This window comes from Sus scrofa, chromosome 5 (assembly GCF_054392235.1).
Source record: "Sus scrofa isolate SSC_HxYL_T2T_F1_AM1 chromosome 5, Sscrofa_HxYL_maternal_Yorkshire_Landrace_v2.0, whole genome shotgun sequence".
NCBI classification, from domain to species: Eukaryota; Metazoa; Chordata; class Mammalia; order Artiodactyla; family Suidae; genus Sus; species Sus scrofa.
In genome coordinates this window covers 67,990,717-68,062,805 of record NC_139387.1, presented here as the reverse complement: position 1 = coordinate 68,062,805, position 72,089 = coordinate 67,990,717, and the positions used below count along the sequence as shown (strand labels likewise).

The 72,089-nt window shown below is 36.3% G+C and overlaps 7 protein-coding genes across 7 annotated transcripts; all 7 read right to left on the bottom strand.

Annotated features, from left to right (window-relative positions):
* Nucleotides 1-12,905: 12,905 nt before the first annotated feature.
* Nucleotides 12,906-13,844, bottom strand: TAS2R7 (taste 2 receptor member 7). The gene has a single exon (XM_003126500.2). The coding sequence runs from the start codon at nt 13,842-13,844 to the stop codon at nt 12,906-12,908; it is 939 nt and encodes a 312-aa protein (XP_003126548.2).
* Nucleotides 13,845-18,217: 4,373 nt separating this feature from the next.
* Nucleotides 18,218-19,228, bottom strand: LOC100523063 (taste receptor type 2 member 8). Its single transcript, XM_021093126.2, is given in 3 exon segments — nt 18,218-18,306; nt 18,309-18,878; nt 18,881-19,228. Coding segments are annotated over 3 exon segments (930 nt in total). The 5' UTR covers nt 19,152-19,228.
* A 2,100-nt stretch (nt 19,229-21,328) lies between these two features.
* Nucleotides 21,329-22,264, bottom strand: TAS2R9 (taste 2 receptor member 9). The gene has a single exon (XM_003126499.3). It carries the CDS (start codon nt 22,262-22,264, stop codon nt 21,329-21,331), a length of 936 nt encoding a protein of 311 aa, XP_003126547.1.
* Nucleotides 22,265-27,821: 5,557 nt separating this feature from the next.
* TAS2R10 (taste 2 receptor member 10) lies at nt 27,822-33,548 on the bottom strand. Its single transcript, XM_084956757.1, has one exon. The coding sequence runs from the start codon at nt 33,546-33,548 to the stop codon at nt 32,619-32,621; it is 930 nt and encodes a 309-aa protein (XP_084812883.1). The 3' UTR covers nt 27,822-32,618.
* Nucleotides 33,549-42,273: 8,725 nt separating this feature from the next.
* On the bottom strand, nt 42,274-42,897 carry LOC100522490 (taste receptor type 2 member 7-like). Its single transcript, XM_021091239.1, has 2 exons — nt 42,811-42,897; nt 42,274-42,780 (listed from the first exon to the last, which is right to left on the bottom strand). Exons 1-2 carry the CDS (start codon nt 42,895-42,897, stop codon nt 42,274-42,276), a joined length of 594 nt encoding a protein of 197 aa, XP_020946898.1.
* A 4,561-nt stretch (nt 42,898-47,458) lies between these two features.
* Nucleotides 47,459-48,376, bottom strand: LOC106507526 (taste receptor type 2 member 7-like). The gene has a single exon (XM_021093124.2). The coding sequence runs from the start codon at nt 48,374-48,376 to the stop codon at nt 47,459-47,461; it is 918 nt and encodes a 305-aa protein (XP_020948783.1).
* A 9,528-nt stretch (nt 48,377-57,904) lies between these two features.
* Nucleotides 57,905-58,837, bottom strand: LOC146403420 (taste receptor type 2 member 7-like). Its single transcript, XM_085024881.1, has one exon. It carries the CDS (start codon nt 58,835-58,837, stop codon nt 57,905-57,907), a length of 933 nt encoding a protein of 310 aa, XP_084881007.1.
* Nucleotides 58,838-72,089: the final 13,252 nt, after the last annotated feature.

Here is a 72,089-nt window from a genome sequence, read left to right as displayed (position 1 = left end):
GATCTAACCTGAAACCTCATGGTTCCTAGTCGGATTCATTTCTGCTGCACCCTGACATGAACTCCTAAAATTTTTTTATTTATATTTAAACTCAAAAAAAAAAATCATGCTTAACCTTTAAATTTTCTTTTCTCAATTCTGGCACTGTATAGTTTAATATTATTAGTTCCACACATTATAGAAGGAGCACAAAAGACAAAGAAAAAAAAAAGGGGGGAAATGATTTGCTTAGATTTTGGGGTTCTCTCAGATTTAGGAAATGTGATTGCTCTTCCGATTTTTTTCCATTCTGATTTTTACCTGGCCCTGGCTATCTTGGTAAGGGCATGCCTATTTGAGGGTTCCCAAAAGAAATGCTTTGGTTATCTACATTCTCTACCTCAACATTAATTCAGCAAAATGTACTACTTAACCAATAACCATGGCAAGGCCCATATCCTATTAAGGATACAAATGTAAATGAAGTATTTTTCTTATCCTTAAGGAACTTGAGAGCTAATGGAAAATGTGGCTTGGACTTAATATTGATCACTCTCAGAAAAGGGGCAAAGAAAAGTATCATGGAAGCTCAGAACAAGGGAGAAAAGGGAAAGAATTATACAGGCGATACCATGTGCCCTGGGCCTTGGAGAGTGGAGATGTGGCAAAAGCAGGGAAAAAATGCATGGCTAAATCTACACATGTAGTATTTTCAGTGGTCTAGGAACACGAAATACTTCAGTAAGGTTCAAGCTAATGTAGGAAGATAAAGTTGAAGGTGTGGGTTAGTTCCAGATTGTGAAGGATGTTGTGGATGGCAAACTGAATTTATAGTTTTTTCTATGGGCAACAAAGAGGTTTTGACACAGCTATGTTTTGTACTGATTTGACAACAAAAAGGAGTAAGCATCTAGAGAGTACAGGGTATATCTTTTAAGCTTGGAATCTTAGTGCCTGACATAAGGTGCAATTCAGTACAGGAGCATGCAATGAAATATATGTTGAATTTACAAGAGGATGATTCTAAGAATGATGGCCATGATATCATGAAGAAGTGATTGAAAGTTGATGCAAGAGATTGTGGAAGCTTGTACTCAATTATAGGCACCAGAAATTTGCAGAAGGAGACAACATAGGGTGGGCTTTGTTTATACTTTCCATTTGAATACAGACTTAGCAGTCCGTAGAAAAGGTAGAGAGGGTGATACATCATTGCTCTGTTATTGGGAAGGACAGGGTGGCTGATCATGTCCCCCATTCAACAGATTTGTGTCCACATAGCTTGCATTTCTATAGGTAGACACAGTGACTCTATCTTGTGGTTTCTCTCCGTGTAAAAGAGCAGCAGAAGCATCAAAAGAGAGGAGATGAATGGCAATGGGGCAAATAAGACATGCTCCCCTTCTCTTCTGGGCACCGGCCCCCATCACTATCTAGCACCATTTAAACTGGTAATATATGACTTCTAACTAAATTTAGTTTATGGCATATTCTATACTTGCCTCATTTAAGTGTATGGCTGAAATTTCTCTTAACTTATTTTCTGAATCTGTGTTCTCTTGCCTAAGCAGATGATGAATTTGTTGAAGAAACCCCAGAAGAATCACAGTTTGAGCCTCAAGGAGAGCATGGAGTTCAACGTGGCAAAAAGGGCAAAAGTGGAAAGAAGGTTCATGATCAACAGCATAGACCTCACAGTCAGGATGACCAGGAAGGCCAGGCGAGCTCAGATAGCAGAGGTGGCCAAGGTGGCCAGAGAGGCAAAGATCGCAAAGGTGGCCAGGGTAACAGAGGTGGCAAAGTTAAAAAAGGTGGCCGTGGTGGCCCTGGTGGCCAGAATGGCCAGCATGGAAGAGGCAGCCAGGGTGGTCAGCACAGTGACCAGTAACAAGGAAGACCAGCTAAAGATGGCCTCCAATTATTCTCTAGGTATTAACTGTAGTTTTACTCACTGATTTACTGTATTTCTCTTTAGATTCCCTAATTCTCTCCTTTGTTTCTGTTCATTTCTCTCTCTCTCTTTTTTAAACTTTATTGAAGTATAGTTGACATTCAATGTTATGTTAGTTTCAGGTGTACAGCAAAGTGAATCAGTTTTACGTAAACACATATCCATTCTTTCTCACATTCTTTTCCCATGTAGGTTATTACAGAATATTGAGTAGATTTTCCTGTGCTATAAGTAGGCCCTTGTTGGTTAATTTATATATAGTACTGCGTATTTATTAATCCCAAACTCCTAATTTATTCTCCCCTCCCACCCTGTTTCCCCTTTGGTAACCGTAAATTTGATTTCAAAATCTGTGAGTCTGTTTCTGTTTTGTAAATAAGTTCATTTTTATCTTTTTTTTTGCTAGATTCCACATATAAGTGCATTTCTCTAATTTTTACGTCCTGACTCTAATAGCTCTTAAATTCTTTGTCAGGGCTTGTCTCTGCTACAAATCTCTTCTCACCCTTACACACATAGAAGAGTCTCCTTCATTCTCATAAGACCAGGTACTACTTCTACCTGGAGCTTTTTTTCCCCCCTTTCCCTTTTCTTCTGTTAGCCTATAACCTTCCCAAATTCTACCTCTCCTCCCATCTGCCTTTCCTCTGTTCCCTTCTCTTCTCTTTTCCCTCTCCTGGCCTCCTCATTCTTCTTCTCTCTGTCTTAACATGATGTCTTGTAATGAGACTGTCTAATAGTAGAAATACCAAGCATAGTTACTACTTCTAATTTTTGTTTCAGAAATTGATAGAAATCTACTGGTGACCATGGACTTTTCGGTGGTGTAAACGTCTTGATGTTTCTTTTCTCCAAATTCAAATCATCAATAAAGTGTTCAGCATTAAAGCACTGGCTCTTGCTTTCCTTCTAGGGCCATGATTCTCATTAGAGGGACAGGAAGGACAGGCTGGGAGACATAAAACCCTGATTGGATTCCAGATATTCTAAACTGTATGGCTTTATAGTAGCTCAAATCTTAATAATTTTGTTGGATTTAACTACCACCAATATTCCAAAGCAAAAAACAAACAAACAAAAAAATGTTATTCTTGAGATCGGTAATGGAGTTTTCCAAGTTCAGATTATCGATACACATACACATTCTCAGCTCAGACACAGAGAAGATAATCCTGTAGACTTCCCTCATCTCCAGCAGTCTATTAATGCATTGTGCCATATTACTACAGTTCTGTTTATGTCTGGGATTCCAGAAGGCCCCCTGGACTTATTGGCCTTCAGTATATCCTATTGGGGACAGATTTATCTTTCAGCTGGCAATCAAACAGGCTTTCCTTTGATTGAAGAGACATGCAGATATACTTCATCCACTGCATTTGGCCCATACATGTTGATTCAACTTATTTCTTCTCTATATGTGCATTTGTAGAAGTGATGCGAAGTAAAATATGTCAAAATTAGGTAAAGTGTAAAGAAAAGTGACTTGAACAATGTCTCCCAGAAATTCATATGTTGAAGTCCTAATACCAGTATCTCAGTATCTCAGAATATGACCTTCTTTAGAAATAGATAGAGCTGTTGAAGATGAAATTAGGTAAAATAAGCTCGTATGGAAATAGGATGGGCCCCTAATCTGGTATGATTGATATCCTTATAAATAAGGAATATTTTGAGACAGATATGTACACAAGAACACCATGTGAAGATGAAGGCAAGATTAGGGGGAGGTAGCAGAAACTAAGGAAAGATTGCCAGCAAACCACCAGAAGCTGAGAGAGAAGACTGGAACAGATTCTTCCTCACAGCCCTCAGATTGAACCAGCACCTTGAGCTTGGATTTCTGGTCTCCAGAACTGTGAGCAAATAAATTTCTCTTGTTTATGTCACTCAGTCTGTATTATTTATTCTGTTACAGCAACCCTAGAAAGCTAATACTACATTGAGACAAATTACTTACCAGATTTTTTTTGTAATGAATAAGTGTACACAGACTGATTATAAACACACATATTCCATCTACCTCCAAAGCCTCTGAGTGGAAACTGGGAAAGAGAATTGTTACAGGGAAACATCCGTGGAGTTCCTTCTGTGGCTCAATGGAAACAAATCTGATAAGTATCCATGAGGACACAGGTTTCATCCCTGGCCTCACTCAGTTAAGGATCCAGTGTTGCCGTGAGCTATGGTGTATGTCACAGATGCAGCTCTGATCTGGCATTGCTGTAGCTGTGGTGTAAGCCAGTGGCTACGGCTCCAATTCGACCCCTAGCTTGGGAACTTCCATATGCCATGGCTGTGGCCCTAAAAAGACAAAAACCAAAAAAAAAAAAAAAAAAAAAAAAAAACCCACAAAAACCCCCCAAAACTTCCATATACCTCAGGTGAAGCCCTAAAAATTCAAAAATTAAAACAAAATAGAAACATCCCTCCCTTGGTGGGCTCAGTATAGTCAAGCTAGGAATTGTGCCTAACCTAGAAGCTGATTGTTTCTCGAGAGTTAAAATTTTGCTTATACCTCCAATAGGGAGCCACACATGAGAATGTAGGCGGGTAGAACAGAATGACTATAAAATTAGATGACCATAAAAATGAAGGCTCAAAATGGACATTTCTTTCAAGGATACAAACAGCTGTACTAATACTAAAGGTTTGCTTTTAGTATTAGTATGAATGAAGAATTTACAGGCTAAAGTAATAGAAGCAGAAATTAAACATATTTAATTCTGTTGATGCCCACGTTCACTGCCAGGTTCAGGTCTGGGATTAGATCTAGAACTGTCCTTTTCCTTGGAAGCAGAATTAATCTCTGATCGTTCTGGTTTTCTCAGTAGCTTGACTGAGTTTCTTTTCGGTTTCTGAAGTAATGTGATCATTCTGCAGATGGAATTTCGTAATGCAAAATGTATGAAAATAAGTAAGCCTGAGGGCAGGAACATTTGGAAATAACTTGGGTGAGGTTTTGAAAAGGAATTAGAAGATTTCTTTTTACCATGCAAGCAGAATAGGAGTCCTAGTTGTGATCTTTTCCAATTTTCCATTATTTACTGAATGCATAAGGGAAAAAAGTAAAAAATAAATAGTAACCAACCTTAAAATAACACTAGACATTCAAGTAATTGACAATAATTTACTAGATAATGAGTAACTATCATTTTAATCAAAATACTGTCCAGCAAACCCATGGCCTCATATCCAAATCAATACAGTTTTGCATAGCACAAGCCTACAGTAGGTAAGACATTCAAATGCCATGTTTTTTTTTCTCCCACCCTTCCCCCCCCCCCAGAAAGAAATTCCAAACTTTGGGTTTCCTGGTTCAAATCTGCATGCTTAGCAATATTAACTTCAGTTCAGAGCTCCATTCCCCATTTCTTCTCTCTGAATGTCATCCAAAAGAGCTGTCTTCCAGCCCTAAAGAACCTCCAGTTTCCTCGCATTAGAATCAATCTCTGGCTAAAGTGAGGCCCTTCCTCCCAAGACAAAATTTTATGTTAACCAATTCATAGCCCATTCGAAGTATTGGCAAAGAAATGATCATGCTATTTCTACTCTCCAAAAATCTTTTCATTGCCCATAAAATAAATCCAGTTTGCTATTCACAACAGTCTTCACAATCTGGAACCAGTCCACTAATCTCCAGCTTTATCTTTTTATATTCGCTTCAACCTTATTGGATTATTGTGTCCTAGACCGTTGAAGACATGATGCTATATGCATAGACTTGGCCATTTCACTCGCTTTCCCCCATGTCTCCATGCTCCCAGGACTGGTTCACAAGACATCTCCTTGATGAGGCCTTCCCTTTTCTCTCCTGCTCTGAGCTTTCCTAATTTCTTTTTTGCCACTTTTCTGAAAGTGGTCATTGTTATTTCCAAGCTAAATCTTCTGTTAGATGCTGAGTTCTTTAAGAACAAGTTAAATACATTCAACTCTCCCTCTGAATTTGCAGGTGCCACACCTGTGGATTCAACCCACTCTCTGATTGAAAATATTTGAGGGGGGTTCCCATCGTGGCACAGCGGAAATGAATCCGACTAGGAACCATGAGGTTGCGGGTTTGATCCCTGGCCTTGCTCAGTGGGTTAAGGATCTGGAGTTGCTGTGAGCTGTGGTGTAGGTAGCAGACGTGGCTCTGATCCCACGTTGCTGGGGCTGTGGCGTGGGCCGGCAGCTAGAGCTCTGATTCCACCCCTAGCCTGGGAACCTCCATATGCCATGAGTGAGGCTCTTAAAAAGCCAAAAAAAAAAAAAAAAAAAGAACAAAAATCAGATTTGGAATTTGGCACATGTTGGCAAATACTTACATAACATTTGCCTGTATTTACAGACATTTACACATAATTTACATTATTCCAGGTATTATAAGTAATCTAGAAATGATTTAAAGGACAGGAGGATGTATGTCAGCTATATGCAAATACTATATAATTTTATGTAAGGAACTTGAGGATGTATGGATTTTGGTATCTGTGGTGGGAGATGGGGGTAGTCCTGGAGCCAATCCTCTTCAATACTGAAGCATAACTGTATGAGATTATCTGGATCTTTTCTGTATACTTAGAGATAATAACCAGATTTAGGGAAGAATTTTCTCCACACACAGTAGTGATGGGCCTGCAGGGAGACTCACAATTTATTATCTGTAACGTATCTTGTCTTTTGGAATGGAGCCAAAGGGCTGGTTCCAAGGCAGGCAGTGAGATTACAGTCCTCACTAGTGTCTGCTCAGGGAGGTAAGAATTAGACTGACAAAAACCATGACCATCCACACCTTACTCTGCAAGAACTGCTTTCTGAAGATGCCAAATTTATGGGTATTTCTAGTTTTCCGGCACCCAACTAGTACCTGTCTTTCAGCATCTACTCAAAACTTGAGTAACTGAAGACAAAAGTTTGCTGATATTCACTAGATGAGTCATTCTGTCCACCTGAAATTTAAGAGCCTTCAGTGCTATATTCTGACAGATGCTATGTACATCCATCCCAAGTTTATTCTAGAGAACTAGGGAGATCACCTCAGGTGGGTATATGGACCCACTGGAAGCATTGAAGTGTTTGTCCCACAAGCCTCCATTCTCTCTGTAAGATCATGATGTCATTTTTATTGCTCTGATATCCATGCAAGGTCAAATTCAATATCTAACAGCTCTCAAAATATCTAGTTATCCCTCTTTCCCAAGTTCACAATTACTCTCTCAAACGAGCACAGTTCCCTTTGAGGAGGGTTGAAGACTGAAAAAACATCTACCATGAAAACTTGCAATAGCTTTGCAAAGTCATTTCTCAATAATAACCAGTCTCCTCTTTAATTAGTGGATCATTTGTGAAAAGACTTAGAGCTAAATAAAAGCTTGAGATCCTTACAGTGACTTTTTGGTATTTCATTTTTTTCTTAATAACTTAAGAAGTAGACTACTTATTTGACTGTGTATCTATTTGAATCCTATAAATACCCCCTCTCTTAGTTCCCACCACAGACTTCTGAGGATCAGTATACAGTGACTAGCACTCTGGCTGGGCTTGCTGCCCCATATGGTAATGATGGTTAAGTGCTGCAACTGGCAGTTCCAGTGTACTCACCGACACTATGGAGACCAGCTTCCTGGCACCCTCTCCCACTAGCCAATTCTGACCTGCAGTGTACATCTTACCACTGGATTCTCAGTGATGCCAGCTCTCTCCATACCAGAGAATTCATTTTTGCCCCAGTGAAAGGAATATCCTCAGGGATCTCCTGGGGAACATAGGTAGGTGGTGGGTTCTTGGGTGTTATATAGTCAATCCTTGCTGATATTACTACATTCCTGAACTTTCTGGTTCTTAGTACGATGTGAAGGAAATTGCAGCAATTCTCCCTTATGTAAAAGCCCATCATTGTGTCTAAGCTTCATGGAGCTGTCCCAACAGAATAGGTAAGACTGGATTTATGTGCCCTTACCAGAATATTGAGTCCCAAGTCATTATTTAGGACCATAATGTCAATAAATTCTCCATAGACAAGCAAAATAAACAGGATCTCTCAATCTATCACCCTCAAGACCCAATTTCAGAAGTTCTCTCTTCTTGCTGATGTATTAACAATATGTAGTTAGTATTAGCTTGAATTTATTTTCTTTTGGAAGAGAAACTGTACTTACCTGACTGATTTCAGCAGGGCTGAGACCTTGTCCTGAAGTAGTGGGGAGTGGTAGGGCATATATTGAGGAGAACAAATGTTAACTTGCCTCAGACTGAGTTAACTGAATATTTCCAGGAATGGGAAGGTTCTTCTGCTCTAGTAAGTGGTTGGGGTCTGCTTCTGGTGGCTTTGAAGTTTCCAGTAAACCTGGCAGTTCCATATTTTCTCCCACATCCACCTACTTAGTTCCCTATGTCAGTTCTGAGGGTTCCACCTTCTTATGTCAAGGCCATGAGTTTCATATAAGGGCTCCAGCAATAACTCCCCCTCTCCTGTGATATTATTTCCCTTTCAATTTTTAAATTTTTAATTATGAAACTTAGTAGTTTATTAACTATATCACCACTTTTGTTCCACATTCTACTAAACATCCTAGATAATACAGTAATGCAATAAGATGAGAAAAAGAGTAAGAGGTACAAAAATCACAAAGTTCCAAAACAGATTTTACTTTCAGCCAACATTTTTGACTATGTAGGAAATTTAAGAGACTCTATAAACTGCTAGAGTTAGATCATTGAAGGTTTCTGGATATAAGCTTAATATAAAATGATCAATTGTATTTCTTTTTTAAAAAGTTTAGCTAATTTACAGTATTGTGCCAATTTCTGCTGTATAGCAAAGTGACCCAGTCATGCATATATACACATTCTTTTTCTCATACTATCTTCCATTATGTTCTATCCCAAGAGATTAGATATAGTTCTCTGTGATGTACAGTAGGGGCTAATTGCTTATCCATTCTAAATATAAAGACTTGCATCTATCAACCTCCCTTTCCATCGCTCTCCCCCCTTTTTTAATTTTTATTTTTATGGCCACACCTGTGGCATAAGAAGTTCCCAAGCTAGAGGCTGAATCAGAACTGAGGCTGAGGCTGAGGCTGATGCCTATGCCACAACCATGGCCAACACTGGATCTGAGGTGCATCTGTGACCTACACTGCAGCTTACTGCAATGCTAGATCCTTAACTCACTGAGCAAGGCCAGGGATCAAACCTGCATTCTCAGGGAGACAACGTCAGGTCCTTAACCCACTGAGCCACAACTGGAACTCCTCACTCTCTATTGAACCATTTCAATTTACATGCACTCACTATATCATCCAACTGATGAACAAAACCAATGAAAACACTAAAATTTTACTTTATTTCCATGACCCATTTTCTACTCTCCTTAATAACAAAACCTACTAAAAATATTATATATTCACCATTTCTCTTCATTCTTACTTTCTGTTCCTTCTTTAACCTTCCCACTAACCCTAGCTTCTGCATCTACACTTCACTAGTATTGCTCATGTTAGGGTCACCAAATTCTCTCCATGTTGCCAAAACCAGTGGTTATTTTGCTTTGGAATTTCACTATTTTTCTCAGCAGCATAGGCAAGCTGGACTTTCCCTTCTTGTAACACAATGGTCTATCTTATTTCCATTCCACCAGAATTTTCTTGCTTTTTTTTTTTTTTTAATCTTCGTAAGAGCTCCTTCTCATTTTCTTTTGTTGGCTATTTCTCTGAAATTTAACCTCTTAAGATTTGGGCTTGGACATGGTGACACTTTATATATATGCATTTTTTTCCAGATAATCCCAGACTTCCAAAGCTGTATTTCTTATCTCTATACTTAACTTAGAGATTCATATGTTCAATTTTATATTTGACATTTTTATTTGGTTATTTTATAGATCTCTCAAACATAATATGTAAAAAACAGATTTTTTGATTTCTATTTTCCCATCCCCCAGTTGACAGCTATCCCTCAATCTTAAGGAGCAGGGTACTTCCAGTTGCTAAAGTAAAAATCTAGAAGTTTTTTGGATCTTCTTTTGTTTCAGTTCCCTCCCTTCACCTATTCAAGTAACAAGATCTGTCAGCTTAACCTACACAATATACAGAATCCATCCACTAAAAAATTTCCTAACTCTATTTCTATATCCAAATCTGAGCCGCTATGATTTCTCATGTGGACTACTTACTCTGATAACTTACTAGCTAGTCCCCTTAATTGGACTCCTCCCCACCTTCAGTACATAGAGTATCCATTCTTCTTATAACCAAAGTGAATTTAAATCTATGTATGTACAACGGAATATTACTCAGCCATTAAAAAGAATGAAATACCAGCATTTTTTGCAACATGGATGGACCTAGAAACTATCATGCTAAGTGAAGTCAGCCATACAATGAGACACCAACATCAAATGCTTTCACTGACATGTGGAATCTGAAAAAAGGACAGACTGAACTTTTTTGCAGAACAGATGCTGACTCACAGACATTGAAAAACTTACGGTCTCCAGAGGAGACAATTTGGGAGGTGGGGGGATGTGCCTCGTCTGTGGGATGGAAATCCTGTGAAATCAGATTGTTATGATCATTATACAACTACAGATGTGATAAATTCATTTGAGTAATAAAAAAATGGAAAAAATCTACATATGAATCACATTGTGTTGCACATGGTTTCAATTCCTTCAATATCTTCCCATTGCACTTAAATGGAACTTTCCTCTCATGACCTTAAGACCCTTAAAGAACTTGCAGTGACCTTTTGCTGACCAGATTTTAGTCACTCAGTCATTATAGCTCTTCCTCAAACACTTGTTCTTCAGGGTACTGACATTTGTTGTTCCCATCTTTTGGGGATGTTGTTTATCCAAAATATTGCATGGCTGAGTTACATTTGTAATTCGTCTCAGCTTGAAATCTCAGTTTCTCAGGTAGATCTATTCTGACTATGCTATTTAAAGCAATTCCTGGGAGTTCCCTATAGCGCAGCTGGTTAAGGATCCGGCATTGTCGTTGCAGTTGCTCATATTGCTGCGGTGGTGCAAGTTTCATCCCTGGCCCAGGAAATTTCACATGCCACAGGTGCAGCAAAAAAAAAGAAAGAAAATTATTCCTCATCTCTAGTCATTCTCAGTTGCACTAATCACAACTCGTAACAATTTATTTGTTGACTTGATCATTATCTGCCTTCCATAATGTTTTCCATGACAGTGTTGTGTGAAAGCATGGATTTTTGTCACATTTCATCTGTATTTTCAGCACCCTAGATGGTGCCTGACACTCAGATATTCAATGTGTAAGTGGATATCTATTTATTAAAGAAGGAATACAAAGAGAAAGGAATCCGCCCACCCTCTCTGTAACCCCTTCACTACATTCTCATAGAGAAAGCTTGAAACTCTACTTCAAACACTAGGAGTGAAAGAAAATAGTACAAATACCCCTTTCAACCCCAACTTATTATCATTTTTGCATGATTTCTCAGAATTAATATAATTTTAGAAGATAAACCCTTTGCCTTGGTTATATCACTTTTGTCCTGATATGCCAATAAGAATTACTACAGTAAGAGGTACAGAAATTAGGCTTCTACTTCCATCTAAGTATCCTTTGCCTGGTTACTGTCCACAGAAAAATTGAAAGTTGAGGTGCCATGCTTTCCATGTAAATAGATGATCAAGTTTCCAGGGTTCACACCATGATGACATCAAACATGGAGCTTCCAACATTCCCAGCAGCCCTCATGGATTTTTGTTTCCATGCCTGATAAAATCCACATAAACTGGCCTCTGCTTAGATATGGGGTGGGAACAATATTTATTTAAGACATTATTAAAAAGAATATAATCTTCAGCCTATGCACCTAATTTTCTATTGCTTCTTTAACTTACAAGGCACTCAGTAAATCTTTTCAAACTTATCAATTTAATCAATTTGCATCTTTTGCACTTTTAGATTCAGAGCAGGAAAATTAGCATATGAAACTAGTGTAAAAGTAATTTTGATTTTTACTAAGTTTGTTTATTTATAAACATTTCTCTTCTTCACGCAAAGTCCATGGCTACTCTGGGCCAGTTAGTAACAAAGTCGATTATTCCAAAATATCTTTGCCACAATGTAAATGATATATTTTTGATGGAGTCTCCCAAATAGGTATCTCAGAGATGGCTTATGTTCAGATAACATTCTTCTGATGTATAGAGCTGATTTGTAACTAATCAATGTCTCTGACAGTTTTGATATCTCAATGCATATGTTTTTGACTGAAGGTCTCGTCAATGGTATCTTGACAGTCATTGTCCTGTATAGTCCTAGTTTGCTAAAAGCAAACTTTCACATGTTTTTTTGTGGTGAAACATCCTTCAATGAGCATTAAAGATTTCCATTTAAATCTCTTTATTTAATCAACCTTACTTTATTGCCTATGATCCACAGTTTTTGAACTTGCTGTGACAATATTTATTTTACTCACATTTTTTGTCTTTAATTTTGATTATAATCAGTATTACTTTCTGCTACATTTATAGAATTACACAGCATTTGATAAAGGACTATCACCGTATTGAGTCTTTCCCAAAGGTGGAGCTTATTTGGATGATCTGAGAAGAATCTAGCTAGGACCATGAGGTTGAGCCAACAGCTTTTCATAGTGATGCAAATGACAGCAAGATGCTATTACAGCTGTTCTGAATTAGTCATACAATTTTGCATGTGGAGAAATGATTTAGAACTATGAAAATGCTCTCTCCTCTCACAGCTACTGTTAAGATAGTAACTTCCATATATTCTGAAACATGTTAATAAATTCTGAAGGGAGAGAAGAGACAAAGAGAGATATAGAGGCCAAAAATTAGCTCTACATGAGTTTTCCTAAGTTATAAGTATACTTGATATGTTTAATAGTAATTCGATATATGAAACTAACATTAATGCAAGAACTAGATAATTAAGAGACACCTTCTTTTGTCCTACAAAGGTAATTTTTTTGTCTTCAGATCTGTTTGTTATTAGCAATTCCTTCTTTGTAGGATATACTTTACTTTCCATAGAACCCTTAGGCATGCTTTCCTTAATTTCTTGTTTTCTAGAATTAGGATAACTGAATGGATTGAGGGACAGATTAGAGCTATCAACTCCCCAACTATCACAGCTAATTCAGTCTCTGGCATAAAGTAGCTGGAGGTGGCTACAAGATAGGCCAAGTAGTAGGCAATGAAAAGGAGGAGGAAGGAGGTGACAGCCCTCATGGCTTTCACATGGGCTTCGATGCTGGGGTCTCTGTACCCTGTGGCATTGAATTGCATCCGCCTGGTGTGTCTCCACAGGGAGAGAATCAAGAGCAGAAATGAGATCAGGGACACAGAAAAGGGGAGCAGTGTCAACAGGTTGAGATATATCTTGATGGAAGCATATTGAGCTTTATTTACTCTGCACCTCAAAGTCAAGTTCATTTTCACCTTTATCTTGACACAACGTCTGAAATCATCATCCAAATTCCTAGTGACAGGAAGGCTAATAAACACAGAGAGGGCCAAACACCCTAGCAGGATCCTTGGAATTGCACTGTCAATTCTCCACCTCATCCAGAGGAAGAGGGGATGGATGAAATTAGCTATCTTCAGGAAATAGAAAATGCTGAGGCAGGTGGCAAACCAGACAGTTAAATGGTTGGTTAGTGTCCATAAGTAGTCGATAATTCTCATTTGTTTACCAGCAGCATAGACATCTGGATGCAGCACCAATATTAGACAGTCTAATAGTATTATACATAATAGAGAGATTCTGGATATGGCCAGACTTGTGAGGATTAAATCAATGGAACAGATCTTTCTATTCTTGATCCAGTCCATGAAGTTTACCAATCCAATGAATGCATTCCCTAAAATCCCCAGTGAAAATTCCCCAGCTGCTAAGAGCATTAAAATGTCCTCCACTTTACCTGACATGTTAAACTGCAGAAATAGCCAATTCTCTTCTAGTTCAACTGATGTATTTTGACGTCAACACCTACTTCTTAGATTTTGCTGGAATTTTCTTTACCTCTTTTATTGCAGTCAGTCTTGAGATGGAGGTTGGAAGGATAAAAGAAGACTGTAGCTGTCATCATTAAATCCTAATTAGTCTTGAGCAAGCAATGTGATTGGCTATCCTTGGCTTGGCCATCCTGTGTCCATTTACCTTCTCTGAAGATTTTACTTTTCCACACATGGTTAATTTAGGCTGAGCTACAGCTTGTTAAAATGCAAATTAGGCTTATTCCCTCTCATGGTCTGGCACAGTCTTTCTCAGGCTACATTTTGCAAATTTTGGATTTATTAATCTATAACACACACTGGTAACCTTAATAGAACTGCCAGATTTAACGAATAAACTTACCAGAAACCCAGTTAAATTTGAATTTCAAAAAAAAAAAGAATTTTTTTAAATGTATGTCCCAAATTACTTGAGATTAGTACTTCTGGGAAGTACTGAAATTCAAATTTAATTGGGTGTCTTGTATTTTATCTGGCAAACTGAAACCTCAAGGATTTTTTTGCAATTAGAAAATGCACAAAAATTGAAATATGAGGAATCTTCATTTTGTCAAATGATGATATTAATTACTATTAAAAATCCAATGTTTGGGTTAACATTGAGAGCTACGTATTTTCAGGAAATTTAACAGGTTAACACTAAATAGAGTTTATTTATTTTTTAAAAAGTTTAGCTCATTTTTCTTGGTTGTTCAGATGAATAACTACTTGGCATAAGGTATCTTAAAATAATGTACTACTAGTCACATTATTTTTTAAAAAAATTATTTTCTGCTATACCCACAGCATATGGAAGTTTTCAGGCCAGGGATGAATCTGAGTTGCAGCTGTGACTTGCGCCACAGCTGTGGCAATGTAGGATCCTTAATCCACTGCACCATAGCTCATGAGAACTCCACTAGTCACATGATATTTAATGGTCATTTAGTTTGTAATGCTACATATAAGACGGTGAAGGAGCCGTGGTAAAGAAGAGCACTGACTACTTTTAGATTTTTCTTTTTCATTTAAAGTATTCTCAAGGGCAGTTATATACACAAGAGAGAAAAGAGTAAAATCTTGTGTTAATTCCACAAACCACCCTCTGCCATATCAAATTGCCTCTGAGTATCTACCCTTAGCACTTCTAGGCTGTTAAGCAGGAGACTGCAGATGATATGAACCTCATTTCTACAGACTAGCTCCTGTTTTGAAACAGCTTCTCTAATTTAGAGTTACTGAGAAGCATTTTACTACATCGTGTTTCTATGGAATCCTTCTGGGGTTCTCAATACCTTCCTTTGGAATGAATATCTTCTCTCACCCTTAAATTCCAAACATTTATTTTTGAGCTGTAGCCCTGATTTTGGACAGACTGCTTCATCATGTAACCCTGTTCACAGGTGACTGCCTTTCCCTGATCTTGGGAATGATCCCTGACCCAGGCATATCATTTTCTTCTCTATAGTGTCCTGATGAATAAAATACTCACAGTAACTATAACGATAATTTTACCGAAATACATTTTAGATTATAATTTTTGCAAATAAGTATAGATTTTATGCTTATCAATGTTGTACAGCATGGAAGTTATGATGCAGCTACCATGGAAACAGTACAAAAGTTCCCCAAAACACTAAAAATACAACTAGCATATGATTCAGCAACCTCACTTTTGCATGTTAATTTGCACTCTTGGGTTTATTGCAGCATTATTCACAATAGCTAAAATGTAGAAACAACCTAAATGCCCATTGACAGATGAATGGATAAAGAAAACATGGTATATATAAAAAATGAGATATTAGTCTTTAAAAAGAAGGAAATCTTGCAGTATGCAAAAACATGAGCGAACCTGGAGGACATTAAACTAAATGAAATGAGTCACTTATAGAAGGACACATCCTGTATGGTTCCACTTAGATGAGGTATCTAAAATTTCATACTCCTAAAGCTGGGATTAAAACAGTGGTTGCCAGGGCCTGAGGGGAAGGAGAAATGAATAGTTGCTATTCAACAAGTACAGAGTTTCATTATGGAAGATAAACCAGTTCTAGAGATCTACTATACAACATTGAGCCTCTAGTTTACATTATTGTCCTATAAGCAAAAATTTGTTAAAACAGAAAGTCTCATGTTAAATATTCTTACTCAATTAAAAAAAAAGAAAAAAAATCTGCTAGTGAGCATTTTGTCACAAGCCTATGACTCTGAGCCCCAGTGACAGTCACTGGAAATATCTAAAACATTGGAGATAAAATAAAACAAATTATGGAAGACAGAACTTCAGACAAATGAAAGTAAAGCTTTGCAGAAGTAGTGTTATAAAACATTTATTTCATCTAAACCTACAGAAGAATATATAATTCGTCCCAGCATAGAATTTACAAGTGCTTTGTAGAACATTACTGATTTATTCCATCAAAAGAACATCATTTTTTCTGTCTTGTTTTATAAATAATTGTAGCTTTTATGTTTACTATAAAATGTTTATGTTTACAATAAGTACAGCAGCTACTATGGAGAACAGTACAAACAATAATAAAACATAATAACTAAATATTGCAAATATAGTTGATAATGCTCATTTACTTAAGACTAAATATTGGTAATTTTCAGAGTGAATTTTATATATTCAGGAATTTCTCTTGTATCTCAGTGGGGTAAGAACCCAACATAGTGTCTGTGCAGACGCTGGCTCAATCCCTGGCCTCACTCAGTGGATTAAGGATCTGGTATTTCAGCAAGTTGTGGCATAGGTTGCAGATGAGGCTTGAATCTGGTGTCACTGTGGCTGTGGCATAGGCTGGCAGCTGCAGCTCCAATTCAATCCCTGGCCCAGGAACTTGCATATGCTACAGATGCAGCCTTAAAAAGAAAAGAAAAAAATTTACATATTCATAAGCAGAAAAATTGATAGTCTTCAGTTTATTAATATTTTAATTGTTTTTGGCCATGCTCAGAGAACGTGGACGTTCCTGGGCCAGGGATGGAAACTGTGCCAGGGCTGCCACCTGAGCTACAGCAGTAACAACGCTGGATCCTTAACCCTCTGAGCCACCAGGGAATGCCATTGTTTTAATTTTAGTAAAAGGAAATGGTTAGACTGAAATAGATCTTAATTAGATACAGAAAATGGTGGGAGCAAAAATGCACAGCCAGATGAGAAGAGACAGGACTTTGGATGTGACGGATCAAGTGTTTCAAAAATACTCTAGTGAGGAAGGATTTAGTGTTCACGGCAGATTCACATTCTATTAATGAGTCTTATTTTTCTTCTTTTGTTTTTTCATAACTTACTCTGTAGGTTATGGACATATATTGCTTTTTTTAGTGATAGCAAGTAGTTATGCTACAGTGCATGATACTTTCTTTCCAATTTTTTTTTTCTAAACTCCTGAGTGAACACCTGCAGGTCATATTAGGGAAAGGAATCTGAGGAAAGCAGTCTGACTAGTATTAGTTATCCCCATCTTTTTATCCAGATTATGACTAACATCTCATAGAGAGAGATGATAGGCTTCTATTCCTATCCCAGTTCTGCCTGTGAAGCAAGTTCTTTGAGAAGAAATTTAATTTCCTATTCAAGGAAAATGAATAGGAGGCGCCAGAAGAAGGTCACCCCAGGAAATAGTATGTGGGAGACCAACTAAAGCATCACCTACTTGGGAGGAGAGAAATAAACAACTGGGAAACTCAACCAGAGACAGGACAGGGAGATCTGAGTTCCTAGTTAATAAGCCAAATGGGAGTGACTCAGCAGAGACATGAAGGGAGCACAATTAAGGACCAGCAATGAAAATGTATGACAGGAGTTCCCTGGTGGCTCAGCAGGTTGAGAATCCAGCATTTTCACTGCTTGGGTTGCAGCCATGGTGCAGGTTCAGTCCCTGGCCTGGCAACTTCTACCTGCTAGGTGTATGACCAAAAAGGAAAAAAAAATAGGATAGAAAAAAAAAAAAAAAGAAGAAACCAGTTAGTGCAGCTCAAATGCTCTCTACTATGGGCCAAAGTAAAATCTTAAAGGAATTTAACTAGGTAATGCATGCCTAACATTTTCAGTGAGAAGACAAAAATGAGAAGTGTGAGCTCTGAAATTATTGGAGATAAGAGAATGTGAAAAGAATGTCTTTGGTGTAAAGAGACATAAAAGATATATTTATTGGTGTGCTAATAGGTCTCAATAACACTCAAAGACATGCACTCAAAATAAATGGAAAAGCTGGGGGGAAAAAAGAGAATAGACCTTAAGAAACTTGTATGTTTTATTCGAAAATAAGATTTGCTTTTAAGGTTCTTTTATGAAGCTAAGATTTTACATCATGCTGGCTTTTTCCACATCTCAGCATCCTGGCAAATGCTGGCCTCAGCTTATTATTTCCAACGATTAAAAAAATGAGTTACCTAAGGAATAGAGACTTGCCATAATCTCTCCAGATATCATAGCTAACTTGCTTTCTTTCATAAGGTAGCTAAATATTGCCAAAAGACAGGCCAGGTAGTAAACAAAAAGGAGGAAGAGAAATGAAGTCACAGTTTTAATGGCCCTCATGAGGGCCTTTGTGCTAGAGTCTCTTCAACCTGTAACATGGGATTTCATTTGTGTAGTATGTTTCCAAAAGGACATAATTAAAAGGAAAAGTGAGATCAATGACACAGTAAATGGAACAATTGCCAACAGGTTAAAGAATGTCAACAGGGTGAAGTATTGAATTTTACTCACATGGAAAAATTCAGTGAAGTTTCTTTTATGTTCTGCAGTTTTAAGACATTCATGATCATGATTTGGTAACATTGCAAGCATAAGGCTGATCAGTGAGGAAATGGCCAAAGACCCCAGCTGGCTCCAACGAACCACCCTGCTGATTCTCCACTTAAACCAGGGCAAAAGTGGGTGGGAGAAATTGGCTATCTTGAAGAGATAGAAGACACTGAGGCAGGTGGAAAACCGCATACTTAAATAGTGATGAGTGTCTGGAAGATCGTAGTGACTCCCTTTGTTTTATTGTTTAGATAAACCTCTGGGCAGAGTACCAGTATGATGCCATTTGGTATCGTTATACAGAGCAAACACATTCTGGAGATTGCCAAACTGGCGAGGATGCAGTCAACTGGGGAGGTTTTTTTCTTCTTAATCCAGTCAATCCATACTACTAGTCCAATGTATCCATTTGCAAATATTCCTATTATGAATTCTCCAATCATCATGATCATAAAGATGTTGCCTTCTGTACTGAGCATGTCTGAAGAGAGAACACCCTGATTTCAAACAGCACTGCAGATGGGCTAATTTACAGATGACCAGGGAACATGATAAATACATTCTTCAAATCATAGAATGACATTTTCGTTTGTCATTATTTTGATTTCGATATCATCCAGAAGTGCCCAGCTCTCTTCTGATGATTTGCCTCTATATCCATGAAGAATAAACCAGATTAACCAAATTGCTCCAGACAAACAGCATGGCTAGTTTTGTAGCCTTATCAAATTATAATTATCACCCTTCCTGAGTGATAACTGAAATATTTGATTGAAACTGATCTCACACAAATTGAGAGATTATATTTCATGTGTATGTAGTAAGCTTCATGCTATTTTGAGCTCTGCATGTTTGGACCTATCAAACGGAGTTTCAAATTGGGAGCCGCAAAAAAGCAAACAAAAACATGCATTTAATCAAAATCAAAATCAAAATTTGTAAATGAGACTTCATTTTCATCACCATAAAGTTTAAATATTCCACAAGTCAAGTCTCCCAGTGAAAATGGATTTTAATTGTGGAAATAGTGCAATGAGATACAAATTATTACAATCATGATACAAATCTAATTATAAATGGCTTAGTGTTATGAGTTAGGCAAGCACATGGCAGTATTTACTAAGAATTGGCTCTTCCTTATAATTATTTATTAGAAGTGAAAGATCCAGATAAAAAAATCTTTGCTTTTATTTAATATGGGAGATTTTATCCATGAGTTTGCTTCTTGAAATGCTGTCTATTGGAAAATGTCTTCTCATCTAAAATTAACAAAATTCATACTTTACATTATTCTAGTTAAAATCAGCTCTTTTTATAAGATTTACCATCTTACATTGTTGTCATTTCTCTAGATGAGACAAACATTAAAAAAATGTTTGTTTTTACCAATCAGTATTTCCAGGGGATAGGAAGACCATTAAATTAGATTTGTTCTTTCGGGGGAAACATGACTTAGCCCATAATAAATTTGAATCTGGGTAATACAAATCACATAAATGAGTGTTCTTCTTGTACTTAAGTAATTATAAAAAGTAAACAGTATATGTAGTATTTTCTCTATTTTTTACATATGTATAATGTGTAATAGGAAAGCATGAAATTAATAAAGAAAACTAGTGCCTGTAAAATATTACCAGAAACAAAATAGAAAAGTGAATAATGCTAAGGAAAGACCATGTCAAAGATTCTTGAGTCTGTAAGGGTAAAGACAACATTACAAAGAATCCTTGAGAATTTATTCTTAACACTGGCATCACCAGCGTGGGTTACCTATGGAACCACCTGACCATTTAGACTGTCAGCCTTCTTTCTGGTATACAAATTCCCAACTGTACAAACCCCTGCCTGCACCCCTTTGCTGGACAAAACTTCATTTTTGAGATCATACCTCTTATTCTCACATCACATTTCGCCCTAGAAAGAATCTTACCCAAACGCATTCACCCCTAGTCCTGATCTGGCTAAGTCAGAAATGAAAGGACTAGGGCAGAAAAGATAAGGACTGACTTTCAGTTCAGACAAAATACACAGCTTTTTACGTGATTAATTTTACCAGAAGGGCTGACGTGTTTTAAAAATCACATTCTGTTCACCTGAAATTCTTCTACTCATTAAATTCAAGTCCTTTGCTAATTAATAAAGCAGAAGAAAGAAGTGGAATCTCTTTGCATTTATGCAATGGTATGAAATGAATGTGGGATTTTGATTCAGTTTTCCTGTGAAGACAAAGAAACTGCATGAGGTTCAGACAGAATTTTTTTTTTTTTTTTTTGGTGCCACACCCACAGCACATGGATGTTCCTAGGCTAAGAATCGGAGCTATAGTTGCTGGCCTACACTACAGCAATGCCAGATCTGAGCTGCATCTGCGACCTATACCATAGTTCACGGTAACGCCAGATCCTTAACCCACTGAGTAAGGCCAGGGATTGAACTTGCGTCCTCATGGATACTAGTCAGATTCATTTCCGTTGTGCCATGACGGGAACTTCAGAACATTCAATTCAAAACTATTCAAGATAAAAATGTGAAGAACATAAAGGAATATTTAGAATAATGGTACATATGAGTGATTTCCGATAGCGTATAATAAAAACAGAATGCAAGCAATTAGGAGGATCTTCTGTTACTTTCTTTCTCCTTGTATCAGGATTCTCTATGGAACAAGATGTCTCCTTCTTTTGTGGAAACATTTCACAATCCTCAGCAGCTTCAGAAAAGCCTCCCTCAGCTTGCTGTTCCCCATTATCAGGATGAATGAATGGCTTGTTGGGAAAATGAGGGTTATTAGGCCACCAAACATCACCGCTAATTTTCCATGAGGGATCAGAAAGCTAGCGGTTACTACAAGAAAGACTGCATAGTACATAATGAAAAGGACGAGAAAAATGATTACTGCCTTTATGGCCCTCAAGTGGGCCTCTGTGCTAGGGTCTCTGGACCCTGTGGCATAAAGTTTCATCTGCTTGGTGTGTCTAAATAGGGAGAAAAGTAACAAGAGAAATGAGATCAGGCACAGAATAAAGGGAATGAAAGCTGCCAGGTTCAAGATAATCTGTTTGAAAGCATGTGAGATTTTACTCATTTTGTCTTCCCAAGTAACGTTGTCTTTATTACTGACCTTGAAATCATACCAGGACTCATCATTCAATGAAATACTAATAATTAAGGACATGAGAAAGGACACAAGAAGAATCCCAAGGACGACCTTGTTTATCTTTAGCTTCAGCCAGAGGAAAAATGGGTGGGATATACTGGCTATCTTGAGTAAATAGAAGATGCTGAGGCAAGAAGTAAACCAGACACTTGAATGATTGGTAAGTGTCCAGAGACTATCAAGGATGCCCATTACATCACCATTAATATAGCTATCTGGATAGAATACCATAACAAAGCCATCTGAAAACATCACAGACAACAAGCAGATTCTGGAGACAGCTAAGCTGACCAAGATGATGTCAATCAAGGAGATACCTCTCTTTTTGAGCCAGTCAGTGCAGTTAACCAGTACAATGAATCCATTTCCCCAAATTCCCACAGTCAATTCACCAGTTATGAAGATAATATATATTGTCTCCATTGCACTTGGCATGTCAGCAGAGAATTCTGATTTTGGATATCACTGATGAAAAACTGACTTTCAGCTGACCAGTAAAGAATGGTATATATATATATCTACCATTTAGATCATGATTGCAGTTGTCTTTGTCTTCTTTGTCAGCTGTGAGCAGGTCAAGAAGATAGTCATTTCTCCCGGTTAGAACTGCCTAAAGACTTCACCAACTGAGCCCAGTAATTCCTTTTATGTGTACTGATGTTTGAAGCTCTAAAATGCAAATAGGAATGGATCTGATTTCCTAGATTTGCACAATCTTCCTCATTTTAAGCTCTGTGTATTTCGGATTTGTCAACTTACTCTGTTGACCAGGAGCTACAGAAGGAATCAATTACTTGGAAAATATGGCTAAAATTTAATTTGGAGATGTGGCATCCTTACCATCTCTAATGACTTGCAAAATACTCCAAAACTGTGGTCCATTTTGTACAAATGTAGGTTTTGGAGCCTTAAAATAGTTGTGAATTTAAAGTGTAGATAGTTAACATAAATAATATCCTAATTGGTCATGATGTCTTTAGGAATGAAAGAGATGGGTAGCCTACTAAAATCCTACTTGATATTTATGGCAATAGAAGTTTGGATCTGGTGGACCAGAAAAGTGACTTGAGCTGCCTCAAGGAAAAGATTTGGATTCTACCTGGTTTCTAGTCCTAACCTATTTTAAAAATGTAGGGCCCTTTGATTGAAGAAGGGCCCTGCAGCACTGACACAAAATAACACTATGGCTCTTCTTCCAAAACTTCCCTTGTTGCCGTTTATTAGAATCACCCTGAAAAATACCCAGATCTTTGAGGGGTTAGTGGATATTAATTCTGAATTGACACTAATTCTTGAGGATTCCAAACACCACTGTGGTTAAGAGAGGCTTATGTTTGTCTGATATTAAATCACAACAGAATCAAGTAGGTCTTATGCGCCTATTCAGTGATTATTTTTACATTTCCTAAGTGTATAATTGGAATACACCATGAAAATTAGAAAAGTCACCGTACTGTTCCTCACATTCATGGAATGAGAGCTAAATGATCAAGGGAAAAGTGGAATCACCTGAATTTCATGCTTTAAAGTATAATACACCAAAATGACAATTCAGCCTCAGGAGGATTGCCAACATTGGCTCCATCATCAAAGACTTGAAGCATTCAGGGATGGTGAAACTTACCAAATTTCCACTAATCATGTTAATAACATACCTATAGATTCCAATTTTATTGGGTAGTGCTATCAGGATGAGTGAAATATCTTTTCTAAGTTTATGGAAATTGATAATAGATTTTTTTACTTTTAGATTTATAAATCTAGTCAATTATTTGGACACATTTCCTAATATTGGCTTATTCTCACATTCCTGATATAAACTCTGCTTAGTCTTGGTGTACTATTATTTTAGGAAAATTGTTGCTATTTCTGTTTGATAGTACTCTATTTATGATTTTCATATTGAAATTCATACCCCAAAGTGAAGAAGTGAGATTAGATTAGTTTTCTAGAGTCTGGTGAGTTTTTGGTATCAATATAAAACTTGCTTCGTAAAAAACTTTTTAAGTTTTTTTTTTTTTCCTGTTTTTATACTCTAAAAAACGTCAGAGTACTGGGATTATCTGTTCTTCAAAGGTTTGGTAGAATTTGCTTTTCATCTGAGCTTAGAGCTATTTTTTCATTGTGACGTTTTGTTTTGTTGTTTTTCCTTGTGACTTCTTGATAGTGTTATCTTACTCCTTCATGCATATCTGTATGTTCATGTTTTCTTTTCTTCTAGAATTTGGTGTTAGTTAAGGTATATCTTCCTATCAAGTTTTAAAATTTATTTGAAAAGAATTAAACTTATATATTTGTACTTCGTCCCCACAACCCTTTATTTTCTTGATTAGGTTAGTTTCTGGCTTATATTAAGCTCTCCACATTTACAAGTCAAGAAAACAATGATGCCACACTGATCCTACTTTTAGATAATTCAAATTTAAGTGTTGCTGACTTTTATCTCACACCCTGTTCTAAACTCACTATATTCCCTGGAATTCACAGTAAGCCATCAGCAACAACCTTATACTCTCATGCATTTTCCTAACAAACAACTCACTTTGCCTTCTTTGTTTGAACTCAGGGAGTTTTAACTTTCTTGTTTCTGTGGACTACTTTGGCAGTCTGATGAAGACTAGAATAATATTTTTAAATGAATAAAGTAAAAATACATGGAATTTCAAAGGAATCTGATAGATTGAAAATATATACTGTGATAAAGTAATTTATGTCCTTATTCTTTGACCTAACATCACTGTCAGAAGAGTGATTCGTGATTTCTAGAGGTGAAAAAAATTACAGATACGGCCAATGCTTCTGTAATTGTACGTGCCTTCAAAATGGGAGGAATGGTAGATGTAAGTTAAAAGTTAATAAAAACAAAAATATATAATTTGATGTCCAAGCAAGTTCATAGACCCCTTGATTCTATCTATGGACCCATTTATTTTAACACTTTGCAGCTAAATCCTGACTCTCTTCTGAGGATATTGTTTGCCCTGCAGCTTTTCCTGTGGCAGCTGTTTTCTTTCAGACCTCACACCCCTCATCACACTGAAGTCAAAGCTGTAGTAGGTGTTTTTTTCTTATCTTTCTTTCCTTTTCTTTCTTTCTTTCTTTTTTTTTTGCTTTTTTGGGATCACACTGCAGCATGTGAAAGTTCCCAGGCCAGGAGTTGAATCGGAGTTGCAGCTGCTGGCCTATGCCACAGCCACAACAACAGCCACACCACATTCAAGCTTCATCTGTGACCTACACCACAGCTCAGGGCAATGTTAGATCTTTAACCAGTTGAGCGAGGCCAAGGATCAAACCTACCTCCTTATGTATGCTAGTCAGTTTCATAACCCACTGATCCACAATGTGAACTCCAGAGTGTTTTTCTTAACCTTTCTTGTAACTTTTGATTCTTACTTCCTTCTTTCTCAAAAGACACACAGTACCTTAGAATATCCTATCATGGATCTCTATATCCTATTGCCTTTCCTTGTTGCAATCATTCACCAGCCCTCTTTCCTTTATTTTAGATACCTATCTGTAGTTAAATATATTCAGTTTCATCACCATTTCTTTTGCCAAAGTTCCTCCAAACATCTCTTGGTTAGACGAAGTTATCCTCTAAGCTATTTCTCATGAATGGCAATTTCATTTCCCAAGTTCTTGCATGCTAAAAACATCCTTCTTTCTCCATTTGTGTTGGTCCTTGAAAGAGAGTGTAGTTGGATGAAAAAGTTAATGGCTCACACTTTTTTTTTTGAGCACGTTGCTGATTTTGCACATAGTTCATGTTGTTGGTGATGACAGTTGTTGAGAATTCTGATACCAATGTTTTTTCTTTCTTTTTCAAGTGACTTAGTTTTTTGCCAGTTAACTCAAGAGGCAATTAAGGTCTAAACCTTTAAAGTCTAAATGTATCATCAAGTTATGTCTCTGAGCGGACTTTTCTGGATTATTTTTCCGTGTATACTCTGTCATTCCAATGTATATATTTATTTTTAAAAAACTTTTTAAAAAAATCCACTTATATATTTATTTGTTTACTTATGGCCATGCCAGCAGCATGTGGAAGTTCTGGCCTGGGGATCAAACCCTTGCCATAGCAGTAACTCAGGCTTCTTCAGTGACAACATGGGATCCTTAACCCTGTGTGCCACAAGGGAACTCCTTCAATCCTCTTTTTAAATATTAGTTAAGTTTCATTACCTGGTAACTGATTTTCTTAGTAGTAAGTAGCTAATTAGTTGATATGAAAATTTCAATCATAAGAAAAAATATTTATATTAATAATGCAAAATGTGTTCTGGGGAAAGGATTTATAATTATGAGGAAATGCTTAAAGAGAAAACATTTCAGGAGTTCCCGTCGTGGCACAGTGATTAACGAATCCGACTAGGAACTATGAGGTTGCGGGTTCGATCCCTGCCCTTGCTCAGTGGGTTAACGATCCGGCGTTGCCGTGAGCTGTAGTATAGGTCGCAGACATGGCTCGGATCCTGTGTTGCTGTGGCTCTGGTGTAGGCCGGCAGCTACAGCTACGATTCGACCCCTAGCCTGGGAACCTCCATATGCTGTGCGAGTGGCCCAAGAAATGGCAAAAAGACAAAATAAATAAATAAATAAATAAATAAATAAAATAAAATAAAATATAATATAATATAATAAAATAAAAAAAGAAAACATTTCAATGGAGTTGAAACTCATTTCTATTACTACAAAAAATTTCACATTCTATTTCCAATGAAATGGAAAGGTATTACATTTTTAGTTACACTTGAAATATAATCTAAGGTTGTTGGTCATTCAAATTATAGTCAATGACAAGAATGGAATTTTCATCACAGGAAAAAAATAAAAATATTAGTTATATGTTATAATCCCCTTGCACAGATGATAAATATTAAGACTTTGAAGAGATTATTATTTAAAGAAGTTTATTTGTTGTGAGATAAATAAGTACTAAGAATGTAACGAACAACATGAGTAACATAAATAACACTGCTGTATGTTACCTGTGAAAATCGTTAAGAGAGCAAGTCCTAAGATTTCTTATAACAGAGAAAAAATATTTTTTTCTTTTTCTTTTCTTTTAAATCTATATGAGATGATGGATGTTCAGTAAACTTATTATGGTAATTATTTTAAATCAAATCATTGATGTAAGTCAAATCATTATACTCTACACCTTAAACTTACACGGTGTTATATGTCAGTTATGTCTTAATAAAACTGGAAGAAAAGAGCATTCCCATTGTGGTGCAGCAGAAATGAATCTGACTAGTATCCATGAAGATCTGAGCCACGTCTGTGACCTACACCAGCTCAACACCAGCTCAACACCAGATCCTTAACCCTCTGAGCAAGGCCAGGGATCGGACCTGTGTCCTCATGGATACTAGTCAAGTTCTTTAACCACTGAGCCATGATGGGAACTCCTGTTTGTTTGTTTGTTTGTTTTTTGTAAAAGCTTTAAGACAGAAAAACAATAATTATAAAAATTCAGATGTATTTCAAATTTAGCACTGTGTGAAGAAGGCAATAATTAGTGGCATCGACATGATCAAAAAAAAATAAGTTGAACCTCATAAAAACAGAATAACAACATAGAAGCTCTTTTTGAAGAGGGATATCATAAAATTAGAAATACATTACTTCTTTTAAAAGAGAATCAGACTTAATTAAAAGAAAACTATAGACATAAGCATTCAAACCTAAAATAATTTATTATGATAGTGTGTTGTAAATGAACTCTGTGTGTATGAAAATTCTGAAGGATGCAGAATATTTAGAGCCTGTGGTGACAAATAAAAAATGTATTTGCTAATAAGGTTGAAGTAAAGTTTGAAATAATTTGATTTTTTAAATTTCATATTACAACTTCAATCTGTTGTGTTTAAAAGGGCCAATCTATATAATGGTTAGGAGTTTCAGCTCTCTTGCCAGGCAGATGAAGTTGAATATTTTCCCCACTCTATTTGCTATGTGATCTAAGTTGAGTTTTACGTGGTTTTTTTTTTTTTGGTTTTGTTTTTTTGTTGTTGTTTTTTGTTTGTTTGTTTGTATTTTGGTGGCCACGTCTGAAGAATGTGGAAGTTCCTGGGCCAGAGACTAAACCTTACCCGAGCCACAGCCCTGATAATGCCAAATCCTTAACCACTAGGCCACCAAGAAAGTTCCATGTTTTTAGGTTTGTTTTTTTTTTTTCACAAATAAAACACTGATAAAAATACTATCTATCTTATAGAATGGTTAGGATTAAATGAAGTCTTGCATTTAAAGTACTTAGAACACAAAAGTGCTTATATACTCAGTAAATGTTATGTATTATTATTATTGAATTTTCCGGCAAGAAAAATTTCATTTTTCAAGAAATCATGACTCTTATCAACTTGTTTTGCTCTTTTGATGAGCCTTAACGGAGCCTCTCTTGATGCGTTTTAATTGCAATTTCCTATGTTGGCACTAATTTCAAGGATCATGATAATTACATGAAATCACAAAACATGGCACTTCACATGCTAGAAGTCCAATGCACTATCCATTGTACCACAGAGCCTAACAAACATGGCACTTCAGCAATCAAGATTGCATGGTACTGGCATAAGGACAGATATATAGACCAATAGGGTAGAATTGAGGGTCCTGATCTAAACCCATATACCTATGGTGAATTGATTTTCAACAAGAATGGCCAAAAATTTATTAGGAGAAGAGTATTTTCAACAAATGGGGCTTGGACAATTGGATATCCACGTGCAAGAGAATAGAGTTAGAACCCTATCATACCATAAACAAAAGATCATGACCTAAATATAAAAACAAAAACTATAAAACACTTAAAAGTAAATCTAGGAGTAAATCTTCATGACTTTGGATTTGTCAGTGAGTTTTTAGCTATTACACAAAAAAACACAAGCAACAAAAGAAACAAATAGATAAACTGAACTTCATCAAAAATAAAAACTTTTGTGCATGAAGGATGTTATAAGAAAGTGCAGGAGTCCCTGCCATGGCTCAGCATTTAACGAACCCGACTAGCATCCTTGAGGATGCGGGTTTGATCCCTGGCCTCGCTCAGTGGGTTAAGTATCCAGCATTACCGTGTGCTGTGGTGTAGGTCACAGATGTGGCTTGGATACCCAGTTGCTGTGGCTCTGGTTGGACTCCTAGTCTGGGACTTCCATATGCTGCGGGTGCAGCCCTAAAAAGACAAAACACACACACACACAAAAGAAAGTGCAAAGACAATTTACAGAATGGGATAAAATATTAGCAGATGAGATATGTGAGAATGGTTTAATAATCTGAATATATAAAGAATACCTACAACTCAACAACAAAAAGAAAAATAGCACAGTTAAAAAATGGGCAAAGGACATGACTAGATATTTCTCTGAAGATTTATAAATGACCAAGACACACCAAGATATTCAAATCCATTAATCATTAGAGAAATGCAAAGAAGTTGGGAATATCATTTCACACTCACTAGGATGATCATAGGAAAAATACAGAAAATAACAAATATTGGAGAGGATGTGGAGAAATTTGAACCCTCATACATTCCCAGTAGGAATGTGAAGTGATGTAGCCACTGTGGAAAAGAGTTTGGTGGTTCCTCAAAAAGCTGAATATAGAAATTGCCATAAGACTCAGTAATTATACTCTCAGGCATATACTGAAAACAAGGACACAGATAGTTGTACAATAATGTTTGTTGAGCATACTCACAATAGCCAAAGATAGAAATGACTCAAGTTCATTAACAGATGAATGTTTAAACAAAATTTAGTATATACATATACAATGGAATATTATTCAATCATAAAAAGGAACGAAGTTCTGACACATACTACAACATGATAAAGCCTTAAAAACATTATGCTCAGTGAAATAAGCCAGACATAAAAAAAAATTTGTATGATTTTACTCATATGAAATATCTGGAATAAGCTAATTAATGAAGTCAGAAAGTAGATTAGAGGTTCCAGGAACCTAAGGGAAGGGGAATTGATAGTTATTGCTTAGAGGGTACAGAGTTATTGTTTGGGGTGATAGAAGTTTTGGAAATAGATAGTGGTAATGGTTGCACAATACTGTAATTAATACCACAGAATTTTACACTTAAAATGGTTAAAGTAGAAAATTTCATGTCATATATATTTTACCACAATAAAAATACATTTTAAATAAATACATACATTTAAAAACTTAAAACTAGACACCATGAAAATGTGCAGCTTGGGAAAGCCTAGAAGTAGATAAAGCAAGCTAAACTTATTATTTTATTTGGGATAAAGATAATGATATTTTAAAACCAGAATATGAAAATTTGGTATAAATAGAAGATAGATAAAGAGGGGAAAAATCTAGAATAAAGCATGAAAAATAGAAAAAGAGAAATGAAAAGATAAAAATTAATATAATTGTAATTACAACAAGTAAAAATATTTACACAGTGATGGTAATTTTTAGATTCTAATATTAAAGTATCAAATAGAGATTTATTTTCATTGGATATAATAAAACAAAAATGTACAAATGTTGAAAACACACAGATGGAAAATACATATATGAAGCAGAGAAACAGAATTGGCCATTTTTAATGTGGACAAAGTAAAATTTAAAGCAAAAGCCTGCATGAATGACAGGGTTTTTTAATATCAGTAATAATAATAATAATAAAAATAATGATCATGGAAACAAATACAACTATCAATATTGTTTCAAGTTAAATGCAGCTATAAGTGAATGAATTGTGAGCAGGGACAAATCCATAATTGTAAATGTACATTTATTATCTGTTTCAAATTGATTCATAATAAATATGGATATGGAGACATAATTTCATTAACATGGTTCAACTAATGTATATAAATTTGATTTTTACACTATCAAATATCTCTCAAGAAAACACGGACCTTTGACAAAAACAGATCATATACTAGGCCAAATAAATCTCATCCTAGGTCAACTATCATATAAATATGATGCCCAATTCAACTTCAGTAAAATCTCAATATGAAAAATTACCTTTACAAATCTCATATAGCTAGAAAATTATTCTGTAAAATACCCTTGAATTAAGAGGAAATTACAAAGGATATTTTGAGACTCTGAGCTGAATGACAATGTTAAGAACCATGTGTCAATGCTGTGGAACGTATCTAAATCAATAGGCAGATAATATGAAGCTTTGAATTCATTTACAAAAAAATAAAAATTGAAATGAAACTAGAAAATAACAACCAGGAGTTCCCGTTGTGGCTCACTATAAAAGATTCCTACTAGTAACCATGAGGCTGCCAGTTTGATCCCTGGACTCGCTCAGTGGGTTAAGAATTCTGCGTTGCTGTTGCTGTGAGCTGTCGTGTAGGTTACAGATGCAGCTCAGATCCCACGTTGCTGTGGCGTATGCAGGCAGCTGTAGCTCTGATTAGACCCCTAGCCTGGGAACATCTATATGCCCCAGGGGCGGCCCTAAAAAGAAAAAAAAAAAGAAAAAAGAAAGAAAATAACAATCAACCTTAGTTTTTAAGTATATGTAAACATGTTATGTCAGTTGTATCTCAATAAAACTGAGGAAAAAGAACATAGCAAACATAACATGTGAAGAAATTCCAGAATACATAAAAATATGGAAAATCCTTCAAAATTATTTTAAGTGCATTGTAGAGCTGTCAGGAAAAAAAAAATGCCTCAAATGCCAAAAATGGTAGGAAAATGCAAATTTTGAGAGAAAAAAAAGTGCTGAAAATAGAGCCTTGGGGGGCATTTTTAATATCCTTTAAATTAGTGCTTAAGTTTTAAAGTATCTTGTATATGTAGGATAAAATACCTAGCTTGGGCCTCTCCAACGCTGAAAGTGAGATTGGATCTTATCAATAAACCAAGACTCCTGAAAGGCAATTTGTTGAAAGGACAACATGAAAATAATATCTGCTCAGCAAAAGGTTAAAATTATGGGTGCTTATCTCTCAAACATAAAACTGAATTGAAGGGATAATTAGAGGAGATTTGTTGTTCTAATAATTTCTAATAACAGCCTTGCACACATATATATTTGGGATCTTTTTGTACTACCCATATAGCCTAAAATACTACACACTGAAAATTTAACTTAAAGGAGTTCAAGACTAGCTTTATCTCAAATCACTGGAATGAATATAAAGATTCACTTCGTCAGTGTTCCGATGCCCTTTCCCCCATGTTGCAACCACTGCTACTACATCAAACACTCATCAGTTTCAAAAAAAAAAAAAAAAGAAAAAGAAAAAGAAAAAGGACATTAAGAGTCAAATACTAAAAATAAAAGCAATCTTACAAAGAATTAAAAATGCACAGCCCAAAGAAGCACCTGTCTTTCTCACTTCCATGTTCTAAGTGGCAAGACTGATTATAATTTTTCTTTGTCTTGGTTTCTTTTTCTTTGGGTTTTCCTGGTGAAGGGCTGTCAATGCTTTAGGGAAGTCATATAAAGCACAATGAGAAATTTTGTTTTAGAGACTTATTCCCACCATTAGCATCTTTATATTGAATAGTCTCCAAGCTGTTTTTTCCTCTGGCGATGGGGGATGTGGGAAGAAGCAATTTCAAGGGAGGAAAGCTGACTGAGCCACTCAATTTGTATGTGGGATTAAAGTCTCATTGAAGAGTGAGATCCTCTGAAATGTAGTCAGTCATTATGGAAGATTTTAGTGATGTTCAATAACAGTTAAAACCAATGCGAGAAAGAATGCAAGTGAAAGAGGTCTTCAGGGATTTCTTTACTGAATTGTTTTCTTGGACCACCCATTTCTCACCAAGGTAATCATGGAGTTCTGAGAAGTTTCTCTTTTCCCCAGCACTTTAATTGCTTCAGTACCTTCAAAGAGGCTTGCTTTAGCTTCTTGTTTCCTAGAATTAGGATAAATGAGTGACCCCAAGGAAAAATGGCTGTGGTTATCATACCAAAAATAAACAGCAGTTTGTTTTCTGGCTGAGTACCACATGATATTTCTATGGCAACGCCTATAAAATACAAGATAAAGAGGATGATAAAAGATATCACAATTTTCATTGCTTTAATATGTGCTTCTGTGCTGGGGTCTCTGAATCCAGTGGCATTCGATTGCATCTGCCTGTTGTGCCTCCAAAGAGAAATGATCAATAAGAAACATGTAATCATGCATAGTATAAAGAGGAGAATGACACCCAGATTGAGCAAAAACTGGCTCATAAAGTATTCAAGTTTATGCATGTTGAGTGGCCAGAATGAACTTCCATTCTTCTTTTTACTGTCACTAATAATCTTCACAACTTGTGGAAAAGTAAATAACCATGAAATAAACAAGTATCCCATCAGAATGAGAAGAACCCTATTGATTTTACCCTTCAACCAAAGAAAAATGTGGTGGGAAAAATTTGCTATCTTCAGGAAATAGAAGATGCTGAGGCTGGTGGCAAACCAGATACTTGAATGATTGACAATTACCCATGAGTAACTAATGTATTCAGTTAGTTTACCAGAAATATATAAATCTGGAAAGAATATCTTTATAAATCCATCTATAATTATTAACCATATCAGACAAATTCTTGAAGTAGCTAAGCCAGTGAGAATAAAGCTGATCATAGAGATGTTCTTGTTTTTCACACAGTCAATGCAGGTTACAAGTCCAATAAATCCATTCCCTAAAAACCCCAATATTGACTGACTAACTGATATAAAAATGAGGAGGCTTTCTACTATACTTAGCATATCTGCCAATCCCTGATATTGTTTTCTTTACATCTATTTAGATTACCGGCTGCAGAATGAGGCATACGTTGTTGCTTGATGGAAGAATGATTTCTTCTCTTCGATTACAGAAAGACTTAAAAGTATCCCAATTAATGCCTTGTGATGGAATCCAAAATATCTTCATAGAGACCCCCTCCAGTTATGCCTATACAGTTTAGCTGGTACTCATAATGTAGTTTCATACAGAATGCCTACCTATAATTTGTTAACATGCAAATGAAAGTTTCTGTTTCATGGATTTTATCTGTCCTCCTGACACCATTTTGCATTTGTTAACCTGAATCGTGCAGTAGGATGGCCAAACATACACCTACAGAAAACAAAACAAAATAGAAAAAAACTGGATATCACCTTTTTCAGTGTCAACATTAGCATCATCATTTATAATGTGTTTATAATGACAGTCTAGATATATAAAGAAAAAATAGTGTATAGAAGAGATGAATGAATTTAGTCACTGAAGACACAAGTTTCTTTGAAAAGATCAATAAAATAATTAGCCTTTAGTCAAGCTAACTAAGAAAAAAAGAGAGGACACAAATTACTAATATCAGAAATAAAGTCAGCAGAAGGAAAGACATCATAAAGGTCAGAGCAAAGTTAGCAGAAGGAAAGAAATCATGAAGATCAGAGCAGAAATAAATGAAATAGAAATGAAGAAAATCACAGAAAAAAATCACTGAAACTAAAAGATAGTTCTTTGAAAAGATCAACAAAATTGATAAACCCTTAACCAGACAAATCAAGTAAAAAAGAGGGTTCAGTAAAATTAATAATGAAAAAGGAGACATTTCCAAGGACATCACAGAAATACAAAGGATCATAAGAGACCTCTACAAGCAACTATATGCCAATAAAATGACAACCTAGAAGAAGTAGACAAATTCCTAGAAAAGTACAATCTTCCAAGACTAAATGAAGATGAAATACAAAAGATGACTGGACCATTCACAAGTACTGAGATTGAAACTGTGATTAAAAAACTTCCAACAAACAAAAGTCCAGGACCAGGTGGCTTCACAGGCGAATTCTATCAAACATTTAGAGAAGAGCTAACACCTATTCTTCCGAAATTATTCCAAAAAATTGCAGAGGAAGGAACACTCCCAAACTCATTCTATGAGGCCACCATCACCCTGATACCAAAACCAGACAAAGATACCACAAAAAAAAAAAAAAGAAAATTACAGGCTAATGTCACTGAAGAACATAGATGCAAAAATCCTCAACAAAATACTAGCAAACTGAATCCAATAATACATTAAAAGAATTATACATCATGATTAAGTGGGATTCAAGGATTCTTCAATATCTTCAAATCAATCATTATGTTACATCACATTAAAAAACTGAAGAATAAAAACCATACGATCCTCTCAATAGATGAAGAAAAGGCTTTTGACAACATCCAGCACCCATTTCTGATCCAAAACCCACCTCCAGAAAGTGGGCATAGAGAGAACCTACCTCAACATAATTAAAGCCTTATACAACAAACCCACAGCTAACATCATTGTCAATGGTAAAAAGTTGAAAGAATTTCTCCTAAGATCAGGAACAAGACAAGGATGTCTGCTCTCACCACTACTATTCATCATAGTTTTGGAAGTCCTAGACATGACAAACAGAGAAGAAAAAGAAGTAAAAGGAATCCAAATTGGAAAGGAAGAAGTAAAATCATCACTGTTTACAGATGACATGATACTATACCTAGAGAATCCTAAAGACTCTACCAGAAAACTGTTAGAACTCATCAAGGAATTTGGCAAAGTTGCCAGATATAGAAATTAACTGCATTTCTATACACTAACAACAAAAGATCAGAAAGAGAAATTAGGGAAACAATCTCATTTACCATCACATCAAAAAGAATAAAACACTTAGTAATAAACTTACCTAAAGAGACAAAAGACCTGTACTCTGAAAACTGTAAGACACTGATGAAAGAAATCAAGATGACACAAACAGGTGGAAAGACATACTATGCTCTTGGATTGGAAGAATCAATATTATCAAAATGACTATACTACCCAAGGCAATCTACAGATTCAGTGTAATACCTATCAAATTACCGTGTACATTTTTCACAGAACTAGAACAAAATATCTTAAAGTTTGTTTGGAAGCGCAAAAGAACCAGAATAGCCAAAGACATCCTAAGAAAGAAAAATGGAGCTGGAGGAAACAGGTTCCCTGACTTCAGACTATACTACAAAGATATAGTAATCAAAACAGTATGGTACTGGCACAAAAACAGAAATATAGATCAGTGGAACAGGATAAAGAGCCCAGAATTAAACCCATGCACCTACCGTCAACTAATCTATGACAAAGGAGGCAAGAATATACAAGGGAGAAAAGACAGCCTGTTCAATAAGTGGTGCTGGGAAAACTGGACAGCTACATGTAAAAGAATGAAATCAGAACACTTCCTAACACCATACACAAAAATAAACTCAAAATGGATTAAAGACCAAAATATAAGACTGGATACTGTAAAACTCTTAGAGCAAAACATAGGCTGAACATTCTCCAACATAAACCAACTAGCCTTTTGATGTTGTTTAACTCTTTCTCAGTTAAATGCTACATAATTTTAATATGTATATGTTTTACTTTTAATTGAGGATTATGAATCTTAAACAGTACTTTTGTTCAGAAAACACTACAAGTTCAATTCCAGAACTGGACCCTGTTTAACCTATTTAAGCCAATCAAATCATGATATTCTTCTGGGTTCTTGTCCCTGATCCAAGGGCAGAGTAGGATCTTGAATGACTTCAATAAATTGAAATGAAGGATTTATTATCCTTGGTTTAAATAAGAGTTCTCTGTCACCAATAAGACATGAATAAGAAAATAGGAGTTCCCACTGTGGCTCAGTGGTGATGAACCCAACTAGTATCCATGAGGATGCTGGTTTGATCCCTGGCCACACTCAGTGGGTTAAAAATCTGGCATTGCCAGAGAGCTGTGGTGTAGTTCACAGATGCAGTTCAGATTCTGCATTCCTGTGGCTGTGGCATAGCCTGGCTCTGATTTACCCCTAGCCTGGGAATTTCCATATGCCACACATGAGGCCTTAAAAAAAAAAGAAAATAGACTCAGTTACCATTGGCAATTATCTCATATCCATAAAGAGAATAGCTCTAGGATAAAGACCCTAAGATCATCAGAATAGAGAGGTAAATGACCTGAGTTCTTTGTCATGGACTGGAACCCTCTCTCCTTTAGATACCTAGATACATGAGATAATTAATTTCCTTATAGTTTATATAAGTTTGAGACAAGATTTTATTTATAGTCAAAAGCTTTCTGACTAATATGTCTCCCTAAAATGTTGCTAATACAGACATGTTTCTAGGGACAGGTCCAAGCTGCATATAATAAAGCACAATGTTTGTATCACCTTATGAGTACTAACAATTGAGTAATTCTCTTTACCTATGGAAACTTTACTCAGCATACAAGGTTAATATAAATGAGAAAACTACCTTTTCCAATCATCTAGAAATATTTATTAAATCCTAACCACACTCCAAAGAGAAAATAAATAGGAAAATATTCTTTAAGTTATGTAGCTTTAATAATTATTTCTATAATTTATGTTTATTTGAATATATCCATTTTTTCCTGGTTAAAGGAACATTTTATTTTAGCATCTTTATCAAAGCCCTTAGATTTTCTCTACTCTATTTTCAAAGAAAACTCACTTCCAATGTTTCCACAAACTAAGATGCAAATGTCATATACTAGTATAAAGAGAATTTCCATTTCACCAAGAAACAAAATTTCATGTAAAGTAGACAACACTTTTATGGTGAATAATCAGGCATCAGAAAACTATTTTAGAAAGGAAAAATTTTAAGTAACTGTTAAAATTATTCAAAAGACTCATGATTAACATAGAAACTTATAAATTAACTAGAAAGTGTTTTTAAAAGAGCCGTTGTTAATATTTTGCTATATAAGTTCTACATGTCCCATGGAAATACATAGAATATGCTGTTCTGTAATATTTTCCCCACTAAGAAACACAGAGTTATCATTTTCTCTTATTAATAATATCCTTCTTTATCATGATTATCTAAGAGAGTCAATTATTTTGATTTTTATTCCATAGTAATTCTCCTCTTGAAGTTAAAATGTTTCTAATTGTGCATTATCAGGTTTTTAACCTTACACATCGATGTTTTGGCCTAGATTATTCTTTGTTGTAGGAGGCTGTCCTAGAATTTCAGGATGTCTAGCAGCATTCCTGGCCTCTACCCACAAGATATTGTGAGAACCAGGCATTGCCCAATGTCCCTGGCAGAAGAGGCAAAAATCTCCTTAACTAAGAACCACAGATACACTATTTCAACTACTAAATTGATAAAAACAAAACAAAACAAAACAAAAAAACTATGTGTCAGGTTTTGGGGGGTCTTGTTTGTTGTTTTTGTTTTTGTGGAAATACCAAAGCATGCTGGGAATTAGTAAAAAAAAAACATGACTGGGGAGTTCCCGTCATGGCGCAGTGGTTAACGAATCCAACTAGGAACCATGAGGTTGCGGGTTCGGTCCCTGCCCTTGCTCAGTGGGTTAACGATCCGGCGTTGCCGTGAGCTGTGGTGTAGGTTGCAGACGCGGCTCGGATCCCGCGTTGCTGTGGCTCTGGCGTAGGCCGGTAGCTACAGCTCCGATTCAACCCCTAGCCTGGAAACCTCCATATGCCGCGGGAGCGGCCCAAGAAATAGCAACAACAACAACAACAACAAAAAGACAAAAGACAAAAGACAAAAAAAAAACAAAAACAAAAACATGACCTAAAAATGTTGGCAAGAGATCAAAAACTATGTATATCTTAAGGAAATTCCATTCCCCATAAAGCAATATATATTCCAGCTTACAAAAATGAAAGAATAATTCTGTACAAGTGGAACAGAAACTAAAACTGAATATGTACTATATCACAAAAAATGTCCTGATAAATTTTTGAAAGATCCATATGAAAATCATATTCTTTATGTTGCTGAACAATTCATAATTACATTAGATAAGGGAGAAAAATTCCTTAGTAAAATCCTGATGAGGTTATATAAAAATTAAAAAAACCATTATTTTCTTTCTAAATTTTCAAAGAAAAGAGAATAATACATAAAAATAGATGCAGATGATTAATTAACCTAGAAATTATCTATTTCAATTAAAAAGATTTAACCAGGAGATAAATGGAAGTTTGGAATAAAAGGACCGAAATAATGAGTTCTGAATTGGGAAACATAAAGTTATAAAAATTTGAATATATTCTCAAGTACTTATAGATATAGTATATTTTCAAGTATTGTTGTGAATTATAAGTAGAATTGAAGAAAAGACTATAGTATTCAGTCAACAAAATTTTAGTCAATATTTTAATCGTATTTATTGAAATATAAAATGTGCTTATATTAAGAATATACACAAAAGAACACATGCATGGTTTTGTTTTTTCGTTTGTTTTCTTGCTATGCTCATGGCATGTGGAAGTTCTCAGGCCAGGGATACAACCTGCACCACAGCAACAACTCAAACTGCTGCAGTGACAACACCGGATATTTAACCCATAGTGCCACCAGGGAACTCCACATATGCATGGTGTATTAAATTGACTTCTATAATGTTATTATCAGAAACTGTAGTTTTCAGGGGAGCGCAAATGTTAAGGGTTAGGGTTTATTATATAAGCTGGTAACTGATATTTTTGAATGCCTTTGGGTTTTAAAAAAATTTAGACAAATTTCATTGTGTTAAATTGCAACACCATGTCTAAAAATTCCCTTTTATTAATCTTAAAGTCCTCTATAACTTTATTTTTTGAACCTTGATCTGTAATATTAGTAACTGTATATCATAATGTATTGTTTCAAATTTTCTATTGCCATGTGTTGTTTCACGGATGGTCTCCTATTTGATTCAGTTTCTTTGTTTTTGTTTTGCTCCTTTGCAATTTCCCTTTCTATTTCTTTGAAATTTCCCTTTCCCGAAGTGACTCTTTTAAAACTGTCTTTTTCATTCATCTGTGCACTATATATTGTTTTGGTTTTGTTTTTGAAATCTTGTTGAATATAGTTGATTTACAATGTCGTGTTAATTTTTGTTGTGCAGCAAAAGTGATTCAGCTATGTGTATATATGTATATATTCCCATATAGATTATCACAGAATATTAAGTATATTTCCCCGTGCTATGCAGCAGGTCCCTATTGATCATCCATTCTGTATACAATAGTGTGCATATGCCAATCCCAAATTCCCAATCCATCCCTCTCCTCCCTGTTTTATTGTTTTAAGTTTTTTGGTGTTCTTTACTTCAATTATTCAAACTAATCTTTCAAACTCAGCCTGCAATTTCCCCTAGAAATCATTGAGTGTGTTTTGGATTACTTTATTTTTCATTTTTACATGGATTTAGATTATCCATGTGTTATTCACCTAGATAGATAACTAACTAACTCGCTGACCCAGGAAGCTAGGAGATCAGGGCAGATTTGGGCCTACTGGCAATTCCAATAGGGGATCTTTTCTTCCATGTTATCTGTTTTTTAGGAACTTCTCAGATATACAAACAGGCGAAATGTAACGTAGTTCTCCTCCTAACAAAGAAAGAGTTTGGCGGTGTTTTTCACCGTGTGGAATCAATTTCCTCCACATCAAAATGTAGCATTAATTTAAAAAAACACTGCTTTGGGATAGCACCTCATCCATTCAAAACTTCTGTAATGTTCACTATGGAGGCCTCACACGATATACTCAGACTCTTGGCTACCTTGATAACCATTTCTTCAAAACCGTCTCTGCTGGTTTGCTATTTACTGACACTACGTGAACTCTATACACACACAAAGATCCTTCCAATGATGTAGGATTCTTTAATCTATAGCAATAAAAAAGGCTGGCATGAAGCTGCCCCCACCTCCAGCTATCATTCTTCCAAGGCCAGGGCTCCTAGATTATGATGGGATTGCCAGCAGACACTTGGATTTTTCCACTGCAATGTTCAATACAAACTGACGCTTTCTTTATTCCCAAAAGTGAGTTCTTATATTCTCAAGGATAATTTGGTATTCTAAAATATCTCATAGGAGGATTATGGCAAGGATTTTCCTGGCAGTGGTTATTTTTATGGCTACCATGTTTCAAGGCTTGTGGGGATAAAGAGTAGATCTACATGGGTTGAAGCATAAAGTTATCACTTGCTGAGGTAGAGCACAGGGTCAGTGTATAGCTGTAGATGTTGCCAAGGTTTTGATCATCCGTTTAGGGTTTAAATTTTCCAGATGCTAACAGTTTTCACTTCATTTATAGCATAACATAGTTTTAGTATTTGCCAATTTTTTTAGTTATCTCATAGCTTTTACTTTCATAATAGCATATTTTGTTTTAGATCAATTAAATGTGCTAAGTTCATGACACCACTTCACCACTGTAATTTTCAGAAACTTTGAAGGTGTTATTAAATAAAAAGGTCAAGAAAATGTCTCATTCTTATTTCTGCTGCTTTTTTTTTTTTTTTTTTTTTTTTTTTTTGTCTTTTTGTCATTTCTTGGGCCACTCCCATGGCATATGGAGGTTCCCAGGCTAGGGGTCAAAGCGGAGCTGTAGCTGCCAGCCTACACCAGAGCCACATCAACGCAGGATCCGAGCCGCATCTGCAACCTACACCACAGCTGACGGCAACGCCGGATCGTTAACCCACTGAGCAAGGGCAGGGATCGAACCCGCAACCTCATGGTTCCTAGTTGGATTCGTTAACCACTGAGCCACGAAGGGAACTCCTTATTTCTGCTACTTTTAAAAATCATGCATTTCTCTAAAATTCTTAGAATTTTCTTTTTAATAAAGCAAAACATCTCCCATTGGTGAAATACACTCATTTAAAATTTATACATCTTTTTTCTTAATTAAAACAAAACCTTAGTTAACAAAATGTCTCAAACTAATTTTGGTGCTGCTATTAAATAATAACAGAATTAAGAGCTAATGAAAATGTTTTGATTCTTTTTCACCCATTCTTCTATTTTTGAGTCAGAAGATTTAAGTTTGAATCTTAATGCTTACACCTTACAGTGAAGTCACTTACACATGATAAACCTCAGTATTATCATCACTGAAAATGGTAAAATATAAATATTTGGTACAACTTTGTGAGAATTAAATAAATATGTCAAAATGCCCAGGATAGCTTATGAAATCCAAGGAAATATTTTCTCTTATGTTGATAGTCTGGTCTATAGAGATTTTCAAAAAATTCTATCAGACACAACATAAAAGCAATGGTGGCACATAGGGGACCTTCACTGAGCTATTTTTCCACACAACACTAACAGTCCTCCTCAGATTCTTACATGCTGCGAAGGATTACATTCCCTTGAGGCAGGATTCAATTTGCCTTAGCAGACTCGCAAAAGTCTGTCTCAATTTCTGGTTCCCCAGAATCAAAATAAAAGGGTGAATTGAAGGATAGAGAAATGCTACATTCTCAATAATAATAAAAGTCGTTACACTGTCTAATCTGTAATAAGATCATATTAACTTGAGAGTAGCCCAAGAGTGGACAGCTAAGAAAATGATGAAATAATTCAAAGTATTTCTAGCTCTCAAAAGAACCACTGCGTTGAGGTCTCCAGATCCTTCAGCATGACATGTCATTTGCCTGGTATGTCACCATAAAGAAAAGATGAACCGGAAAAATGAAATAAGTGACACAACCAAGGGGATGAGAGATCCCATGTTGAGGAGAATCCGAATGCCATAATACTGATTTTTATGTGTATGTTTCTTCCAAGTCAAGTTCCTTTCTGTTTCTAAATGGTCACTGACCTCAAAAGTGTCAAAGTTTATGCTCAGAAGATTAAAAAACAAAGAGAGAAAGAACCCCAACAGAATGGTGAGAACAACTCTGTCGCTTCTCCACTTCAGCCAGAGAAAGAAGGGGTGGGAAAAATTAGATAGCTTGAGGAAGTAGAAGACGATGAGGCAGGTAGCACACCAAGTACCTAAGGAGTTGCTCAGATTACAGAAGAAATCAAATATTACTTCTATTATGTGTTGACTTTCTAGTATTTCTTGATAAAACACTACTCTAATGTTATCTAGGAGAAGTAGGAATATCATGCCAATCCTAGAGACAGCCAAGCATGCAAAGATGAAGTCAAACAAGGAGAGATTCTTGCTTTTGACCAAGTCAAATCAGATTACTAGTACAATGAGTCCATTTCCCTGAATTCCTGCTATGAATTCTAAAATTACAATGATTATTAAAACTTTTTTGATTATACTTGACATGCCTGCAGAAATAAAATCCCATTTACTTTGGTCACTGCTGGTAGATGGTCTTCCAAATGATGTTTTGAAAATGACACAACAATTGAGAATGCTCTTCTTCAGAGCTGTATTTTGGAGTCTGTTTCAGACCAGAAAAAACAACCTGAATATAATGTGAAAAAATACTCCTGGTAGCTTCATAAAAAGCATTTCCTAACATGAATTGAAAACCCTTCAAACAGCGATCTTCTTATAAATATGAGATCAATTACTAATTACATTTTTGCCACTGTCACAAGCTGAATTCTTCATTTATGAGGTTGACTGAAGGTGAATTCATATTTGCTAACATGCAAATAAGAAGATTCTATCCATGACACTGTTTTGTGCTCTCTTCCTCTTTAAGCAAGAAATTTTACATTGATTCATGCAGGAATTCAAAGTAACAAGTTACTACCCCAAATTTATGAGTGTCCTTGTAAATTCTGACTTCTGAGATTAACTATAGCCAGGATCCTGAATTCCTAACTGGCTACAGCTTTAATTCAGGATCCTTAAGGGATATAAATACCAGGCTTAGCATTTAAAATTTCTTTATTAGTAGATCATGCCCTCTAGGCTTTTCAGTTTAGGAAAAGGCCAGTATTTTCCAATTTGACTAGAATCTTAGGTCTGAAATATAAAAGAAGAAAAATAGGAAGATAGTCTTGTCCCTCAAGGGCCTTTTTCTTTCTTCCTGATCTTTTTTTTTTTTAATTTTAATTGTTATTTCACCAATACAATTTTTTTCTACTGTACAGCATGGTGACCCAGTCACACATACATGCATACATTCTTTTTTCTTACATTATCATGCTCCACCGTAATTGACTAGACATAGTTCTTAGTGTTACACAGCAGGATCTCATTGCTAATCCATTCCAAAATAGTTTGGATCTATTAACCCCAAGCTCCTAATCCATCCCACTCCCTTCCCCTCCCCCTTGGCAACCACAGTCTATTCTCCAAGTCCATAATTTTCTTTTCTGTGGAAAGGTTCATTTGTGTAGTATATTAGATTCCAGATATAAGTGATATCATATGATATTTGTCTTTCTCTTTCTATCCTGGTCTTACTGACATTGCAAACTGAGGAGATCCTTAAGCCTCATTTGAACATAATAGAATTATTGGAACAAGGGAGTTCCTTCAAGGGGAAAATACTTATCCCATTTGTTCCCACCATGTAAAGATAAAACTCTTATTAGGATGACATAGTAGTTTGAATTTTGTCCTCTGCTAAAAGATATAGCCAAGTACTAATGCCTGTTATCTATGAATGTGTCCTTATTTAGAAAGGGGTCTCTGCAAATGTAGGCTCAGAGCAGAACATAAATAAAATGACTGGTGTCTTTATAAAAGAAGGGAGATGAATAAAGAAGAAGGCCATGTGAAGCTGGAGCTGGGGATTGGAGATGTTTTTGATACCACCCAAAGAAGAAAAAGCTACAAGGATAAGCTACAAGGATATATAATATAGCACAGGGAACATAGCCAATATTTTATAACTTTAAATGGAGTATAATCTATAAAAAACATTTGAATCACAATGTTGCATAACTGAAACTAATATAATATTGTAAATTAACTTACCCTAATTTAAAAAAAAAAATCTGACCTGATTCAATTCTGTGTGACTATTTACACATTCTGCCACAGAAACAGAATGCTCCTTGCTCTGCCACATGACATCCATCTGTGCCCTGTATCTCTTTTCTTAAAATGCTGATTTTGGAGTCAGAAACCTCTGCTCCAGGGGTTTGTCTACAAGGAGGAGGCACCAGCAGTCACACTTCCCAGGTGGAATCCGAGATATGGATATGGCCATGGGTGTACCAGGAGCCAGAAGAGGTAAGAAAGGATTCTCTTGCCTCTCTCTTGAAAATTTTCTCTCTTTTGCCGAGAGACAGAGTTAGAGACAGAGAGAAAACTAAGTATGTGTGTGTATGTGTTTTTACAGCCAAATCTAGACTTTCGAATACCCTTCTACATGAAAAGAAATCAGGACTCCTTGGAGAAGTAGTGAATCCAGGCTTGATGAATGAGAGTACAAAATAAGTCTGAAATATTTTGTTGTGCAAGAATGTGAAGAAACATGAAAAGAATTACAGGAACATGTCAAAAAGACATAAGAGCCAACTCGAAGTGGTTCTTACTTGATAAATCTAGAGCATTCTGGGTACTAAAATAAATATTAATAGTAATAGGTAACTCATTGATTAAAATATGAATCTCTAATTCCATACTGACATAAAAAACAAATTAATAAATAGGTGATTTCCATTAAGCATTCTTTATCAGGCAAAAGAAATGTTCTCTTGTTCATTAAGATTATGTGTCAAAATAGAGAATAGACTTGTGGTTGTCAAGGGGGAGAGTGGAAGAGGAGAGATGAATTGGAAGTTTGGGATTAGCAAATGCAAACTATTATATATATAATGGATAGACAATAAGGTCCTACTGTATGGGGCAGGGAACTGTATTCAATATTCTGTGATAAACCATAATGGAAAAGAATATGAAAATAATATATATATAACGTATGACTGAATCACTTTGCTGTACAGCAGGAATTAACACACTTCAATAAGTCAACTACACTTCAATAAAATAATTTTTTTAATGCTTTTCAGGGTTGTACCTGTGGCACATGTAGGCTCCCAGACAAAAGGTCTAATCAGAGCGGCACCTGCCAGCCGGCACCACAGCCACAGCAATGGGGGATCAGAGCTGCCTCTGCAAGGTACACCACAGCTAACCGCAACACCAGATCCTTAACCCACTGAGCAAGCCATGGGTTGAGCCCGTATCCTCATGGATACTAGTCGGGCTCATTATCACTGAGCCACAATGGGAACTCCTAAAATACACTTTTTAAAAAGAGTAGATGTCAAAAGACTTTCAAATGTAGTAAGTCTCCCTTACGCATATTTATAGTCATTAATATAATAGAAAGATTTCTACTGTGTATTTAGGAGATTTTACCTGTTAAACAACATGATGCTGGTATATTTTAAGAAATAGTTTTCCCTTACTTTACTCCTGTGCATCCTCTCTCTCTCTCTTTCATTTTCAAAATCTCTAGTAAAAACTCAGCTTTATACAGCTGTCCTGTTTCCCTTAATGTGGGAAGCCCTAAGTTCTCACGAGACGTGCAGGTGCTTCCTGGAGAACAAAATCCTTAACATAAAATAAAAACTCCAACCAAGTGCTACCTTCTGGACTCTGAGATTTATAGCTCCATCTGAAACTAATCGGAGAGCTAACCACCTTTCCTATAACATTCTCATCTTGGGTGGATGGCATATGGAAGTGGCAAAGTCCGAATTTGTGTGCACAATACGTTGTTTTGTCTACATTAGCAACATTGTTCTGATTTTTGCTGGGAGGACTCCCCCTTAGGGTAAACTATCAAGTAGAGGTTGGGGGACGGTGGATATATAAACATGATAAAAACAAAATAAAGACTTTTTCATACTTTTAGTTTTCCAGGCATAACTTAAAAAACACACATCTCAAAGAAATTAATTGCTTTATTGAATCTTTCTTAGAATTTTCCTCTTTCAAATCTGAATTTCATGCCAGAAAAAAACGCAGAAATCTAAAAACAATTTCTTTTTTGCTAATTTTATGTAATTTTTGTTATGGAAAATATTAAACATATCCAAAGATAGAATGATACAATAAATTGGATGTACCCATCACCTATTTTCATCAGTTATCAATGTATGGCCTATAAATATATCCTTAGCCATCCCACTTCCCTATGGATTATTTCGACATGCACAACAGATACAAAAGCTTCACACCCCTTAGCTTGTACAATATGCTATTAGTATAACTAAATTTTAAGCAATAGTAACTAGTTATTATGAAAGGATTTTAGCAGCTTCAATGAATTTCAGACTATTTGATTTCTGCAGGTACCTCAGTAGCAAAAAATGTTCACAAATACAAGATATCTTAAAATATTATCAAAACATGAATTAAATGGCTAAATCTGTATTTTCACAGGGACTAGGTGGTCATATAGAGGAACTAATTAAGTAAGAGCATATTAATATGAACTGTGAATCCCTGAATGACTGTTTCCATCATAGATCCGTACTGACCTCCTGTCTTCTGTAAACGATTCAGTGTTAAGGCTGGTGGTTTTCAGTTAGTCTTTGGATATATTTTTCCTATTTAATTTTTTTTTCTCTTTTAGATCTTATTATTCAATCTTGATGACTTTTGTTTAATTTTTAACAATCTTCCTCTTCTGCAGATCCATGTGAGTGGATTGTGACTTTGTCACAGCCCATTTTTTAACATGTATATTCACAAAAGTTCTAACAGCTCAAAGAGTGATACTTCCTCTTGATATTTTTTTTCTCTAGTTACTAGATTAGATGTCTATCCTTGTCTTGGAAGAACTGAAATGATACTCAGTGCCATAGTACGTGTGCAAAAGGAAGAAACCCATGAAGCAAGGCAGATTCCATGAAGACTTGCCAATGACTTTTGTTGCAGGCCCATTTGCTTGGCTGAGAGCATCTTCTTTTCAGGCCCCACACTTCCAATGCCAAAGAATCCCCAAGAAGGCTTTCCTCATTTGGCTGTTTCCAAAAATTATAACATATGAATGACCCGAAGGATAGAGAATTCCTAACATATAACCAAACATCGTAACCAACTTGTTCTGCAGCAAAAAATGCCCCCCAAATGTCATGAAAAAAGCAAGGTGGTACAGGGCAAAGAACACAAGAAAGAAAAACACAGTTCTCATGGCTCTGAAATGGGCCTCCATGCTGGCGTCTCTGGAATCACTGACACTAAGTTCAATGTGCTTCTTGTGTTTCCACAAAGAACAGAGCAATAGGAAAAAGGAAATCAGGGAAAGAGAGAAGGGAGGGATGGACCCAGCTGTAAAAATAAGCATAAATTTTAATTTTTGACTTTGGGTCACGTTGTATAACTCAGTTATATTTCTCTCAAGAATGTTTTGGGTATGATACCAGAAACCATCAAAACTATATGGGAAAGGAAAGCTCATGAACAGGAACGGCACAGATAATAGCAGAAGTATGAAAACTACTTTTTTGATTCTCCGTTTTAGCCAGAGGAAAGGGAGATTGGAGAAACTGGCGATCTTCAGGAAATAAAAGACAACAAGGCAAGTAGCTAACCAAATGCTCAAGTGGTTGGCCAGTATCAAGCTACTAGCAAGGACGTAATTTCTTTCCACAGTACCAAAGCCTTCTTGATAGAGTAGCACTGAAAACAAATTGGCAACTGTTAGCCACAGTTGACTGATTCTGGCAAAGGCCAAACTAGTGAGAATAAAGTCAACCAAGCATAACTTCTGATTTCTAATCCAAGCAATGAAAGTTGTGAGTCCAATGAATCCATTCCCTAAAATTCCAATTATAAGTTCCCCACCTGTTACAGTCATGAAAACTTTCTCCAACACATTCAACATGGCTGAAAAGAGAAAACTCTGATCTGTAGATTGTTGATTGACTAATTTCCAGATGACTTACTAGATAATGATAAAAATTTTATGTTTGATTATGCAGTAGTGTTCTTTTTTATTGCGGCTCTTCTTTTTAGCTATGAATCTCAGCAACCTAATAAGACTCTGTAATCACTTTCTGTAACACTCATTGGATATTTCCAAAATAGCTCTGCTAAGAATTTCCAGTCTTGGTCCAGGTGTTAGCTACAAACTGTAATATTCTATGTACAGAGATAGTCAAAAGATCAAATTCTCATTTGCTACAATGTAAATTAAGGCATGAGTTAATTTTCACTCATTTGAATGAAAATTTTTTCTCCTGTCCCAAAGAATAACATTATTTGATTTACAAATTTGAATCATGAAATATGAACCTCAAACACTGATTTTCATCACATTAAAATATTTCAACATGTAAGCAAAACCAGAAACCCCTGCTCTACTGGTTAATTGTAAAGCATTCATAATAGAGATTAATGCATTACAGGATATGACATAGAGTTTAAAATTTTCAGGAAACTTGGCAGGTAATATATGAATCTAACCTCAGTATCATGGTTCCTCTTTTTTGCGAAGGATAATTTGCTGTACCATCTACCCCTTGAAGAGGTACAGCATTTGATAGGCCTTTGGATTTCAGATTAATAAAAAATTCTTTGTGCTACTTTGACCTGTTTGTTTGCAGAGTAATCATAATGCTGCCAATTGTGAATGGGGATGTGAACAAGTTGAAGCTGTTCAGAAAATCTAGGTTCTTCCACATGGATCCAAGAAAATCCAATGATGTATGAAGTACAGATTTAAAGAGACCATGCAATGCAGTTGTAATTGATGTCAACAGGGTCTCTATCACCTGTTCACTCCATTTACTTGTGACTTTCAGACCTGTTCATGTTGATGTATTCTATGCCATTTCCATTTAATAATGGATAGTAGCTGTCCATGCACAATTTTACAGCTTAGTGGATCAGATAACATCCAGTTCATGATGATCACATGAATAATGAACATCCCAAGCTTAAAGGTGGTCTGTACCAGAACTTAGTGGTATGATGGTTCTGTATGATATGCTGTAGCATTACAGATCCACTCAGAAGGGCCTAAATGACATTGGTGAAGGGAAAATCTGTATATTTGTCCATTTTTCTAAATGGATAGATGGCCAGAAAATATATCTATCCTAATGCATGGGTGGTTGCTAGTTATTTGGCTGATTGGTTAAAGACTTGAAATAAAAACGATCAGAATACTGTTGATCAGGAAGACTTGGGAAGAGGTATAACAGCATGTACCTCTTAAAGTAGGTACAAAGTATGAAACACTGTGTAAATGCTCACTGATAGACATCCATTGCAGAAGAGGATTGCAATAACCAGGTAAGAAAAGAAAACATTCTGTGGATATCAATTAGCTTTTTTCCCTGCTATTTTGATGCCCTACCAATAGGCACCTGGTGGTAGAGTGAAGGCTATATATAGGCTAAGCAACAATTAGTCATCTAAGCTCTCAACAGTGTTTACCTTCTCTCACTAAAGTTATTCTGACTATTGCTACTGGGGAGTGCCCGACCTGCCAGCAACAGAGAAGAACACTGAGCCTTAATATGGCATCATTCCTTAGGGGAAGAAGCCAGCCACCTGTGGCATTGCATCACACAGGGAAAAGAAATTTGTCCTTGCTGAAATAGACATTATTGCGGATATGTATTTGCCTTCCCCAATTGTGAGACCACACTCTGAAAGAATGTGGTCCTGTCTTACAGGATACAGTACAAGCTTTGAATCAGAGAACAATGTTGTAATATATTTCATAAGCCAGAAAACACTCACCTAGGAGTCCAGAGGTGCTAGCAGGGAGAAAATCTTCCCATTATTACACCTAATAAACCACTCCAATAGTTTTTGATTCTCATGCCCACTGTTCTGAGTCCTGCCCAATTGGAGGTCTTTGTTCCCAACAGAAGAAGTTTTCTGCCAGAAAACATGGAAGTGAAGATCAGGCTACCACCTAGTCACTTGGGACTCCCCATGCTGCTGAACCAGCAGGTATAACTTGGGACTCCCCATGCCACGGAACCAGCAGGCAAAGAAATTCACCTGCGTGTTGGAGGTGATTAGCAAGAGGGAAAATAGGTTGCTACTACATGGTAAGAAAAGGACTATGCCTAGAACACAGGAGAGTCTCTGGGACATCGCATATTTCTTCCATACCCAATAGTAAATTTAATGAAAAACTACACTAATCATGAACAAGGCAGAATAGCTTAGGATAATGTAATGAAGGTTTGGTTTACCCCACCAAGTAAAGAGCCCAGACTTGCTGAGGTCCTGACTGAGAGTAAAGAAGTTATGGAATGGACAGTGGAGGAAGTAAGTTATAAACATCAGTTTGGCTACTTGACCAGTTACAGAAATGACATTGTAACAGCTAAATGTATTTTCTTCATATATATTCCTTAACTATTAACTATATTTTTATCTTCTCTCTGATCTCATTATTTTAAACAACTTTTGCTGGAGATTTTCACTGCTATTTATTCTTCAGGTAGCAGACTATCTCAAAGGGGTCGTGACAAAATTTGAGGAGTAATGAATATAGCTCAGAAATGGATACAATGTGTCTGTTTTGGAGGATGACTGAGAATATCTTTGTGTGAGTAGTTGTACCATTTTAGACAGCCTTATAGATTTGTTTGGTATAGCAAGAAATATACATATGCATAGAAGCATGTCTCTGGATGCTGAGTAGCCAAAAGAAAGGATTATGCCAGTTATTAAATGTTATCTCTCAAGTCCAAACTCACCCTTTCTTCTTATTTTTAGTGATTTTTATTTTTTCATTTATACTTGGTTTACAGTGTCCTGTCAAATTTCTGCTGTATAGCAAGGTGACCCAGTCACACATACATATGTACAATCTTTTTCTCATATTATCCTCCATCAGGCTTCATCATAAGTGACTAGATATAGTTCCCAGTGCTATAGAGCAGGATCCCATTGCTTATCCATTTCAAAGGCATAGTTTGCATCTATTAACCCCAAACTCCCAGTCCATCCCACTTCCTTCCCCTCCCCCTTGGCAACCACAAGTCTGTTCTCCAAGTCCATGAGTTTCTAGTCTGTGGAAAGGTTCATTGGTGCTGTATATTAGATTCGAGATATAAGTGATATTATATGGTGTTCATCTTTTTATGATTTACTTCACTTAGTATGAGAGTCTCTTTTTGCATCCATGTTGCTGTAAATGGCATTATTTTGTTCTTTTTTATGGCCAGGTAGTATTTCATTGTGTACATAGACCTCATCTTCTTAATATATTCATCTGTCAATGGACATTCAGGTTGTTTCCATGTCTTGGCTATTATGAATAGTGATGCAATGAACATATGGGTGCATGTGTCTTTTTCAAGGAAAGTTTTTTTTTGGATATGGGCCCAAGAGTGGGATTGCTGGGTCATATGGTAGTTCTATATGTAGTTTTCTGAGGTGCCTCCATACTGTTTTCCATAGTGGTTATACTAATTTACATTTCCACCAACTGTGAAGGAGGGTTCCCTTTTCTCCACACCCTCTCCAGCATTTGTTACTTGTGGACTTATGAATGATGGCCGTTCTGATTGGTGTGAGGTGGAACCTCATAGTAGTTTTTATTTGCATTTCTCTAATAATCAGGGATGTTGAGCATTTTCTCATGTGCTTGTTGGCCACCTGTATACCTTCTTTGGAGAAATGTCTATTCAGGTCTTTTGCCCATTTTTCAGTTGGGTTGTTGGCTTTTTTGCTGTTGAATTATATAAGTTGCTTGTATATTTTAGAGATTAAGCCCTTGTCAGTTGCATCATTTGAAACTATTTTCTCCCATTCTGTATGTTGTCTTTTTGTTTTTTTATGGTTTCCTTTGCTGTGCAAAGCTTGTCAGTTTGATTAGGTCCCATTGGTTTGTTTTTGCTTTTATTTCTGTTGCCTTGGGAGACTGACCTAAGAAAACATTTGTACAGTTGATGTCAGAGAATGTTTTGCCTATGTTCTCTTCTAGGAGTTTGATGGTGTCTTGTTTTAGATCTAAGTCTTTCAGCCATTTTGAGTTTATTTTGGTGCATGGTGTGAGGGTGTGTTCCAGTTTCATTGATTTACATGCAGCTGGCCAGTTTTCCCAGCATCACCTGCTGAAAAGACTGTCTTTTTCCCATTTTATGTTCTTGCCTCTTTTGTCAAAGATTAATTGACCACAGGTGTCTGGGTTTATTCCTGGGTTCTCTATTCTGTTCCATTTGTCTGTATGTCTGTTTTTGTACCAGTACCACACTGTCTAGATTACTGTGGCTCTGTAATATTGCCTGAAGTCTGAGACAGTTATGCCTCCTGCTTGGTTTTTGTTCCTCAGGATTGCTTTGGCAATTCTGGGTCTTTTATGATTCCATATAAATTTTTGGATTGTTTGTTCCAGTTTTGTGAGCAAACTCACCCTTTCATACTCAGTTCTGTGATGAGAGTTGGCACGTGATGTTTCTGCTATGCCAACAGGCTCTATGTTAGGCTCTTCCAGTAAGGGATAGTAGAAGGAGATTGTAAGGCTGACAAAGGGAAATGGGATTTGCTACCTCCAGTTCCTTCCTTGGGGGCTTCCTACATGTTCCCTGTCTACCCACTGTTTCTGTGAGCACCAATTCAGCAGTGCTTCATCCTGGCAGCACCTCCTTCCCATGGCAGAAGCAGAATCCAGTGCTTTACTGAACCCTCCCTCAGACCACTAGTGGAAGCGGCAGCTGGCTGCCTCCCCCTCCTCTGAGAACAACCCCAGCAAATGTCCCCTCATGTTCAAAGGGATACTTCTCTGGACTAAGAGACACAGTACCAGTTGAACAGTATATCTTCCCTAAAGTCTGAATTTCAGCTCCATGGGCCCCTTTTTCTAGCTTTCTAGGCTTTAGCAATTTTAACCTATCTCCTTTGTTCTTTAACCCTAGGAATGAGGGCTTCTTCCTGCAGTTGCTGAGTCCACATAAGGTTCTCTTTCTACTCTGTCAGTTATTTTATTAACGACTTTATACCTGGTTAATAATTCTTTTTATCAAACTTTTCTTTCCAAATGGACATGTCGTTTCTTTTTTTCTTATAAATTCTGATGAATACAACCTTCCATTTAGATCTTAATTTTAAATATTGTATTTTTTAGTTCTCCAGTGTGCATTTGTTATCCTTTTATAAATTCTAGTCCCAAGCAACAGAATTTTAGGCTCACTGTTAAAATAAGCCTTTTTAATTTCATTGCTTTTGCGTAATGGCCTTTGGTAAGTTTAGTTCCTCTAGAGTACAGATTGCCACCTATTTGTACAAATAAAGTTTTATTGGAACACAGCTATGTCCATTCACTTATGTATTGTCTATGGCTGCTTTTGAGATACACTGGCAGAATTGAATAGTCACAGCACAGACCATATGACTTGGAAAGCTAAAATATTTATTCTCTGACTCTTTACAGAAAAATGTTTACTGACTTCTGTGCTGGAGTCCTGCTTTCAAGGTCAGTACAAGGTGTAGTTCCCTCATAGTTTTGCTTCTGTACACAAAGGTGTACTCCCTGCAACAGTGTGAAGAGGAGTTTTCCTTGGTGTTTTGGTAGAGGTTTTTAAGACTGACTTAAATGTCCTAGAATCTGTATACTAAACAATTATAATACCAGTTTTGTAGTTTTATTTCTGTTAGCACATCACCCTTAATCATATGGAGATTTATCAGACGAGACCAAAGGAGATCATTCGTTGAAGAGGAATAATCAGTTTATTCTACATTTCTTATCACTTAAATGAAGAGAGAAGCATGTATAGAAATTGACATGTATCTCCTAGAGACTGAAGGACACACCAGCTGGGCTTAAATTATACCTGAAAAAGTCTATAAGAAAGAGTATGGCTGTAGGATGGTTAGAGCAAAGAGTACTGCCCGAGAATGGCTGCTTTTCCAGATTTCACTGAGGCAAGTTTCCTATTTCTCATAGGCCAGATATGGACCCTATAAAGGGAGCTCAACATGGGCCATTTGAAAGAGAACTTCTAAAAGGCATCTCATGAAAGGGAAAAGTAATCCTAGCAGGTAATGGCCAGGTACAGTACATCAAAACCAGGAGCATAATAATTTCGTATGATTCAGTACCGCTAAAGGAGGCAACACTCATTGTAAGGAACTTCAGATAGGACAGCCCATGTGAAGAGATTCCAATAAAAACCACAAAAATGCTAAACCATAAAAGATTAACTCAGCAAGCTTGGGATGTTCCAACTCTGCAAATTCCAAACAAAGATTTGGCCCTTGACTGGCTTCTAGGAGAGAATCTCTAAACCTTTAGAATAGGCTTCCCAGTAAGAGTATCTCTGTATACCTGGGTCTTGAGTCACGCCAGATACTTTTTGCTAACCATGTGTTTTATGGTGAATCCTTTTTTGTTTGCCTGGGACATAGAGCCATGCTGTATCAATGTAAGCTGGGGACCAAGTAGCTATAATCAATCACATGGATACTCCATGTCTGTATGTGACTAATCCCTAATAAAAATGCTGGACACCAAGGTTTGGATGAGTTTTCCTAGTTGGCAATACTTCATATGTGTTGTCATATATCATTCCTGAGTGAATCAAGTGCTGTTTATACAACCCCACAGGGAAAGGAAAACTGGAAACTCATGCCTGTTTTCTCCTAGACTCCATTCTAGGTACCTTTGGCCTTTGATGATTTTCATCTATTTTTCACTAGATTAAAATATAACCATGACCATAATAGCTTTTTTTTTTAGTTCTCTGGGTATTTCTTGTGAGTCATCAAACCTGGAAGTGGCCTAGGGACCCTGGATGCAGATGTCTATGGAAGAATGAGTCTGCATTAAAATATCTGGTATGACTGACAGCTTTCCACAACAACAAAGAGAGCTATAGATGACACCAGCTGTAAGTGTAACTATAAAGGAATCAAAGGCAGTATAGATGATGGGGAGAAGAATAGGAGGTTGCACAAAATATCTTTCCTATGTTAGGTTTTCAAGTTTGAATAGGAAATGAGAATGGTGAGTGGGAAAAGTTTTATATTAAATGACAGATTTAAACTTTGTTTTTAGTTTGGACTGGACTTAATATATGAGTGATTATAGAAGCTGTAAGGTCTGCCTAAGGTTTTTTATTTGTCTGCTTGAAAAGGAAGAATAATTCAACAAACAGACAAAGGCATTTTATATTCTATGCTCTTCTAGACATCGGTTAAAAGAGTGTGAAGTAAAAATTTAACATGCCAGTTCATTCTATGCTTACTATTTTCCAAGTGTAATTTTAGGTAATGCCAAGCCATCAGTCATAGACATGAAGTGTTGGAATTTTCAAATTCTCATTTTATTATTTTGGGGTTTTATGTGTCTGAGACTTACTACACTTAATCTTTTATATTTGTAATCTAGTGACAATACATTCTTTTTTTCCAGCTACTGTTCTTGTATCTCATCAAAATTCCATTAGTGATATTCAGAACATATTTTGAATTCATTCATTTACTCATCCAAAACATACCTACTAAATACCAAGAAGCTGAGAAAGATAGCCTTTCTTTGTAAGCAAGTGTGCTTTTTTAAGTAGTACACTCTTCTTGGTTTAAAATCATGCTAGGCAATGGTGACACTATGAAACTAAGGCATCAGAATATCCTACATTATGAAAGAGAGGAGGAAGACTGGAGAATGGAACCAATAAGAAATAGAAAATATTTGAAAATTGAATCTGAATGCATTGGAGAGACAGAAATATTTTGGGGTCTACAGTGTCTAAGATACTTTTCTCTGTTTCAGCTTTTATTTTTACTAATTTGATTACTTATTGCTTTTTTTTTTAAAAAAAAGTGATAGTGTTGAAAATTTAAGCTATTAAATTCTTAAGCTATTAGTAATCAAAACTATCTCTTGCTTATATGCAATATCCTCCTTCTTGAGAATTTATCTCAATTGTTTGCCAAGCTCAGCTTATTATTTACGGGTTCTCTAGGAGTGCATCGTTTTGTCCTTTTCTTTTGCCATGCATTAATTTTTTTCCCTCTGATCCTTGGTTGATTTTTTTATTTTTTAATTTTTTGGTGTGCTCATTTGTACTGAATTTAAATCTTTAATCTATGTAGTTGTCCATGATTTTTTTCCATTGAGGAATTTGTTTCCTTGCTAAGATATTTTTATGAAATGCAATTTGTAATATTGCCATCTTTTAGAATTTCCATTTCTGATATATGTCTTTGCTTTTATTATTATTATTATTATTATTATTATTATTATTATTATTGCCTTTTCTAGGGCCGCTCCTGTGGCATACAGAGGTTCCCAGGCTAGGGGTCGAATCGGAGCTGTAGCCGCCGGCCTATGCCAGAACCACAGCAACGCAGGATCCGAGCCGCATCTGCAACCTACACCACAGCTCAGGGCAAGGCCGGATCCTTAACCCACTGAGCAAGGGCAGGGATCGAACCCGCAACCTCATGGTTCCTCATGGTTCCTCATGGTTCCTGCGCCACGATGGGAACTCCTGTCTTTGCTTTTAGTGTCCAGTAATAATCAGATAATTTACATTCCAAATTCTGTCTACTAGTTGAGCCCTTTGTGCGTAGTTGATCTTTGATATTTTGTTTGAAATTTTAGCAAGTCAGTACTTATATTAGGAAATAGCCACTAACAACCTGAGGCTTTAAATTGACATTATGGAGTTCCCATTGTGGTGCAGCAGAAACGAATCTAACTAGGAACAATGAGGATGCAGGTTTGATCCCTGGCCTCACTCAGTGGGTTAAGGATCCAGCATTGCTGTGAGCTGTGGTGTAAGCTGCAGACGTGGCTCGGATCCTGCGTTGCTGTGGCCATGGTGTAGGCTGGCAGCTGTAGCTCTGATTCGACCTCTAGCCTGGGAACCTCCATATGCCACGGGTGCAGCCCTAAAAAAGCAAATAAAATAAAATGACTTTGCGTTTATATAGGCATTTTAAATTTTCTATTAAAATTTCAACATGTTATTAAATATATTTACTCTTCTCATTTTGTGCTATTTTTAAATAAAAACTTAAAATATTTACCTTTCTTTAGAAATTAAATCTGTATGTATTTTAATGTGTATAAATATATTATATTAATATATATTCATAGCAATTATTTATACATTCTTTATGTATATATAGTTTTTATGAAATAAGTATGGTGGCAATTAAGTGAGATAAAACTAAACTGTCTAGTACTTTACTAATATAAAATGCTTTATCTGTATGCTCTAATTTTACTATTAATTTTATCGTCACTTCACTATTTCAGTGGAAACACAGCAAAATCTTTTTCTTTTAATGTATTACAAGCAGATATTTTCAATAAGCCTCAATGACATATCACAGAACAGAATTTTAAAAGTCTGGATGAATTAAAGAGATGTACACAAAGTCCTGTTTGTTGTCCTCATTCTTGAGAAAATCATCATCATTTCAGGCATGTTTACGGAAGTGTAGGTTTTCTTGGATTCATGGAACAGTTCAGTTTCCTCAAGATACGGAGAGAAGCCTGTTTCAATTTGCTGTTCCATAAAATCATAAGAAATGGATGGCCAGATGGATAGAAGAATAATAGCACATTTGAAAAAATTTTTACCACAAAATTGTCTTGCCTGCCATAGCCCCACATTAACAAAATATTGCTTGCATAGTACAGAATGAAGAGGAGAAGGAATGAGATCATAGACTTCATGGCTCTCACATGGGCCTCTGTGCTAGTATCCCTGGACACGGTGCTCTTCATGTGCCTGAGGTGACTCCATAAGGAGAGGATTAAAAGAACAAAGGAGGTCAGGGACACTACAAAGGGGATGATGAACATTGTGCCAAGGAACAAATGTGAGGTTAATATATGTTTTCTTTCTGAAAAATACAATGTCACATTGTTCTCAGCGTCTATTTGATTTTTGAGCAGGATCTTTACTACCGTATCCTTAAAAAGAAGGCTCAAGCCAAAGGAGAGGGCTGCCCCCAGAACAATAATGAGAAGCACTTTGTGAATTCTCCATTTCATCCAGAGGAAAAGCAAATTAGAAAAGTTGGCTATTTTGAGGAAATAGAAGACACTGAGGCAGGTGGTGCAGACTGTGCAGAAATAATTGGATCCTATCCAGAGGTTTTCCAAACTTATCAGTAGATCATTATTGCACCATATTGTCACAGAGATTACATGTAAGCCTATACTCAAAATTATTATGCACAGCATAAATATTCTGGAAATAGCCAAGCAGGTGAGAATACAATCCATCAGGGAGAACCTCCTGTTCTTGATCCAATCAATACAGTTAACCAGTAAAATGAATCCATTTCCCAAAATCCCCACTAGGAATATTACAGCATAAATGATCATAAGTATATTCTCCAATGTGCTTCCCATGCCTGCTGACAGGGAAGCTCTTCCTTCAGTGCTCCACTGATTTATATGAGGTGTTGTATGCATCCAAAGCTTTAAGGTTCAATAAGTTCCTTTTTCCTGTATTTTAATATCCACTGACAAAGAAAGGAATGCCTTCAGCATGCACCCAAAGTCTTAGTTACCTTTGGAAAAACCACCTTTATTTCTCTCAAGATCTCAGCTAGTGATTTTCAAGGCAGATATTGTATTACATGCTGCTATGATACTGCCTATAATTTCCATGTGAAGCTATGCATTCGAATTTGAATCCTGGTTTGCCAGCACACAAAATAGAGGTCAATTTTTAAATGTCTTTTTTATAATTTGTTTCTTAAGATTTAAACACTTGATTCATTCTCCTCAGTTATAAGCTAGAAATACTAAACCTCAATCTAGAAAATATATTATCTCAATCTGGGTGCTCTGAGAAGCAAGGAGAATACTGAGGGAAATGCCTGAATGGGAACCAAAGAGGGAGGAGAAGAAGGCTGGGAGAGCAGTTATACCACCATGTAAGTCTGACTCTTCTGGAAGAAGAAGGAAGTTCTTAGGAAACAATCCTAAGTAGTCCTAAGAACTTTCCAAGAAGGCCAGTGGGCATTGTCAAGTCCATGGTGCACGTCAGAAGAGTTCTGAGGCTCCCAGGAGCAGGCCTGACATTGAATCTCTGCTGGGCTGATTGACTGGGAGCAGCTCATAGAAGGGAATGGGGTGATGGGTTACAGAGCATAAGAACATGAACTTGTCAGCTCTTGAGAAAATATAATTAAAATCAAAATATTCTCCCACCTCTCCACAGGGTAGTATACAGTTTTGTTATTAAATGACCATTAAACCAGAATATGATGTATATCATAGGCAATCAGCTAAGGGACTGCAAAAACAGAAAGAAATCTCAAGAATGTATATACACGTCTGACTAGGTCACTTTTCTGCACAGCGTAAATTGGCACAATATTATAAACCAACTATACTTTACTTAAAACAATTTCAAAAAAAGGAAGAAATCTCACCATTTTATATGGCAAAGCAGACACAACTCATTACATACATGTTCTCAAGGAAAGCAGTAACTAGTCCTGAAGTAAAATGATCTGGTAGCACCACTTATTAAACATACTTTATCCTAAGCTGGCCTAGTAATTGAGGTAACATTCTGTTTTAGTTAATTCGCTTACAAAAGAAAAAAAAAACTAACCTTTATGATGGGAAGTAGTTTTGCCAATTGGAGCCAGCTGAAGTTAGGCTCCTGCCCTCCCATAGAAACTGGGAGAATAGGGGTGCTTATTTGTAATAGGGAGAATTAATCCTCTTACTTTTAATATGTATTTGCTCTTACATAGCCAATAATGCTCTCTTAAGTCAGAGATCTCAGAGGCATACTTCCCTAATCACCACATGCAGCAAGTATCTTAAATTATAGTCAAAGTTTATCTTTGCTTTTCATCTCACCAGTACATATTATGTATAAGGAACCTGTATTTTATATAAATACAGAAAATTTGCTGTCTGATGTTACACCAGGATCTCTTGGGGTCTATGGCAGTTTTAAAACATGGCTGCAAACTCTTTACCCTTCACTTACTGAGATTTAGGATTTGCAATCCCTCCTCCTAAAGATGGATGAGCTTGTGACTGCTTCAACCAATATAATACAGTGACAATTACAAGACTCCCAAGGCTGTCATAAAAATGCATCCTTTGCCTTCATCGTTAAAACATTTCCACCTAGAGTTCTGAGCACTCTCAGAAGTCGAAGAATCTGAGACCAACATATTGTGTGGAAACCCAAGCCATATGAAGAAGCCATACATAGGCAATCTGGTCAACCACTCCAACTCAGCCCAGACTGAATCTTCCCAGTCCAGTGACAGATATGTGAGTAAGAACCTGCTTATTGATGCAAGCCCTGCCCATCTGAGTCACATTCAACTGAGTATTCTGAGGTTGAAGTCCCAGGCATTTTAAAGTAGAGACAAATCATCCTACCATGCTCTGTCTGAACTGCTGATTCACAGAATCTGGTAGCATAATAAATTAGTTGTCGTTTTGTATTAGTGAGTTTGAGGTTATTATTTTAAAAAGCAAGAAAGATAGAAAAAGCCTCATTATTACAATTGTCCATCTCTCTCTCCCTCCAATATAGATATGCATAAATTTTGTTATGCAAAATTATGTACAATTTCAAACAATGGGCAAAGGATTTGAATAGATATTTTTATAAGGAAGATATGCAAATGGATAAGGAGCACAAGAGTGGGTGCTCAACATTATTCATCATGGAAATGCAAAACAAACAATAATGAGATAATAGTTCACATCCACTAGGATGACTAGAATTAAAAAGCCATATAATAACAAGTGTCAGCCAGAATATGGGGAAATCAGAACCATTATACACTACTGTTGAGAATATAAAATGAGACTGCAGCTTTGAAAAACAAATGAGCAGATCCTCAAGAGATTAAACATAGAGTTATTATGACCCAGCAATTCTATACCTAGGTAGAAACCTAGGAGAAATTTAAAAATGCATGTCCACCCAAAAAATTGTACATGAGTGTTCATAGCAGCATTATTTATAATAGCCAAAATATGTCAACAACTCAAATGTTCATCAATGGATGAATGCATCCACAAAATGTGCTATAATGAAATATCATGCAGCCATAGAAAAGAATGAGATACTGATACAGGCTACAACATGGGTGAACCTTGAAATATTATGCCAAGTGAAAAAAAAACAGTCACGAAAGACCATATATTAGATTATTCCAAAATGAAGGTCCAGAATAGGGAAATCTCTAGAGGTACTGAGTAGTAGATCCGTGGTTGCTTAGAGCTGGGGTGGGAGCAGGATATGGGATGATGAGGAAATAGGAAAGTAATAGCTAAAGGATGTGGGGCTTCTTTGTGAGGTGATGAAAATGTTCTAAAAGTGGCCATGGTGATTGCATATATCTGTGAGGATACTAAAATCCATCAAATGTACATGCAAGTGGGTGAATTGTATGGTATGTGAATTATATCTCTATAACATTACTTAAGAAAAAAACAAATACACAACATTTTTGCCTCACATACCATGAGTATAACCTCTGTGTATACTTTCTATAACTTTCTTATACACTGGAGTGACCCTATTTGCTTAGCCCTCTTGAATTCTGATGAGGTATAAATAAAATTTCAATAAAGATCATCATTACATTTTAATTAACTATTTATTACTGAAGAGTTTTCATGGCTTATATGTTGTAGTATTCAAAATATCAGTTTCATAAAATGTTCATTTTGGGGTTCACATTACATAACAAATTTAGTTTAAAATTGGTGAGTTGGGGGGCAGTTCTTCTCCAAGCTAATGGAATATCTAACATCCAACATGTGACTTTCAAAGTCCTTCATCAGGGAAAGGGACATGGAGGTTCATCCTCAATCTCTTAAGTAAGTCAGTCCCAAAGTCACAAAATAATTTTGCTTGAAACCCATTGACCTGAAGAAATCGCATACCCCAGACTCATTGCAAGACTCTGGGAAATATAAAGTAACACATGGATAGTCTGTGAGTAGCAAATGTCATAAATACCATTTTAATTATAATTTGTAAGTTTATGGCTATTACAAAATTTTAGAAGTTTCAGGCATTTTTTTTCAAATATCATGTCTATGATACATGTTTTTCCTCTTTCTTTGAGACTTTAGTGATGTCAGTGCTCGTCTATATTTAATCTTTGACGTCACATGACTAGTGCACAATTAACTTGTTATCTCACTCTGGCTTTCAATACCCTAAGGAGAAAACTTGAGTCTTAGTTTCTGGAAATCCCTTTCTAAGGGGGAGCGATTGTTGGGGTTTGGAATGGAAGAAGCACATTGTCCTGGGTCAAATGCTTACCCCCATGCTCCCAGGTGCTTCAGAGTTTTGTGTTTGGTGGGGGTGAGAGAAAGGGATAGATAGAGACATGTCTGCAGGATATTACTTCCAGCTCAAGCCACTTGCCAGGAACTGGTCTCACATTAGAGAAAGAAGATGCAAAGAAAGAAGCCTTTTGAGTTTCTTTAATTCTAGTAGGAAACTTCCCATATTTCTACCAGGTCTACTTGGTAACAAAACTTGACTTGTTAACGTATAAACCAATAATACCACATATTTCCCAGGAGGAAAGATGGCGGATTTTTTTTCCCATTCTAATCAGATCTAGTATGCTATCATTTGTTTTAAATCCGATGTTTCCTTTTTTAAAAAAACATAAGGAAAAGAAATCAGACTAGTGCCCAGGAGTCATGTAGTCATTTGATTATTAATTTACGTCATAAAATATATGATGTATAATATTTGAATGTGCTAAATAATAGCACCTCCTATGTGCTGAACTGTGCTAGGTGTGGGGGTAAACTTGGGGAAACAATATAGGAACAATTTTTTCCTTAAAAATTTAAATTATTTTTAGGATGGTGAAGAAATTTGGAAGTAAAATGATAGTTGCCTTTGACATCTGAACAGGGGAAGAAGGACCAAATTTTATATACATGACCCCCAAGAACAGAACTAGAACAAAGAGTTTGAAATCACAGGAAGGCATATTTTAGCTGCTGAGAAAATAACTATCCAAAGATGAATTATCCTTCTCAAGGTAGTAAGTTCCAGTCACTCAGGATGACAGGCCACTTGACAGTTATGCCATATAAGGAAAAAAATACCCTTATAATAAAAGGAAGAAAGAAAAGCATTGATGATTTTAAATAAAATATTTGCAAATCCAGGCTGAGCGCTTCCAAGGGATAGCAGCACACACGTGAGATTTCAATACAATTTCTGTTTCCAGAAGACTGCCAAGAACAAGCCTACCTACAAAATCATGGAGACTAAGAAATGAAGAGAACCTTATAAAGAGGAACACAGCTTTGAGGATGTCTATTCTCTAGATCCAAAAGAGAAATTCTATTTTGCACACTTGTCACTGGCAAGTTATTTCAACTGGGGGCCATCACAAGTTCATTGATCAGCAATTCGTAGACAGCCCCCACCCTTCCCATTTCAAAGTAACAAGTATGAGCAGGGGATGCTTGGGTAGAAATTAGAGAGAGCCCTGTGATTATAAGTGAGACAATTCAGAGATGAGGGCTGTGGACAGTGTGGTATTATTTTATCTTTTTGGTTGTAACCACCTTTATTGAGTCTGAGCTTTTTACTCTTATATCTTCCTAAAGTAGAATTTCTCAGCCTTGGCACTACCGACATTTTAGCCAGATAATTCTTTGTTGTGGGGACTGCAATATACATTTTTTTTTTTTGTCTTTTGTCTTTTTTGTTGTTGTTGTTGTTGTTGTTGTTGCTATTTCTTGGGCCGCTCCCGCGGCATATGGAGGTTCCCAGGCTAGGGGTCTAATCGGAGCTGTAGCCACCAGCCTACGCCAGAGCCACAGCAACGCGGGATCCGAGCCACGTCTGCAACCTACACCACAGCTCACGGCAACGCCGGATCGTTAACCCACTGAGCAAGGGCAGGGACCGAACCCGCCACCTCATGGTTCCTAGTCGGATTCGTTAACCACTGCACCACGACGGGAACTCCCTGCAATATACATTTTAGAATGATCAGTAGCATCCCTGTCCTCATGCATCTACCAGATAAAATAATTGGATTTCAGACCAGCAAGAAATAATTGGCATTGTCTGGAGTTCCTGTCGTGGCTCAGTGGTTAACGAATCTGACTAGAAACCATGAGGTTGCAGGTTCAATCCCTGGCCTTGCTCAGTGGGTTAAGGATCCAGCGTTACTCTGAACTGTGGTATAGGTTGCAGACGGAGCTCAGATCCCATGTTGCTGTGTCTCTGGCATAGGCCAGTGGCTACAGCTCTGATTAGAACCCTAGCCTGGGAACCTCTATATGCCATGGGAGCAGCCCTAGAAAAAGGCAAAAAGACAAAAAAAGAAAGAACGAAAGAAAGAGAGAAAGAAAGAGAGAGAGAAAGGGAGAGAGAAAGAGAGAGAAAGAGAGAGAGAGAAAGAAAGAAAGAAAGAAAGAAAGAAAGAAAGAAAGAAAGAAAGAAAGAAAGAAAGAAAGGAAGAAAGAAAGAAAGAAATTGGCATTGTCTAGCCTCCTGATTATCAAGTTTCCCTAGGTCTAAAAATAGTTCTCCATAGTATACTTATGTTCCAACGTATTTACACTATACTTATTCCAAGATATACTTGTAGAAAATGTATTTTTTTCATTCTGAAATTTAAATTTAAATTGGCCTCCTGTATTTTCATTTGCTAAGTTGGGCAATCATACACTAAATGCCAGTAGCATACTCTCCGTTGTGAAAACTAAAAATATCTCCAGACATTGCTAGGTGCATTCCAGGGGGCAAAAGCAGCTGAGAACCACTGTCCTAAAAAGATTATGTCCCTTGCATTGAGGGCATCATGGATTATAGCCCAGATATTTAATTTTTACTCACCCATACAAAATTTCTTTATTTTTTGCATTCAATATCCAGGTTTCCCCCCCCCCCCAGGCTTTATCTTTCATTTTACTGCTTATGATATAATTGACTTTTTAAAATTTTATTTTATTTTACTTTATAGCTTTTTAGGGCTGCATCTGTGGCATATGGAAGTTCCCAGGCTAGGGTCAAATTGGACCTACGGCTGCCGGCCTACACCACAGCCATAGCAACGCATGATCCAAGCTGCATCTGCGACTTACACCACAGCTCATGGCAATACCAGATCCTTAACCCACTGAGCGAGGCAAGAGATCAAACCTGAACCCTCATGGATTCTAGTCAGGTTCATTAACTGCTGAGCCCAAAGGGAACTCCCATAACTGATTTTTAAATGTCTCTCTGCAATGTTGAAAATTTGTCTATTAATTTTTGCTGAGAATTATATTATTTCCTTGCAATATCTTCTTTCCTTTCTTAAAAGAAACATTGTAATTGTTCTTCAAATTCTATTTCCAACTATTTTGTTTTAAGAACTTATTAATGTTTCTCCTACATACGCTATTCTGTACTTTTTTTAATGGCCGCCCCCATTCTGTATGAACGTTCCTGGGCCAGAGATTGAATCCGAGCTGCAACTGCAACCTATACCACAGCTGCAGCAATACCAGATCCTTAGCCCATTGCACCAGGCTGGGGATGGAACTTGCACCTCCACAGCAATCAGAGTCACAGAAGTTGGGTTCTTAACCCACTGCACCACAGCAGTAACTCCTGTACACTTTTTTTTTTTTTTTGCTACTTTTTACTTGCTTCTTAATTGCATGTTTTTTTATTGAAGTATAGTTGATTTACCATGTTGTGTTAGTTTCAGGTGTACAGCAGTGTGATTCAGTTATACACACACATATTCTTTTTCAGATTCTTTTCCATTATAGATTATTACAAGATATTGAATATAGTTCTCTGTGCTATATAGTAGGTCCTTGTTTATCTATTTTATATATAATAACATGTATTTGTTAATCCCAAACTCCTATTTTATCCCTCCTCCCCACCTCTTCGGTAACCATATGTTTGTTTGAGTCTATTTTTGTTTTGTAAATAAGTCTATTTGTATCATTTTTTTTTTTTAGATTCCACATATAGGTGATTGCATATGATATTTGTCTTTCTCTGTCTGATTTCACTTAGTATGATAATCTCTAGGTCCATCCACATTACTGCAAATGGCATTATTTCACTCTTTTTATGGCTAATTATAATATGCAAATGCAAAAAATCAGCTAAAGCTGAAACGGAAATATACATAGAGGAATTCAGGAGAAAACACTGTGCTGAAAGAGGATTATTTTATTTACTCAGATAACAAAAAACTTATTGAATATTTTGAATAGAATTAGCAACATGGAAACTACTGGTAACTTTTAAAGAATCACTGCAGTAAAATGCTAAAGAAAAAAACTTGTTTGTATTGGTTGTTAGGTGGAGCAAGTACAGGGGCCCTTGATACAAGTGCTTACAAGTTATAGAAGCTACCGACCACAAAGAAAATAAAACAGTCTAGAAACTGTGTATATGAAATAACATAATATTGAAAAACAAGCAAAAATTCTTAGGAACTAAAGAAAATATTTTAAAAAGCATAATCAGTGGAATATTTGAAGAAATTTCTTTTTAATTGGAAGAATAGAGAAAAGATAAAGAGTAGAATTCAATTATAGATCAAAAATACTAAATTATACTAAATAAAAACACCTTCAAGATGTAAGTACATTATTTTCAAATATGGTTCCAGTTCCTATTGCTGCATAACAAACTGCCCCAAAGTCAATGACAAAAAATAATAATTATTTCATTATCCTCAAAGAGTCTATAGGTCAGGCATTTTGAAAGAGCAGGCAAAAGTGGCTCATCTCTGTTCCATGATGTGTGAGATCTTGGGTGATAAGGGTGGAGGCTGGAATCATGTAAACAATCATTTACTAACCTAACTGGTACCTAGACTGAGAGAAATTTAAAATAGAAATGCCTAACTGAGAATTTACAAATGCCATTGCCATGCGGTTTATCTCATAGCTTGGTGGCCTCAGGGTAGTCAGACTGCTAACAAGGTTACTCAAGTTTCCAAGAGCAAGGGTTTTAGCAAATGAAGAAAGTCTACCTTGCCTTTCATGCCTTAGCCTCAAAAGTCATATAGCATTACTTCTGCCACATTCTAAAGCAAATCACAAACCCACATAGATTCAAGGCAAGGGAAATTAGGAAGAAACCTCTCAACGTTTGTTCTCAGAAACCTGAGGAATCTGTTAGCAGACTCCCAGTCCATGTACCAAGTAGGTTCAGGTCCAACTACTTATCTGCTTTTTGGTCATGAAAAGTGAGTTCTAGAAATGAAAGACTTCCTTACAGTGACAAAAACCAAGTTAGTAGCTGCCTGTGGGGCAAGAATGAGTGAGGGTAAGGATAAGAATGTACTACAAAGGGTACAAAGAAATTAACTGTGGTGGTAGAAATATTCTAGGTCTTTATCGAAGTTGTAGTCACAGGGATTATATCTTGTCAAAACTCCAACATAAGTGCACACTAAAATGTTGCCTTTTACTATTTGCAAATTATACCATAGTTGTGTTTATTTTAAAAAGACAGATGGGGGGGGAGTGGGAGGGAGTGGCGGCGAGAGGTTTCCAACCCACAGTAGCAACAGAGGAGGCTCCTGAATGCCTGTCCTCCCACAGATATGGTGAATGAACACATAGAGAAATTCCTTCTAAAAGAAATCCAGAAACTAGCTGAGTAACTTATACACATTAGGAAAAAAAGAAAATATTCACATCAAAATTGATAGGAAAGACTGAGATATTCTCTGACCATAAACATTACCTCTGGTGCTGCAGAGGTAGAACTGTCAACTCACTGCTTCTACCCGAGGATGAAGGCTTTGGACCTCACATTTAGTGCCCCAAGTTTTAAGATGCCCACCTGAGGGCCCCACAAAATACCTAACCCTGAAAGCCAACAGGGCTGGTATCCACGGGACCCACAAAGACCCACAAGAACATAGCAGACAGAATAGTTTTAAAAGGTTCTAGAGGACTCTGTGGCCATATCCTCATGGATTAATGCAGAGGGAGCAGGCAAAGAATGCCCACCTTTCAGTCTTTCCCTGAAAAAGGTCTATTTGCACACACTTAAAGCATTTGTCTAAGGGTATGGTTTCTAATTCAGCACACATCCAAGGGCTAAATGAGATCCTCCCTAGAGAATGGGAAGCTAGTGGACATCTCCTCCGCCCACTCCCTTCTGCCTGATCCAATTTGTCCCATGAAGGAGCTTGTACACACTTCTGGTGCCCCAGCTTTTGTCACTACTGCTCAAGGAACCAGTCTCTGGACTGCCTGCCTGGCTCTTATAGCCGACAGGGCTTACACTCACAGCAAAGGAAAAAATCAATAAATTTAAAAGCCAACCTACAAAATGGGAGAAATATTGGTAAACCATGTAGAGGTTTCCTCCTCTATCCAAAAGTAGAGCATTTCCAGGAAACCTTTCACAAGCAGAAATGGTGTAAAGCAAAGAAGAAATACCTTAGGACACATCTCACTAATGGATGCACAAAATAAATCAAGGTAAAACACAAATGCTCACAGACACAGTTCAGAACTATGGTAACTTGATGCTGAGATGCTGTCGGGGGAGGGGTGCAGGTGCTGCCTCTGCTGCAAAACCAACACTGAATGCTGTTTTAGCTTTTCACCTTTTTTCACCAAAGTAAAAATCCTCTTAAGATTTCTTCAGGTTAGCAGAACATGTACTAAAGTAGGACTTTCATGAAAGCAAAGTAGTGTAGAGAAAACTTTGAAAAACTAGGCAGACCTCAGAGACCCTGTGGGGTTGTTTCCAGATCACTGCAAAAAAAGTGACTATACTCTGTAAAGTGAGTCACACATTTTTTTTTTTTTTTTGGTTTACCAGTGCATATAAAAGATATGTTTACTCTATATGGTAGTCTATTAAGTTTGCAATAGCATTAAGTCCAAAAAAATATACATACATTAATTTAAAAATACTTTATTGCTAAAAAATGCTATCATCTGACAACACAGGGTTGCCATAACCTTTCAATTTGTGAGAACTTCAATATCTTCCAAAAGCAACGATGTGAAGCTCAATTAAATGAGGTATGTCTGTAACTGATAAGGGGTTAATAACCAAAATTTATAAAGAACTCATACAGCTCTATTGAGCAAAAACAATCCAATTTTTAAATGGACAGAGGATCTGAACAGACATTTTTTCATAGAACACCTACAAATGGCCAGTAGGTATATGAATAAGTATAAGACATCACTAGTCATCAGGTAAATGCAAATCAAAATCACAATGAGTTATCACCTCACACCTGTTAGAATGGCTAGTCTAACTATTAAAAGAGAAGAGATAACAAATGTTGGTGAGGATGTGAAGAAAAGGGAAATCTGCACTGTTAGTGGGAATGTAAATAGATGCAGCCACTATGAAAAACAGCGTGGAAATTCAAAAAAATTAAAAATAGAGCTATTATATGATCCAGCAGTCCCACTCCTGGGTATACATCCCAAGGAAATTAAATTTTCTCAAAGAGATATCTGCAGCCTTCTGTTCACCGCAGTGATATTTACAAAAGTCAAGACATGAAAACAACCTAAATGTTCTTTGATGGATGAATAAATAAAGAAAATATTGTATACAGATGTACAATTAAATATTATTCAGCTCTTTAAAAAAAAGAAAATCCTGCCATGTGCAACAACATGGGCCTTGAGGGTATTAAGCTAGGTGAAATAAGTCAGACGGAGAAAGACAAATACTGTCTGATCTCACTTATATGTGGAATCTAAAAAAACACCAAACTCATAGAAACAAAGAATAGTTTGGTGACTATCACAGGTTGAGGAGTCAGAGGGGGAAATGGTTGAATGTGGTCAAAAGGTACAAAATTCCAGTTATAAAATAGATAAGTTCTGCAGATGTAATTGCAGTATGAGGTGACAGCATTATATTGTGTACTTGAAAGATGCTGAGTGTAAATCCTAAAAGTTCTCATCACACACACACACGCACACACACCATGTGAGATGGTAACTATGTGAGATGGTGAATATATTAACTGGCCTTCTTGGTCATAATTTTGCAATGTATGTATATCAAATCATCATATTGTATAACTTAAACTTACACAATGCTATATGTCAATTATATTTCAATAAGCGGGCCCCACTCCATCCTCTCAAGCAGCGTCAAGGAAAGAAAATAATTTAAGAAAATTCTGAAAATGTGGAGACTCAAGATTTTTTTTAAACCAGAAACTGAGGTAAATAAAACACTATTTTTATACTCTTTATTATAACCTAATGAATAGCTATTTTGCTGGATAAAGAAAAAGTAACTTTTACTTTAAAAGGGTAATATTTATTTAATAAAAATATAATTAATGAATTATGAATGTATTTTATTCTCATATAAACTATACTGGCTAGTCAACAGAACACTCAGTTATTCACAAAAATAATTTAATTGCATTATTTTTAATAATTTGCAAGTTTCGGTCATAACTTAAAATAGCTATGTATATGTCTATTTTGTTTTTATGATGGCATATTCTTTAGACTGCATTATGAATGACCTACAATATTACATTATTAGTTTCAGGGGTACAATATAGTGATTTTATATTTTTATACATTTCTAAATGATCACCATGAGATATAACTCATTGTATTAAGTTATTCCTATATTATTGGCCACATTACCTATGCTTCACATTAGATCTCCATGACTTCGTTATTTCGTAACTGGAAGTGTGTACTTCTTAATCCCCTTCACCTATTTTGCCTATTCCTCCAACTCTATTCCCTCTGGCAACCACAAATTTGTTCTCTGTGTATATGAGTCTGTTTCTATTTTGTTCTTTTGTTCATTTATTTTGTTTTTCAGATTTCATAAATGAGTAAAATCACATGTTATTCATCTTTCTCTGTCTGACTTGTTTTGCTTAGCATAATACCCTATAGGTCCATATACTCATGTTGTCAAAAATGGCAATGTTTCATTCTTTTTTTGTGGCTGAGTCCCTTTATACATATCACTTCTTTATCCATTAATTTATCAATGGGCACCTAGGTTACTTATGATAGCGTATTTGTAAAGGTAGTATAGAACATATTTCTTTTAATGGATTGTCAATTTTATTTGTAACTTTTAAATGTTTAGATATCTTGTATGTTAGCTTTCATTTATTCTCTTGCTACAAGCCTGAAGAAATTCTTTTTTTTTTTAAACGATTAGCTGCTTCTTTTTATTTATTTATTTATTTATTTATTTATTTATTTATTTATTTATTTTGGTCTTTTTGCCTTTTCTAGGGCCAATCCTGTGGCATGTGGAGGTTCCCAGGCTAGGGGTCTAATCAGAGCTGTAGCTGCCGGCCTACGCCAGAGCCACAGCAACGCGGGATCCGAGCCGCGTCTGCGACACACCGCAGCTCACGGCAATGCCAGATCCTTAACCCACTGAGCGAGGCCAGGGATCGAACCCACAACCTCATGGTTCCTAGTCGGATTCGTTAACCACTGAGCCACAATGGGAACTCCAAGAAATTCTTTATACTGTTTTATTTCAGGCAAGAGTATGATCTTCCTGTTTATCTAAAGAAAACAGTTTGGGGATGTTGGCCACAATTTGTTAATACACAAAATCTAAGCAAATAAGGCACCTTAGAGACAGGACAGTGATTGCATATGAGAAAGTATCACGGTC

Coding starts and splice junctions, on each gene's coding strand:
- TAS2R7 (XM_003126500.2), bottom strand. CDS start 13,844: ATGTCAGGTAAAGTGGAGGACATTTTAATGCTCTTAGCAGCTGGGGAA.
- TAS2R9 (XM_003126499.3), bottom strand. CDS start 22,264: ATGCCAAGTGCAATGGAGACAATATATATTATCTTCATAACTGGTGAA.
- TAS2R10 (XM_084956757.1), bottom strand. CDS start 33,548: ATGCTAAGTATAGTAGAAAGCCTCCTCATTTTTATATCAGTTAGTCAG.
- LOC100522490 (XM_021091239.1), bottom strand. CDS start 42,897: ATGTCAAGTATAATCAAAAAAGTTTTAATAATCATTGTAATTTTAGAA. Junction 42,781..42,810: donor GAAATGGACTCATTGTACTA/GTAATCTGATTT, acceptor GTCAAAAGCAAG/AATCTCTCCTTGTTTGACTT.
- LOC106507526 (XM_021093124.2), bottom strand. CDS start 48,376: ATGTTGAATGTGTTGGAGAAAGTTTTCATGACTGTAACAGGTGGGGAA.
- LOC146403420 (XM_085024881.1), bottom strand. CDS start 58,837: ATGGGAAGCACATTGGAGAATATACTTATGATCATTTATGCTGTAATA.